This window comes from Chenopodium album, chromosome 10 (assembly GCF_948465745.1).
Source record: "Chenopodium album chromosome 10, dcCheAlbu1.1, whole genome shotgun sequence".
NCBI classification, from domain to species: Eukaryota; Viridiplantae; Streptophyta; class Magnoliopsida; order Caryophyllales; family Amaranthaceae; genus Chenopodium; species Chenopodium album.
The window spans coordinates 21567544-21639632 of NC_137843.1; the positions used below are offsets into that span (position 1 = coordinate 21567544).

Here is a 72089-nt window from a genome sequence, read left to right on the forward strand (position 1 = left end):
GATATGGCCGTTGGAGTGCAAGAGTGTCGTTTTTAGGGCCCGGTTTAGTGTTTTGATCATAACTTCTTCGTTTTAGCTCAGAATTGGACTTATAATATACAGTTGGAAATCTCTTTGAAAGGGCTATCCATTTGTATAATATGATGGTTGGTTTATCTGTTTGGCATGGTTTTCAACAATTTAAGATCCATTGGATCGAATCATTGCATTTGCCGCATTTGGGTCCGTTATTAATTAAGTTTAAACATGTATGAGCACGTTTTAGGCCTAATTAGTAATAGGAAAAGGATCTAAGTTAACTTGGTCTCAAATATGAGTTTTAACTTACTTCATAATGCATTTCGTAGTTCATAAACACTTCAACTTTGATCTAGCATGAAGAACGAATTTTTGTAACATCATCGCACTTCCTATCGGGACAAGAGGCCAAAAGTAAGTGTCTACAGATATATATATATATATATATATATATATATATATATATATATATATATATATATATATATATATATATATATATGCAGAGAACTTACCTTTAGCATTTTCATAATTATTATCGTTATCTAATTGCTACTATGTATACCACTGTTAAAGTATAGCTACTATATTATTATTATTATTATTATTATTATTATTATTATTATTATTATTATTATTATTATTATTATTATTATTATTATTATTATTATTATTATTATTTCCTTAATGGATTATTAAAGATTATTAAAGATTGATGTATAAAAAGTAATTATTAAATTTAAAAAAAGGGTTAAATTAATCAATTTTTCATGCACAACTAGTTAAAATCGGTACTCTAAGTCCTTGTGTCTATGGGTTAAAAAGTATTTGATTAGGATTATCGGTTTATTGTAGGAGGAATTTCCGGTTCGTAACTAGGAACCCCGTGTTTGTTTTGCAAAGATCGAGGTACGTACACGTGGCTAGATCCTTATAAAGTGACTTTTTTATGCAACGTGATTTACAGGTTAAGTAATTCCAAACCATGTTTAAATGATTGTGAAATATATTTCGGTGAAACATATTTTTAATTGTTTTGATCTTAAATGTTTAAATACTTTAAGTGGTTGATTATAAACTTGTATTGACACTCAAGATATTTAAAAAGGAAGTTTTACTGTTTGAATTACCCCGGGTATGGGGTATTGAGGGTTTATAATTATTTATCGGATTTACTCATTGGATATAATAGATTTTTATGACTCCCACTATGCGGAGATAAAATTGAAGACTGTGCGCTATGTATGACCTACTCTTTCCCCTTGATAGCACTATGTACAGGAGTTACTAGCTTGGGGTAGGGGTGAGCAAAAATTCAGGGTACCCTGATCTGGAACCGGAACCTGTTCGGAACCGCAGGTTCCAAACCCGGAACCTGTTGAACAGGTTCCGGTTCCGGGTAATAAAATTAGGAACCTGTTGCAACAGGTTCCGGTTCCGGGTAATAAAATTTTGGACCTAGAACCTGTAGGGTACCCTGTTAGTACATGTTCCCTATAGGATACATGAAACCGAAACCTATATGGTATTGAATATTCTAGACAATTAGTGTTGGTTTGTTATATTTGAAGCAGTTTACTAAAGTTGTAAGCTTTAATTGTGAACATCCATTTTTAAAAATATAGAATTGTCACAATTATCAAGTAACTATTAAGCTTACTTTGAAAAACAGGGTACCCTGTTTAGGAACCGGAACCTGCAGGTTCCGGTTCCGGTTCCCAATTCTTAGGAACCTGTTGCAACAGGTTCCGGTTCCGGTTCCTATTTTTAGGAACCTGTTGCAACAGGTTCCGGTTCCGGGTACCGATATTTTTACAGGGTACCCTGCTACGCTCACCCCTAGCTTGGGGGGTGTGCACACTTAGGTGGAAAAATGATTTATGAAAATGAGGTTTGGACCCTTATTCTATTCTATTCGGAACTATCTTTGAAAGATGTCAATTGTGGAATTTTTAGTGGTTTAAATAAATGATGATTTGCTAAAGTCGAATCTTTCGAAAGCATATTAAATTAACTAAATTGACTTTACATGTCTAGCATTTGTATGTACTTAGCATTTTGGCTAATACGTATTTCTCTTTTGTTTTGGCTTGTCCCTACGTATCATTAATGATGAGTAGATAGGTGATGACGATCAGACGACGTGAATTATATGCTGCATTGGGAACGATGGGCGGTGATCACCTAGTTTAATTTACTAAACATAGTATCAGTGTTTTAGTTACTTCGGAAATGTATCAAAACTATTATTATTATTATTATTATTATTATTATTATTATTATTATTATTATTATTATTATTATAAATAAATAAATGATAAGTACTTTTTCCGCTGCAAATTTCTGTTAAGCTTTATGTAATCACGTGGCGGTAATATCCCTAACTTACTCTCTAAATCATGTTTTATAATAAGTATTATTAGAGAGTAATTTGAGGGTGTTACATCATATATTCTATATCATATATCATCTAGCATAAAGAAGAAATCAGCCAACAGAAGACAAATATTAGCCAACTAAAAACATATATATCAACCAGCAGTTGTAATAACTCGCAATTTTGTGAAATTTATAATTATATTTTATTGTAATTATGTGAATATTTTTATAGATATGTATTTGTATAAATTATTTTAATATAATTTAAGTAATGGTTTATGTATGTTTTATGAAAATTACTCAAATGAGAAAATTATTTCATTTTACTAATCTATTTTAATATAATTAAAGTAATGGACTAACTATTCTTATCTCCTAAAACCCACTAATTTGAGCTCAAGTAGGAATCCTAGTCCTATTAGGATTAGGGTAACCCAATATCAACATTAAAACCCTTGAACTCCTTCTTTTAAGTCCCCACAAAACCCACAAACTCTTTCCCTCTAATTTCACGTACTACATACCACTACTACTATTGCTCCTTTGCTTCCCCTATTTCACGACTCAAAAAAAAAAAAAAAAAAAAAAAAAAAAAAAAAAAAAAAAACAGGTTGCTGCTGCTACTGTCGGCGCACCACCACCACCTGCGACCACCGGTTGCCGCAACTTAACCACCACACAACAACCATCTTTTGCCCTCTTCTCTTCTTTCTTCCTCTTTGATTAAAGTATTTCAAGCCTTATTCTTTATTAGTTTTTGGTTTTAAATTGTTTTTATTATGAGTTAATAGTGCGATACAAAAGATTTCAAATTTATGATTTTTTATTATGCTTAATTTATTGAATGGAATTTCAGATTTGTGGAATTAAGAAAGTAAGGGTTTAAAACGTGATTTCATGGTTTTAGGGATTAAAACGTGTTATTCAAGTTACTTTATCATATTATGTATAAATTATGTTAATATTCAATATTTGATTATAAATTTTCAGATTTAATGAAATTTTAATTTTGGGTTTTACTTGTGGTAATTTCATATTTTTCATGATTCTAGTTCCTACAAATAATTGTTGGGGCTATTTTGTGAGTATGAAGCATTGAAGTTTGAAGATTAGTTTTAAGAATAAATTTCAGATTTTTGTTTATTATTTTGAAGCCTCTAATTATATTGAATCAGTGAATTTTTGGGTTTAAAGTTTACTAACTTAATATAGAATGTAGGTGGTTTAAAGATTACTATAACTTTAAAATTTCACGTATAATATAAATATTCAGATTTTTATAAAGTTTCAAACTTGCTGTAATTTAATGTATAATGGTGTATTTTAAGGTTTTTATGAAGGAAACTTAAAAAACTATATATAAGCTTTTGATTTTAATTAAAAGGAAAGGTTTTAAAAGTGTTGTTTAATTGAATTTTGAAGGTTTTAAAGTAAGTTAGTATTGTTGTAAATTTGATTGTTTGGGTATTGATTGAAATCTTATTGTTTGGTTTAAGAGAGGATTTTATAGAAGGTGATTTTGGTATAGTGACCAACTAATTCATTTATTCAACGTGCGTACAAGAATACGAAAAACCTTGACTTTAAGAGCATGTTTAAGGACTTGGTAAAACTTAGCATCATGTTAGGGAACTTGTGATTGATTGAAATTGTTTGGTAACAAATCTCATTGGTGATTATTCTTGATTGTGTGTGACATGTGGTCATGTGGAAATTTTACATATGTTGATTTATCTTGTAAGTATTTTATATGCATTAACTTACGAGATGAACATGGAAACAAAGGTACATGAATATGTGGATTGGTTTATTTTTATTACTCGTTCATGATAATTGAAATGAAATGTGTAAAAGGAAAATTAAAGTCTTATAAGACGAGGTTAAGGATTTGAGGTGCCTTATGCACTTAAGGTAGTGGGGGATCTAGGGGGTTTACAGAGGTACAACTAAACCCCCATTCTTAATAATTATAAAAAAAATAATAATAAAAAAACTTGTTATAGAAAAGACCGCCTATTATATAAAACAGGTCTCTTAGGTACAGTCATAGAAAACAAATATGACGCGAGTCATTCTATTGCAGGAAATACAAAGGGACCACCTCATGAAACTTAAACAATAATTCTCTTTTCTTCAATTTACCAAAATTAACATTATACCTTTGATACTAGTATTTTGTTTTGTGATACTTTTTTTTTTCCTTAATTTCTTTTTCCTTTACTTTTTTCATCCAAAACACTTAAATTAATTATTTATATAAAACTTTTGTAATAATCATAGTAGTAATTTTTTCTTGTCTTATTCTTTTTTTTCCTTAATTTATATTAATATGAAGTACAATGTTTCAATTCATTTATCAAATATCAATTATTTAAATATTATCTTACTAGTCTACAAAAAAAATGTTATTTTGCTTCATTATATTGTTAATATTGTATAATTGTCTAAAATAAGAGTTTATGCCCTATTAGCTCTAAAGTCTAAATTTAATGTGTTCATCAATATACTTTTATGTTTTTTTTTCCTTTGAATAAAACTTCTAGCAAGATTTTAATTACTCTTGATTAATAACTAGTATGCCTTCATGGCTTCATTTGTCTTGTCATATATTAGATTGTGACAAGATATTAAAGTAAGTGTAATTAGTTATACTTTAAATCATTACAAGTATTTTTTGTCTATCACTCTATCTATGTACAATAGTTTAGTTAAATTAAAAATTTGTCTAAAAGTTTTATAATATTGTAAGTGTATGACCTTAAATTATACTTCGTATTAGACTGTACGGAATATTAGTTTATTTGTTTGGTTCAATTATATTATGGATAACATTAAGGAGTAAAGGGATACATTCAAATAAGATGGTGAAAATAATAAATAAATTGAATATGTATTGTTTGAAGATTAGTAGCATGCTAGGAACTTAATTATGATGTTGCGTACCTTGTATGTACTCAGCGTTGCTGATGCGTGCATTTGTGTGTGTGTTCTCTTGGTCATGGCGTTCGCCTTTCAATGACCCTGTGATGATCTAATTTTTACACTTGTAATATTTGGGAGCAAATTTATCACATATGTTTGCATAATTTGAACTTGCATCAAGGTGGTGGAAATTAAATTGAGTTGAGAGTTGGTTATTACTCGTAGTTATTTCTTTGCAAGAATATTGAATTTTCTTAACTTTGATTTAATTTATTTATGTTTCAATACTTGGATTTAGAATAAAAGTCTTAATTATTCCAATTTGTAAGACTTAATTTTAATTTGTATTTTGGGTTTGAAACTTTATTATAATTGAGATAGTTTTTCCGCTGCTGAATTTTGATAAGCATTAATAACGTTATAACACGTGGCGGTAACATGTCAATAGTTCTCCTTTATTTTACTTATATTATGTGGTTTGGAAAAAATAAAAATTATTAGGGTGTTACAATAGTAGGATAATATCAATCAACAAATAACTGATATCAAGCAACAAAAGGAAGATATCAGCCAACATAATGATGATATTAGCCAACAAAAGAATGATTTTAGTCAATTGATGTAATACCCCGTATTTTTATACGTATTTTAATTTAAATAAGTATTTCTTAAAGTATTTAAATAAGTTGAAAGGAATTATTTATGATGATTTATTAATTTAAAGAGTTTTATTTTTAAAATAAGGTCCAATTTATTTATTTAATAATTTTGAAAATACTTTATTTTATAATTTAAAAACATTGGGGCATATAATTTTTTTAAAAGGGAAGTTTTAAAGTCAATGGGATTTTTAAAAGAAAGTCAAAAGACTAGAGTGGATAGGAGTAGGAATCATTAAGGGTAGTTTAGGAATTTTAAAAAAGAAAGGGTTATTGAGAGAGGATATAAATACTCATCACATGAGCAAAATCAAACTTTGCCCAAGGTGTAGAATAGCCAAAGGTAAACTCTCTCTCTCCCCCCCTCTTATTTTCTTTCCCCTTAATTTTTCCCCCTCCCCTTCTTTATTTCACACGCACATCACCACACCGATGGCCGGCTGCCACCACCACCACAGCCGACCACCGCCGGCACATTGGGGCAGTAGCAGCAGCAGCCGCGGGGAGGTGGTGCCGACCACTCTCCCCTCTTTTTCTCCCTTTTTCGTGTATATATATATATATATATATATATATATATAAATTCTTCCTTTTTAATTTTAATTCAATCCACCCTTAATCTAATTATTGTTTTTGGGTTTTGTGATGATTTTTATGATGTTTGATTTTAAGTATGACGTATATAAATTTTCAGATTTGGTTTTGAATTAAAAAGCCCCAAATTAGAAACCCTAGATTTTTTTAAGTTTATGAATATTGATGAAAATTGTTTATGGGTGATTTAAATTATTGAAATAACTGTGTTATACAACAACTTTTGATGATTTAATAAAGATGGAATTTTTGTATATAAGCTACAATTAAATTTCTTGAAAGGATTTTTAATTACCCATTAATTGGGAATAAAAGTAAGGGTTTTTAATTAAATTTCAGCTTGTTTAAAGGGATTTATGAGTGATTTAAGGAGTTTATATATTGTTGGAAATTTGTGTGGAATAGGTATTAATGCCTCTTTGTAATTTTGGATTGTAGGAGATTTCCAAGTGAGTGATTTCTTGTAGTCGTGGCGATTTTGAGATCATATTCAAGGCACGTGCACGTACTTGGTAATTATTTGAATATGTAGAAGCATGCTAGACTTTGATTAATTAATTCTAAGTAGTATCATGATATGTATTGGTTGGAATTATTTGTTGTATGGTTGATCTTGGAGAACGATTTGTGATGTATGAATTATTTATGATGGATTGGTGATTGGAATTAAATATGATGGCATGTTAGATATGAACCACACTTTTATTATTAGCATGATTGAAGGCATGTTTGATTAAACTAAATGTTTAATTTGGTTTGGAATATGAAAAGGAAATTTTATTCTGGTTCATATAATTTTTATTGATGCTTTAAGCATGAGAATTGAGCTATCAAGTGTCTAAGTACATAGGAATAAATTATACTGTGGTGCTTATGTGCACTTAAGGTGTTTCTAACACCGAGGGACATGATTTGAGGCGCGTTATGCGTTTAAGGTGTCTTTGACACGTTAGATTAAAAAGGATTCAACATTAAAAATTATGTGGTCACTAATTATTCAAGAATTAATTTGGTATGATTAACTGCTTGCATAATTATAGTGTTTGATTATATTGTGGTTTGAGAGTCATCACCAAGTCTAATAATATGTAAACAACATAAAGTGAAAAGAGATTACACACTAAAACTCTTGGAACGTATGTACCTTGAGTATGAACATATAGGGATTATGCGACTTTATATTTGACCATAACTCTACTGGGAGTACAGGATGCTGTATTTTCCTTTTATTATTATTATTATTATTATTATTATTATTATTATTATTATTATTATTATTATTATATCTCAAAAACATTCAAATTTGTACAACCTATAGAAAATTAGTGGGAAGCCGAGATACAATCTGGGCCTTCACTCCTCTAGCTATAGAAAAGCCGATCTTAGTAAAGATATGAGCTGCAGCACGCGCCCCAATGTCCTGAGTCTTCGAGAACTTCTAGATCCGCTTCAGCAATGCAACAGCCTCCTTTTCTAACTCCCCAAGAGAAGAGAAAGAGAAAGGAAGGAAGCCATATCCAATTTCTCGACAACTTGATTCGTACTTGACCCGCTTATCAATCACTAACCGTCCAGGATCAAAGTCAGAAAGCCCATACTGTGTCAATGGAGAAGACCCTGTTAAAGTCAGAAAATTATTATTATTATTATTATTATTATTATTATTATTATTATTATTATTATTATTATTATTATTATTATTATTATTATTATTATTATTATTATTATTATTATTATTATTATTATTATTATTATTATTATTATTATTATTATTATTATTATTATTATTATGCGTAGGACGTTCGTCACTTCATGTGACATTTGCCTACCCGGTACCCGGTTAGCTCCCGGTGTAGTTTACCTCAATTTATTTGGGGCAGGGATTTGGTTGGAAACCCGTTTAATGCGTAATCAAATTAATGGACATTGGAATTTGTCTAGTTAATGTTGAATGTCTTGTATGCTTGTTTATAGGTGCAACAAGGTAAGTTCTGTGATGATAGGATGAAAGCATGTTAGTGTGTTTTATTATGCTTATGTACTCAACATTGCTGATTGTGTGTTGTATGTTTGTTTGGCCTTGTCTTTATTTTAGCCCTACGACAACACATTTCTAATGGCGAGTAGTTAGGGACAAGTAGAGAGAAGCTTTTCAGGTGATGAAGCATTTTCATGATGGGCATGAGTGAAGCTAAGAGCGAATCATGCTTAGTTTTCATAGGAATATGACGTGTTTTAATTGCTTTGAATATTGTTTATTTTATGATGCTCATGAGACTAACGCAAAGGTTCTCAATATCATTTGGTTTTAAGGGCCTACAATGGTTCCAAGTTGTAGGTTGACTTTGTTTGACTTCGTGTGACTTTGGTTTGACTTTACTTTCGTTTGTTTTTTACTTTTAATTTGACTTGTTTTGAATGGTTTTAAAGAAAGTCTTCCGCTGTGTGTCTTTGATAGTTGCCTTAGCCGTTTTCACGATGGCGGTAATGTCTTAGATTTTCCTATTTCGTATTTTAAAAAGGGTAAAATAGGTATTTTAAAGGAAATGAATTTCTAGGGTATTACAATTGATAACTGATATAATATAACACAAGTAATCCTAAAATGTAATCATGTAGCTTATACATGATATCATAATAACAATGAATAATATCAGTAAGAAAATATAAGATATAATTAACCCTACATCATGATTATGATTAAGAAGATTTAGGATATAATAAAATTACCTTTTTTCATCGACTGTTTCAGTTTTCAACTCAGCTGAGCCAAAGTTTTAAAACTAAACTTCTTTTTCTTTACCTTAGCATAAGTAAAATCATCAATTCAGCAGGAGCATCTAATTGGAAATAATTCCTCCATTCTTTCATTATATGTTTATCATGATTTTGATCATACTTCAACTTAAACAACTCAATCACAAGAGTTGCAATGTGAGGAATCCTAAACACATTTTGAAGATCAGCACAATTAAATGATATCTTCTAATCTCCAACTAACAAGTATCATTGTCGTAGGATTGTAATGTAGAACCAAGAACTCATACAAAGATCCATTGAGTTCTTTAGACAGATTAATCTTTAATAAGCCACCAAAACCAATTTCTTCAACATCAGCTTTTTGTTTGTTAGATAAAAGATTGACCATGTAAGGTATGACAACAACACTAGATTGATGACTTGCTACTATACCAAAATGTCCAACATATCATCTGCAGTAATATTGCTGCAAAAAGAATAAAAAAAATGATAATAGAAGAACAGAACATCACCAGTGGCAATGTTAAAAGTTTAAGTGATATCATCCTTTTAAATATGATGATATAGGATCTGATATAGGAAAAAACAATACATAAAATCAAGTCGTTCTTTCTCAATTTTATTTTTTTGAGCCTTGGGAACATCACTGATACTTTTCTTACTGAAGAATTCTTTGCATATGATTGAAAAAAAAAATAAAAACTACGAGTAAACAAAATAAAAATATAATAAGAGAAAATGATATCAGATAATAGATGAATGATATCACCTAACACATAAATGATATCAGCCAATAGAGTACTAATATCATCAAACACATGATGTTATCAACTAATAAATTATAAATAATATCAGTTGTATTAGTAATGATATCATCCAAAACCTAATTGATATCAGCTAACATATAGTTGATATAATCTAACACTTAACTAATATCAACCAGCACCTAACTGATATTAGATAACATATGAATGATATTTGCCAACACCTAAATGATATGAGACAACAAATGAAACATATCAATATTATCAAATTGATGACTAATATCATATAATACATAAATGATATCAGCTAATAGAGGACTAATATAATCCAACACATAAATGATATCAGCTAAGAGATGACTGATATCAGGTACCAAGTGACTAACATCATCCAACACTTAACTAATAGGAGCCAAAATATGGATGATATCAGTCAACATCTAAGTGATATCAACTAACAAAATAATGATATCAGAATCAGCCAACACCTAAAAATATATCATCAAAAAACTAAATAATATCAGCTAGATTATAGATAATATAATCCATAAAAGAAAAATATCAGCCAAAAATAGCATAATAACCTCTATTATATGGTACATATCATCTATTGAATGGAAGGCATCATGTAAACATTAAATCTAATTTTCACTTTAGATTAGTTTTTCCTACTTGAGACTTCCTGAAAATCATAATAATAAAAAAAAACTACATCAGGTCATCTAAACTGTAAACTAAAGATGGGCATCTTGCCGTGCCGGGCCGTCACGGGCCGTACCTGGGCGTGCTTGGGTGGGGCTCGTGCCGTGCTGGATTCCCAGCGTGCCATGTCGTGGCGTGCCAAGTTTTGGCACACCCCGGCCCACGTGCCTGGCGGGCCGGGCCGTGCCGTGCCGGGCTGCAGGCCAACCCGATATTTTTTTTTTAAATATATATGTATATTAAAAAAATCGATATATAATTTTTTTTTTGAACAACTTAAGTTTATATAAATAATTTATTAATCTATGTTTATGTTAATGTTAATATATATATTTTTTTAATAACCTTAATTTAATTAAGGTTATATAAATAATTTTATTAATTTAGCAAAAAACAATAATGCTTTGCTAATAATAACAATAATAATAATAATAATAATAATAAATACGTGCCTGGCGGGCCGCATGCCGTGCCGGGCTGGCGGGCCGCGCCGGCGTGCCAACCCACGGGCCGACGACCGTGCCGCCCGCCGTGCCCGTGCCAATTTTCCAGAATTTTGTTCACAGCACGGCCCACAAGTGGGCCGCCGTGCCGTGCCATGCCAGGCCGTGCCGAAATCATGCGAGTCTGTGCCGCCCACGTGCCGTCACGGCCCATGGCCATCTTTAACTGTAAACTATATCATCTAAACAATGCAATAACACACATCATTTATCAAAGATAAAAAGTAATATGTATTCACATAAACATTTAAAAATCATTAATAGACAATTAATATCAGCATAAACATATAAGTTATCCTCTATTAAGATGAAGATAACCTCAAACCCTAAATAACACAATCAAATTGCAAAAATATAAAATAACAAATAATTTAAGTTTGAATTATATAACTAGAAAGGTTATTTCATCAGAAACATTAAACATATCCTCTATTAGAAGCAATGATGATAAATTCAAACCCTAAGTAACGAAATCAAATTTCAAAAAATAAATTAAAAAACAATTTAAATTAGAAATACTATAGACACCTAAAAATGTCTCCCCAAAACCAAACCCGATGATGAACAACCTTTCACCACCGTTATTTTTTGGGTTGAATATTTAATCTGTAGAGTGCTTAAATCCATATTAAATCTTAATACATTTCATAAACCAACCCAATTCCTAGCCCATTTCCCTAAAGCATAACTTACTTTTCACTTTTCGTGTCCACATCACAAAATCGAGAGAAACTGATTTTGTGGCCCTATAGTTTTGATCCAAATATTATTTGGTTGGATATTCCTTGGAATAAGTTTTCCAACAATATATCATAAGCCTAATTCCGATTTAAAACGAAGAAGATATGAGCAAAATACTAAACTCGGCCCAAAACCGACACCCTTTCACTAAAACGGCCATATCTTAAAATCTACAAATTATTTTGACCTGATTCTAATTGGGTTGGAAATTAGACTTGATAAGATTTCCAATGATATATTATATTCCTTATCCTGAGTTACGAATCAAAAGTTATCATAGTTTTAAAAAATACGTAAAAAACTGGAATTACCGCGCAACAGCTAAAATGCCGCGTCGCAGCAAAAGCTGACGTGTCACTGTGCCTTGTACCATGACATGGTATTCTGCACCGTGTTGCGGTACACATATCGTGACACGGTTTTCTCGTGTCTATTCCGCGTTTTTTCTCACACGCTTATGAATCTAGACGCATTTTTAGACAAATTACACACCGCGACATGGTGTGCTTCACCGTGCCACGGTGGAGAGTACCGTGTCACAGTGCCCAACACCGTGTCACGGTACCCAATTAGGGTTTTTCTGCGGCTCTTATCTCATCCTCCTATTCGTCTCCTCTATAAATACAAACCTGAATTCTGCAGTTTCGGGAGCACCAAAAATCATTCTCTTTCTCCCTACACCAAAAATCATACTTTCTCTTGCTTAAACCTAATTTCTAGCCTTCCCTATTCTTCCACCATACATCCCCTAAGCACTCCAAGGAGTCCATACTTGACCCGAGGTTCTGTCCTTAAACCTAGGCGTGAAAGGTACAATTAAATGAGGGTTTGGACCAAATCAACTCTACTTTTTATTTAATTGTTTCAATTCGATTTATATTTTTATTGAAGTTACTAACAATTTATTCATGATGTAGCAATTTAAAGGAATGCGTGGAATGTGAGTTATTAATAAATTTAATTACTTATTTTATTCTTTATTGCTAGTATCATGATTAGGTTTATTATTATTTGATTTGACTAGCGATATTATTGTTAAATTGCTTCCAATATTAATGTTGATTTTATTATATTTATTGATCACCATGTTGCATGTTTAAAAGGAATATGTAATTGAAAATCACGACTAATAAGATAATTTGGACAACCAACTTAGGTTCATTTTTAATCTTGTTATTTAATCAAAGTGATCACTAATAATTAGAATTAAATGTTGCATTAATATTCAACTAATTTAGCCTAATAATAGTTTGGAGCAAATTGAATCTTTGTTTGCATGCCTTTGAGATCGCAGGAATCACTTTTCACTATAACAATCGAGTAGAGGCCAATACGGGCGAATGTGACTCCATGACTCACTTTGTACCATCATCCCCGATCCTCCTTTCGTGGTTCCGAACCATATGGAGTTAGTAATGTCATAGATTATGAATGGGATGTAACCTTCACGGGTCAATCGTTGTTGCCTTTCGTTGTCCCTTTATCGTGGTTGCCTTTTATGATCCGTGAACGGTTTACATGTTCCTTAAAAACTTGTTGGCGGCTCCCTACTTTCCTTGTCCCTAATCATATATGTTAATTCCCACTTCCTAAGAGTGCCAAGCATATTCACACATGCTTAACGTAGGCGCATTTCAAATGAGGCCTACAAATACATAAACCGAAAAATCATTTAATCAAACACATGACTGATATCAACTAGTCCTAAGTACAAAATATATATATATATATATATATATATATATATATATATATATATATATATATACACACACACACACGCACACACACACTCTATTAACAAGTGGAAAACCTAAATCGTAAAAAACAAATTGAAAAACATAAGAAAAGAGTAAAATGTATACCTAGATATTGAAGGAAGTACTGTATCACCGAAATTTCAAGCATTCTTAGTCGGCGATCAATTAACATTCTTCGACCTTATTATTGTTGCTGTGAATTTACGATGATATTGAATTAAAAAATCTTTAATAAAACAGAGTGATTTTGGGAAAAAAAAAAAGAGAAAGTGAGTTGAAATTGCAGAAAAGATGAAAAAAGAGAGAGAAATTGAGTTGAAATTGCAGAGAAGATGAAGAAAGAAACAAAGATGAAAACGACAATTATTTTGGAAGAAAGAAATTGAAATGAAAATGGCGGAATAAGTGGAAGTTAGAAATAAGTGGAGTAGGCTAACAATTACTTTATGAAAATATGGGCTGGGCCAGTTAATGAGGCTTGCCGCACGAAATGTTGGGGCCTCACCCAATCGTTTGTGATCTTTTATGATACAAGTACTGATTTGTTAATGGTACTATCATAGTACCAAAATGACATTCTTTAATATATACCAACTAGAAGTATTGTGGTTGTCGGTATTGAAATAATCCTTTATTGGTACTTAAATCATGTTATTTTAACACAACCTAGTACCAGCTTTTGATTGTTAGTTAGATTTCCTTGACAAGTTATATATCTATACTCAAAACACCATAGCAAATTATTGAACTTCCTCGAGTATGTTATCTTCACAACTCTTTATAATTTGGTGTTTTGATGAACCTATCAATTATAGAAAATTTTCTATTCACAACTTCTTATAATTTATTATTGTGTGATGTTCTTCCCCAAATGTAATTTAACTTATATTTTTTGGTAGATGTACCATTATTGTACCATTCATAAAAATTTGTATAAGTGGAAAAATAAGATGGTACAGTTAATGTACCAATCATACAAATTTTTATACCAACATTATGCAAACCAGGCATTTCTTATTAATATTTTGGGCAACTTATATGACACAACCTCCTACAAGAAAGAATGACTAAATACAAGTTTCTTAATTGAGAAGCCTTATATGTTTCTCAAAGGATAACAACTGTCTTTTCAACCAATAAAATATGATAACAATGTAATTTTATGATTTTTCCCCTCTACCTTATTTCTCTCTCCTCTAGCTAGGGGTGTTCAAATCCGGGTACCCGGGTTTTCGGGTACCCGAAAATACGGGTACCCGGATTTTCGGGTAGTTGTTAAGTTGTCCCATGTCCCGACCCGAATATCTCGGGTACCCGGGTTTCGGGTACCCGAATAATTCGGGTCGGGACATAGGGTACCCGAATCTGTTTTTATTTTTTTTTTTAAATAATTTTTTACTTAATTTTATGTTTTATACCTGCTGTAAATCTGTAATTTACTTAATTTTATGTTTTATACCTGCTGACCTGCTGTAAATCTGTAAATCTGTAAATTTATACATGCTGTAATTTAATAAAAATATACCTACTAAAAATTAAAGTACATATTAAACTATTAAAGTACCTATTTTAACATATTAAAGACTTAAAGTACATGTTCTAACATATTAAAGTACTAGTAAAAGCTAAAAATTAGGGGAAGTCATTAGTTACATAATTAAAAACATACAAATTACAAAGTACAATAATATAACAAAGTCACAATGCAAATTAAATAAGATGGGAGGTCGTGCTTCATTCACTTGTGAGATCCGAAATTTCAATCGTCTCAGCAAGTATCACCAGCAACTCAGCAAGGCAGCAAGTCAGCATTCTCAGCAATTCAGCAAGACAGCAACTAATCAACTATATAATTAAAGGGTAAACTGATGAAATACAACGAAACAACGAAAATTCAGACATACAAAATTACAAATTCAAGACATATTTCAACATAATTCATTTCTTCAATTATAAATGCAGAATATACCACAAAATACCACGAAAATTACAACGAAAATTACAACGAAAATAATACGAAAATTACAACGAAATTACAACGAAAATACCCCTAAAAAAATTCAGATACACAACCAATAATCCAATATACCCACGAATTCCATAAACATACAAGTATACAACCAATATACCACAAATTCCATGAACATTGAACAATATACCACAACTTACAACGAAATTAAAATACCCTAAAAAATCGCGTGAGAATAGAAAGTACCTGAGATTAGAACTCGTCAAAATTGAGGATTTAACTCGTCAAAGGCTTGAATGAAGGCAAATCCGTGAAGGCTTGAAGTCTTGAATTCGTGTAGTAGTGTGAAACTGTGAATGGCAGGAAGAGAGGAAGAGAGAGAGATCCCAGAGAGGAAGAGAGAGAGAGAGAGGAAGAGAGAGAGGACGGCGGTGAGTGAATGAGAGGAAGAGAGAGAGTGAGCCCTAATTTGGGTGAGTGAGTGAGTGAGTAATTTGGGTCAGTGGGTGGGCACTGGGCAAGTGGGCAGTGGGCTTATTTACATAATGGGCAATATTTTGAGTTATGTGGGTGTTTTTTTTTTCATATTAATTTATTTTCGGGTAATCGGGTACCCGAAAATAAAAAAATACGGCCCATGACATGACCCGAAAACAGGTAGGTTTCCCGGGTCGGGTACCCGACCCGAAAATATAATTTTTTTCCCCAAATTTCCCATCGGGTTTTTATTCGGGTCATCGGGAAATCGGGTCGGGACAATCGGGTCGGGTTTTTTTGAACACCCCTACCTCTAGCTATACTCCACCAGACCACCACCATCAATACTCTCCACCGCGCGACCACCATTTCTCTTTTGCTCCAACCCCATGACATAGCACCGCCTCGCCACCCAACTACCTGAAGGTTAGCAAATACCTTTCCTTAAGGGGTTAGTATGGGTCCAATTTACATACTTTGCTACTATAATATCTTTTGTTTGGTTGGCCGGCTTATTGTCGCGAAGCAGCGATCCATTGAAATAGATTTTGAGTTTTCTTTTCACCATTGAAGCAACTTCGGAGTTAATTATTGAATTTTCAATTTCAATATCAAGTGGCTTCGCCGTTGGAAATGGGCGCCAAAAGTGGTTGGCCTGGTTGGGGTTGGTCTATTTAGTGTTGTTGGTTGTTGACTAGGATTTTGGTGAAGACACCATCATTGTTAGATCGAGAAAACAAAAGGAAGGTATAGGAAGGAAGGAGGAAGAGGGGTGAGTCAGCAACATTTGAAACATCCTATGTTTTTCAATTGAGATGGAGCTTGCTTAGAAATAACTTAAATGGCGGTGAGGGTTTAATGCTCCCGATCTTTTTTTTTTTTTTTTTTTTTTTTTTTTTTTTTTTTTTTTTTTGAAATTCAAAAAACCACAATTTTTTCCCTTTTGTATTGAATTAAAAAAAAGCCACTGACTATAGAGGCTCACTTTTCTATTCACAAAATATAAATATACAACAAATTACTACTCCTTCCGTCTCATAATACCTGACACAGTTTTCATTTTCGATCGTATCACAATAGTTGACACGTTACTAAAAATGGAATGGGACCACTAATAAAAAAATATTTTCCTACATTTACTCTCTTCTCACTTACCCAACTCTCACCCCACTTTATTGTTTTCTTAAATATAAAAATACAAAAGATAATATTTTATACTAACAAACAAATATTTTAAAAGAATCCACTTGTAGTTTTGTTAAACTCGGTGTCTACCCTGACATCCCAAGTATTATAAGACGGAGGGAGTACAATACTTTTACTTGAATCGTGATATATAGAGATTCTGTGTTTCAAAGTAATAATCGATACAACGCCCGAACCACATACTAACCTGTGTAAATTAAAAAGCTGCACTAAGGTGATCACTAAGAAACATTACCATCTTGGTACAGACAGACAACAGCTGAACATCACTTTCATAATACACCACCACCAAATTTTTTTTAAAAAAATTAAATTAAAATACCCTTTTGCACGTGCTCCTCACCAATTTCCCCACTATCTTCTTTCTCTTCCAAAAATACACTTAAAAAATCAAAATTAAAGACAAAAAATTAAAAAAAAAAAAAAAAAAAAAAAAAAAAAAAAAAAAAAAAACAATTCATTTCTTCCTTCTCCCTCTTCCTCCTCTTAGCGTGCGCATCACATCAAATCACCAAAATTCATTCAAACCCCCAACTCAAATTCCCCCCATCACATCACCATTATGTAGCTCAAGCTCAGCTAAACTCAACTACACTCACTTTCACACAACTCCATTGAAGAACAATCTCCCATTTTAGAGAGAGAATCATCAATTTCTAGAGAGAGAAACTGTCTGTTGTTTCTGTGAAGATGCAGATACAGATGCAAGCATACAACAGACTACCAAGCAGCGGTCATACGACGCCGTCTCCGCCTCAATCGCCTTCAGTAAGGTCGCCGAGGTACCGCCATGGAAGGTCTAAGCAAGGTCGACCTGGACCTCCACCTCCAAGAACAATGGCGCATCGTTTGGCTTACTTGGTTTTATCAGTTTTGTTGAGGAGACAAGGGATTTTTCTTTTTGCGCCGTTAATTTATATTTCTGGGATGTTGTTTTATATGGGTACTGTTTCGTTTGATGTGGGTCCTGTCATTTCGCATCATCCCGCTCCTGGGTCTGTTTATCGGAGTCCGCAGTTGTATACCAAGCTTCGGCCGGAGATGGATGCTGATAATTCTACTGCTGATGCGGTTAGTTTGTTGTTGTTTTGAGATTTTGATTGGTTTTCTTGGTTTTGTTTGATGGGAATTTTGTTTGGGATTGATTTGTTTGTGGAATTTTGATGTGGGGTTGACTTGTTTTTTGATTGGGGTTTTCGGGTTTTGATTGGGATTTTTGTGGGGTTGGAGGGGGATTTTTGGGGTGGGTTTTGTAATGTGGGTTGTTATTTTGATGATTTGAGCTCTGATTTGTGATTACTTAGGGAAAAAGAGAATGAGAGGGAGATTTGGTCCCATTTTTTTGCTTCTTATGGTGAGATAGATGTGATTTTAGGATGTATTAGCTTTGCGAGTATTTGGAAACTAGTTGAAGGTAATTAGGACCATTACTCTTAATTTAGTGAGACACATTACCCTAATGGTTTCTCTTGAGAATTGCATTGCCATTTACTATGCGCTGATGTTGAGTTTCCACTCGAGATGGTACAGTTTTCAGTGGAGTTGAGACCCTGTTGGTTGTGCATATATAGCAATAGCAGTGTGGTGTTACCGTGGTTGCCTGTTTGGTGCAGAATTTATTCATCTTTGAAAGCTCCAGCTGCATTATTTTTATTTCGTCTCAAGTCATAAAAAACCTAGGTTTACTGTTGCTGGTGAAAGCTTGTAGCAATATAAACATACTGGCAACATAGCATAATAAGTGCCTATTCCAAGTGAGTGGTGCACTCTTGTCTATCTAGCAAGAAGGGCGCAAGCCGGGATTATAAAAGGGCTTGTGAGTTACGATCACGAAGCAAGACAAGTGTGTCAAGTCTAAGTCTAATAGATGCTCTAGCCTGTTGGCGACATGAGCGGGGCTTGATGGGCAATCAAGTTGAGGTAGGCCCAAGTGGGTCCAATGATGAACTTTATCTTTCTAAGGTTTTGTTGAGAATTCATCTGTTTTGGTAGATGTAAAACATGTGGTAACACAATATATATAGAGACCTACGACAACACACACGAGAGGTAACAATGGGTTGGGGGCTTGGATTTCATTATTCAATTGCTCCTAAAGAGCTTCTTTTTGGATTTACAATATTCTCCTACTGAACACTGGATTGATGGTAAAATAACAATGTCATCTAAATCCTTGCAAATTTAAAGAAAAGTCCTAGAATGCATCAAGACATTGATAGGAGATTTGATTCTAACGTTAAGCATAGAAACAAGTAAGATATCTTCACTTTTGTAAGAACCATTGCAAGCTTGTGATTTCTTTCCCTTTCTGAAAAGCCTAGGAAATTTCGTGCTATGGAATCGATAACAATACAAACTATTTATCCTCCTTGCTTTTCTTCCCGGTTAGACTTTTCATAATTTTGCCTGACCTAGGATGGAAATAACCTGAAACAGTTTCAATAATGGTGGGTTTAAAACATTATTTGCAAACCAGAACTTTCTGGAATTCAAAGCTATCTGCTAGAAAGTGTGTCAAATCAGCCTCCTTGAGGTCAACCCATTGGGTTGAAGCATGCAAAGTTAATGCATATTCAATTTTTTTAGCCTCTTTTTATTCCCTCCTTTTAGGCTTTTTTACTTTAAAGAATTTATGTTAACTTTCCTTTTGGTTTAGTTTAGTGACATATTTTTTCTGAAAGGCACACTATCAATACCTGTGATGAAAATGAATTAAAACTAATCTATATCAGCTTGATAAATCAATAATATTTTATAGTTATTACCCTTATAATATTTGATATTGAAAGGTTAAATAGGTTATATGTATCTCTAACTAAAGTAAAAAGACACTTTCAACAAGTTGGGTCAACTCGGAACTTAATAGTTTGGATGCTAATCAACCATTTCTTGACCTAAAATCAAAACAATTCGTCCTATATATCATTGAACCTGATAGACCTGTTAGCGTGGCAATAAAAAGAAGAAAACGGTTGGAATATTTTGTTGGACTTCTATAAACTTAAGGTGATTGCAATTTTATCGAATGCTCTCCCTTTGGGGTTGAGGCCAATCTTACTAGAGTTCTAGGATCCATAATGAATTAATTCTCTTATGGTGCCACTAATTGTGGAAAAATAGATCAATATTCATGACCCTTTTTTCTACATCATGGCTCGTATATGTTGCTTTACAGTTTATGCCTTCACTACCTATTTTGCATAGAACCTTTAGAATAGATGTTTTCCCCATGTTAAGTTGTAATCCCAACCAAGCATGAGCGGAGGTTGTTGATTCTCAAAAGAAGGAATTAATATCATATAGAATTATAGAAAAGGAGGCAAACTTTTGACCTATGACTACTTCTGTTAATGATATTTGAATGAAAAGGTCTCTTGATTTGTAGAAAATCGTCCAAATAGTCATCTAGTGGTTTTTTTTGTTATCACTATCACTATTTAAAAAAGATTACCGGTGAATTTCATAGGCCTTTTGCATCTCTACATGTTTGCAAAATTCTATTTCATGGTATGCCCCATTGACTTGAAGAAAGTTTAATAGCTATCCTATTGGGGAAGTGGAGGAGAACCTTATAAGGTTATAAGGATTAGCTAACAACATAACGTGTAAGACCTTCAGTTGGTGTTCAATTCTCTTGGTGAAATTTAATGCTAGGAAATGGAAAATTTTCTTTTCAAGTTGTGACCTAAGTGGTAGTTGCAAAGGTGGTAGAAGGCTAGTAAGGGCTGTAATAGGGCAACACAACCTATATAAATCATGTCATGCAATCTGTGAAACTTCACACAACACTGCTAAAAATACGCTATTAGTTCATGTCCGTCACTAGGTCTTCTCTTGCGGTTATTCTATGGTTTTTGAATGAAAGGAACATCAGCACTTTAAGCGTAGATGTACATGGTGAGTGCTTGTGGGGTAGAACATTCCCTCTATTATTACTATACACCAATGCTTTGGTATTTTGTTGGGTTTGTCTTTCATGCTGTCAAGTTTGGTTGCCATGCTCACTAAACACTTTGATTTAGATGACATATTTCTCTGTGGTTGAACTTTAGTAATTAAATTACTACCTCCGTTTCATATTATTTGCAACGATTAGACATTTTTCCTCTGTACTTTATGTCAAATCGTTGCAAATAATATGAAATGGAGGTAGTATTATTTTTTGTAAAGTTCTTTTCTAAAATGCTTGCAAACATCTTGGCCTCTGAAGGTGGTTTAATTTGCACTTGTCTGTATTTGTTGCTAATAGGTCAATAGGATTAGATGTGGGTTTCAGTGTTGACTTTAGATATTTGTTTTCTTGTAGATATCAACTATTTGGAAAAATTCGTACAAGGGTGGTGAGTGGAGACCATGTGTAAACAAGTCTACTCCAGGAGGTATGAGTTTACTTGTTGGCTGTCGTTGAACTTAGATTTTGTTTGTTATAATATGTTGTGCTTGACGTATGTGTACTTGTGCTCTTGAAGACTTCATAATAATGAGAAAGGCATTGACTGTATAAAATTATTAGCATATTGGCATGTATTGTGATCTGAGATTATCTTGCTTTGCTCTCAGTTTATGAGTTATTTTCAGCTGTTGCTGTTCCTTAGAAATTGCTTTGTTGTTTGATTTACATGGCATGGAAATTAAATTACTGGGATTTATAAGAAATAATTGACAAATAATATGCATGCCTGGATGTTTTTGCTGGAAGAGACTACTCGGAAAACTGTGTACTTCATTAAGTATTAGCAGACAACGATCTAAGCTTCTGGTATATGAGGTGCTGTGAACTTTAGAGTGATTAGCAATTCACTGTTCCAAAGGGGTAGGCATTGGTGCTGTGAATAATTGATTAGGGAAAAAAAAAATTCCTTAATGCAACATGACATTGATATTTATAGAGGAATGGTAAACTATAATTAGGCAATGAGATCCGAAACTGAGCATGGCTACAAAACTCCAATTTTTTAGGTTGACAAAGACGAGGAGATTCCTTTTGGCATGAGTTAGTGGTACTTTGAAATTTAAATGCTTTGTAATTCATGAAGGAAGGAAGCTTTCTCTACCATAGTACCATAACATACACATGAAAGCTTACTGAGACCAATGCCCTTTGTGGCTTTACTTCAGCAATTGGCCCAATTTTTGGAGTTTTCTTTAGTCAATCACTATCAGGATTTTCTTATGAGAGGTCTGTTGCTTTGCATACTGTTATGCTTGTACAGCGACTGTGTGAGTAAATTCAATGTCCTTTTTCCTACAGTTGCAAATAGGTTGGTTTTTTTTATTTTTTATTTTATTTATTTTTTTTTTCAGTTTTTCTTGAACCCTTCAATGGTAAATCTTATAAGTCAATATTTTCAAGTGTCTGGTTGAGATAGTCCAACAGGGCTCACATTAAAACTAGAGTGGGTAGATTAAGATCAAATTAATTATGACGCAAGCTTATACATAAGAAGCTGCCGATGACAAAAACTAGCCAAGTAGCCAGAATAGAAAAATTCAAATTAAGACAATGATACTTGATTTACTTTTATTCTTTCTTTCCTTCTTTTTTTTTTTTTTTTTTTTTTTTTTTTGTTTTTCTGTAGGTTTTCTTAACCTTATGCTCCTGTTATGATATTTGCCAATCAATTGTATTCCTCTGTGTTTATAATATTGTCCTAGCTTGGCTGATGCAGTTTCATAGGATGTATCTGTTCTTGTAAATGATTTGTTACATGATTGTGTTCATTTCTGAAAATATCTAATCCGAAGCACGTGTATTCATAATAGGCTTGCCTGATTCAAATGGTTACATTTATGTTGAGGCAAATGGTGGCTTGAATCAGCAGAGAGCATCGGTCTGTTCATTGCATCGATAGTTCATTATCCACTTTCTACTGTCAATCTCATTTTTAGGATTGTTTTCTGAGTTTAATCTGTGTTTTGTTCTTTGGTTGTCCTGATTGCCAGATATGCAATGCAGTTGCTGTGGCAGGCTATCTAAACGCCACGCTTGTTATTCCAAATTTTCATTATCATAGCATCTGGAGGGATCCTAGGTTTGTAGTGAATTAATTACTGTTGTGATTCAATGTAATTTATGTTTTAGTGTACTATTTATTAGAGTTTAGTTCCATAAAATGAATTTCTGTAAAATGTTAAAGATCTCCTAAGTTCTAATTCCAGTGAATAAACTTAAGTGGTCTTTTAGTTAAATGGTTTTTTTTTTTTTTTTTTTTTTTTTTTTTTTTTCCTTTTTCTAATACTTTGTAGGTAGTAAAATTCTTTTTTGGTACTTCCATTCATTTATTACTGCAACCTTTTCTTTTCATGGTCTACAGTGCAAACCTTCCACCATTAATATCTTAATTACATGTCACTACCTTTGTTGATGTGGTGAGTGGATGTAAGAAATATGCAAATAAACTTAGCAACTGTGTAGAAAGGTGGGTAGGTGTAAGAAACAATAATTGGATTAAGTAAGAGAGAGTGAGTAGAAAAGTGTAAATTTTGTGGGGTAAGAGGGGTAAACTAGTAACAGAAATTTGCTAAAAAAGGAATAAAGTGAAACTGTTTAGACTTTTTAGAAACGAACGAAAACGGAAAGTGTCAAGAACTTTCAGAATATTGTGTAAATTTGATGTTTACAAGATGCACCTTAAAACGTATCTAACGAGATTTTTCATTGCCTGAATAAAATAAAAATGGTAAAAGTTTGTGGAGTTTGACCACCATTTATTTGCTGATAATAAATTAGAATGGGTGAAGGATTTGATCATTTGGAATCTTGTGAATTGACTCGGAGCTTTTATTTTTTTGTTATTAATTTTACTTCATGCTCTGCAGTAAGTTCAATGACATATACGATGAAGAGTATTTCATGAGTATGTTGCAAAATCACGTACGTGTGGTCAACATGATTCCTGATTACATGATGGCTCGTTATGATCACAACATGAGCAATGTTTACAATTTCAGAATAAAAGCATGGTCTACTATTCAATACTACAAGGACAATGTCCACCCAAAATTGCTTGAAGAGAAGTGAGTGAAAAACCCTTTCCCTCTTTCATTCCATATAAGTTATGCCTACTATGTTGAAATTTGAATAAAAGCTCGAGGGAACTCTGTCATATATAAAATGTGCTGCTATTGTTTCCTTGATATCTGGATATTTTGAATCATCTAAGTGGTTATGTACTACTCCTTATGTTTTTATTTAACTGATTGAGGAAGTATAAAATCTACTCAACCTTCTGCATTGAGACAACTCCACTCCCCCCCCGGGCGAGCGTCTTTTATAACAACTTGAGAAATATCATTAGAATTATGAAGGACTGTGTTGGTACGGGCTGTGCTGCTGATCTCATTGCTCTAGACTATGGTCTTGGGTACATGTGTTTCCTTTTCGTTGCTCTTCCATTGCTCTAGAAGGGAGGGATGAGAGGAGGACGTGAAGGGATCTAGAAGTCTAGAAGTGTTTATTTTTATTTTAAAGTAGAGATATGTAGATGTGTAGCTTGGTTTCTTAGCTACAATGTCTCATAGAAGTTTCTGGACATGCATGTTTTGTTTAATATCTCTTATGGTGTCTTTCTAGTATATTTTAAATAAACAAAAACCTGATAAGAAAAGTCCTTAACTATTGCCAGTCTTCTCTTAATAGTTCTAATCTTGTGTTACCTAAAATCCTATGTTATGTGTCTTCCCTAAATAATCCAATAACATATATTGACTTATACATGTCAAGTTGTGATTGGCTATTGTCATTACACCAAGATGCTTCTTTTTTTAAACTGCCTTGTAAGGTTTTTTAGGTGGGCTTGATTCATTGTGATTGTGCTGCATTGTAATATACTAACTACTATGTTGGGAACTACAATTCTAATGGAATGCCATGGAAGTATTTAACGGATGAACTCTTCTTTGATGCCTATTAGTAATTTCCTTGCTTTGCTGATGGGCTATTTGATGTGGTCAAGGATAAAGTGGGATTAGATGCATTGTTGGAGCTTTAATTTGGTCAAAATGACGTTGATATATCAATATATCTATCAGAGGTGTTCCTGTCTATCTGATTAAATTGTTACTTAGTGATGACGCCAGGGTGGATGCAATTGTAGGTCTTGGTGGAAGTGATGTAACGGGAGAAAATAAGAATCTGGAAGAGGATTCTAGGGTTGCTGGACTGGGTGTGAAGGATTGCTAAGGGAGAAAGAGGAGAGACAAGGGTGGAAAAAAATAAAAATCAAATTAAAGTTTTCATGCTTTTTTGAGTTTTTGATTTTGAATTATTTGGTATTATTTGGGGATGACACTGTACATAGTTGGGGTTATGTTGAGATCACCAATAGGCGGGGTTATTACAAGCAGATCAAAAATGTTAGGGACTACTCTTAACAATTTAAGATGACAAGATTACCAGCAATCCTCCTAATAAGATCTGAAAAAATGATCCCGAATTTGTGTATCTGATAAGGACCTTCCAAGAATAGTCCCTGTAGCTACTATTTTCGTAGTTTTTTCCATATGATATTCAATGACGGAGATGTGGTGTTTTCCAGGAAAAAATTAATAAGAATACAAAGTTCACAGCTCATATGGAAAGAGCCATTTTATAGCAGTTGATATCTTGTTCTAGCTCACAGTTCTATTTCATTATTTTTCTGCAGTAAGTTTGTGAAACATCAAACAAGCTGTACATTTGTACTGCCCTTTGGAAATCCTTCCTATTTTATTGCACCGTATTTGATATCTTGACCATTCATTACCAATCAGCTTTCTGTATCCAATTGCTTAAAAGGTTGTGACATTTTCTAAACCCACTACAGGATGCTTTTTATTTATTTATTTTTTAACTGCTTTTTTAACTAATCATCTCACCCGTACCTGAGTGGTGATACTATTGACTTTAAGTGATTCTAGTATCTTAATTATCAGACTTCTGTAGACGTCTTGCCAATAATTTTACTTGGATAAAGTTTTTGGAAGGACTTGATTTTTGTTCTACTTTATGGTCCAATGAAGAAATTGTTGATTTTTATCTGTTTGTCGTGTTTTTTCTTGTTTTGTGTTTCTTAATTATTTTTTTTTTCCATCCAATTTCCTCTAATTTTTTTCATGGAGGGAAGTCTTCTTCTTCTTCTCATTTTTTTCCGTTCCCTTTTCAAAAGTTTTTATCAGGCCAGAGGTGAAACTGGATGAAAGTTGTAACCATCAATTATTTTATTTCCCAAGTCCTTGCCTAAAATATTTTGGTCTGAGTTATATAAAGTAATTATCTTTCCCCCTGAAAGGACTTTACCGTGCTGATCCTTTTGGTGGAGAACCAGTTGGCTTCACTTTGTTCTTTTCCTTTGTTTATTAATGCTGCGTCATGTACAACTTAGGGTTATAAGGATCTCTCCATTTGCAAATCGATTGTCATTTGACGCTCCTCCAGCTGTTCAACGGCTTAGGTGCTTAGCAAATTATGAAGCTTTGAGGTTCTCAAGCCCAATCTTAACCTTGGGGGAAACACTGGTTGCAAGAATGAAAGAGCGTAGTGCAAGTAGTGGTGGCAAATACGTATCCGTGCATCTTCGATTTGAAGAGGTTAGGTTGCGTTATCTTGCTGTCATATTGTTTGAGAGTTCAGATTTTGCTACTTTTGGGTGCTAGAGGGGACATACTTTATGATATTCATTGAAGTTGATTTCTTTTCTTTTTCTGGTTTTATTACAGGATATGGTTGCGTTTTCTTGTTGTATATTTGATGGTGGTCGGCAAGAAAGATTTGATATGGAGGCAGCAAGAGAAAGAGGTTGGAGAGGCAAATTTACTAAGCCTGGTAGGGTCATTCGTCCTGGTGCCATCAGAATTAATGGAAAGTGTCCACTTACACCTTTGGAGGTAAGAATTTGTTGTTTTGAGGCTTCTAGGTGGTTTAACTTGGTTATTATGTGGTTTATTAATCCCCTCCCCCTCCCCCTCCATTTTCTTTTTCCTCATGCAACTCATTTTAGGACGTGTATGAAGCTATAAAACCATTTCAGAATTAGACAAAATGTTTGGTGAATACCTTGTTCTGTTTTGTTGTTCTCTATAGCAATCTAGTTTCATAGCTATGTAGGGTTTTGTTTGTTTCTTTGAATGCTTGTTTGTTTGTGTGTGTTATGGATTCCCATTCTGAATTTCAAGAGCAGCATGATGATCTATGTTGCAGAAACTGGCAATTATAGATGTATGGTAAGATTTGCAAGAGTTTTGTTATTGCTTCATAATATCTTTTCAGGGTGCTGTATATACTCTGTACTATGCACTTCTTACCATAACACATCCGTGTGCACATAATGCTCTTGCATGTGAAAGGAGGCTGATATTCAAAATTTCATATGTATGCAGACCTTGCCCTTGCTATCACTGAGAGACTGTTTCTGGTAGACCCTTACTCTAAACATTAACCTACTGTAGTCTGAAGCTCTGATCTGATGCCCTGTCTGCTATGATCACTGACAAATAGCATCTAATGTGGAAATAATATGTAGAAAACAATCATGCATTTGGAAAAGGCAATAGGAATATTAACTGGACTGTTCATTTATTTTTGGGAAATTTCCATCGGTGGCCCTATGTTTTTGCATTTCACTTTTGGTTTCCATTTATTTAGGAAATCTAACAAATTCTTGTATTCGTAATTATTTTATGAAGTAACTGTGCTATTTGGAGTCGATTCATTTATAGTATTCCAAGTCTAAAATAATTGGTCATAATCCACAACACTTTCACAATCTGTACAGTTTTTTTCCCAGGGGAGTAAGGTTTACAAATTACAAGGATACTTGGTTAGTTACATTAAAAACTTAAAGGTATTCAGCTTTTATTGCTAAGCCGCTAAGGGCTAACCTAACCTGATTTAGTATGTAAATCCTTTTTGGGGTACCCTGTGAAAATATTTAAATATGAATTGTTTGGGGTTTTGAATGAATCACCTCAAATTACAGAAGTACTGGGTAAAAGATACCAAGCTATAGACTATTTGACTAGGCATGCACTAGTAAAAGAATTTCAGGAATCAAGATAAGCAAAACTGATGCCTAGAAGGCTTATGCTTATCCTAGATATTTTCAGCTGTTTGTATTTCTGCAACTGGATAAATGCAAACATAATATATAACCTATGGGTTTTATTATTTTTTTTTTATTGCACTAACCGCTATATTGAAGGCAAATTGGATTTTCAATGAACTTAAGATCTCAAAGAGCCTATGAAAAGCATTCAATAGAAGGGGCATTGAAGAATAAGAGCCTATGAAAAGCATTCAATAGAAGGGGCATTGAAGAATAGCAATCTTACTTTATTTGTTCCTTGTTGAGACCTAAACTGGTAATCTTGGGAGATTAAACTATTGTAAGGGTCCTTTGGCTGTGAGTAACTGAGTATTGGTTGGAATTCTATTACAATAAAAGTCCAAGCCAAAATCTTCATCATATTCATATGGGGGACTTCTACCTTATTTTCTCCTATACAAACTTGGAAGGAGTATTAGAATTGGATAAATTTCAAAAATTAGTACAAGTATAAACAACTCAACTAAGAATTTGGATGCGGGCTTTATTCATGTATTGCTTTAACCCTTGAAAAAGACATGAGTATTAGTATATTTGTCGTCTGCTCAGTCATGATCGTCATAGGACTTTTGAAGAGCTCACCCATTCTTATGTAACTCTTGGTCATGTATACATGAACATCTTGTCTTTAGAGCTCCAAGAAATTTGCTCTTGAAATGTTACATACTTACGTAGGACTTTTGTTGTTCTTAACTTTTCCCGTGACTTACATTTCAAGACATATATTACTCTGTATATTTAAGTCTTATCTGAAGATACTTTGCAATATGTTTGCCTTTTGAATCAGGTTGGTTTGATGCTTCGTGGTATGGGCTTTGATAGAAATACATCTATATATTTGGCTTCAGGAAAGATATATGACGCTGAAAGAAATATGGCCCCATTATTTGAAATGTTTCCTCTTTTGCAAACTAAAGAGATGCTTGCATCTCCAGAGGAGTTGGCACCATATCAGGTTTGTATATTTGCATCCTTTACATTATATGCTTTTTGTCTGGTAAAGTTTCTTACTCCTAGCCCTCACTTTTCTCTCCTTTATTACTCTTCCCCCAGAATTATTCTTCCAGGATGGCTGGTATAGACTATACAGTTTGCCTTCATAGTGAAGTTTTTGTTACCACTCAAGGAGGTAATTTCCCTCATTTTTTGATGGGGCATCGGAGATACTTGTACGGTGGGCATTCAAAGACCATTCGTCCAGATAAGCGAAAGTTGGCACAAATTTTTGATAATCCTAGTATTGGGTATGTATCAATCTCTTAATTATGGTGTCTTTATGTTCTATTACTTAGTTTATGTCTTATGAGTGGATTGGTGTGTTTTCCTATTTGAAGGTCTTAAGGATTTTGGGCCAATTCAGATGCTTTTGGATCTGCATTAAATGTTCTTTGATTATCTTAACTTACTAGTACAAAAACACAGATCAGAAATCATGCGTGTAAAATACTTGACTTTTTTTTTTTACTTTACTCACTCAAAGGGAAAGTGGGACTGTTTCCCCCTTTTTACTCCTAGTCCTTTTACATTCCAATTTTGTGATTCAGTTGAGGTAGAAGATGGAGGAAATTAGACGCTCAAGGAGGTGGAGGTTAGGACTTAGGACTTAGGAGTTAGGGCGCATATTTGCTCCTTTTGTTCTACTTATAAGGGTTGTAGTTCGTAGAAACCTTAAAAAATAAAAGCGTTTTTAGTTAAGTCTTTCAAAGATCTTAATATATTTTTCTCCCTGGAATCCTTGGCTATTAGATTTGTTGTTGATTGTCTAGTTTTAGGAAAAAGGTTAAAAGCAATTGTTTTCATCTAAAGAAAAATTCTTTAAAAATCCAAATAGTTTGGATTCGAATGGACTCATTAGGTTTATAAACATTAGGTGATTTATCCATGGTAACCTTGAGGCTTTATAGACTTAGAGTAACATTCAAATTGACCCTATGATTTTGCAAATACTTGAAGTAACCTTGAATTATTGGAAAATCTTATCCAATAAACTCACTGCTAAGGGAAGCTGAAGTTGTTAAAAATAAAAATGGTTTCTCTTCCCCTTGGATCCTTCCTCTTTTCTGTCAATTGTGTATTTTCATACCTCCGGAACAGGATAAGATAAGGAGAAAAAATATCGAGAGAGAAAGAGATGTATATATATATATATGTCAAATGAGAAGTTCCTTAAGATGAGAAGGATTTTTTGTGCATAATTTTTAAACTAAATGTGCAAAAAAAAAAAATTTTGACTCAAATTTGATGTGCATAATTTTTGAACAAATGTGCTAAATTTTCGTTTTTCTAGAAAATAAAAAAATTGTATCAGTGTAAAACACAATTATGCACATTCAATATAAAAAAATGCACATTTAGTATAAAATATATGCACATTTTTTCCTTCTCATCTTCTCTTTTTAAGGTCCTTCTCATTGGATCCCAACCCTATATATATATATATATATATATATATATATATATATATATATATATATAACGTTTTAAATGCACAAGTTGATAAAGAGTGTTTAAATAGTCTAGTCATGATAAAGAGAAAGGAGGAGAAAGAGTGGAAGAGTAAGGAGTATGTATACTGAGAGAGAGAAATGTGAAGAGGAGGAAATATAAATAAAACTTTTAATAAGTACAAGTTGATAAAGAGAGTTTAAATAGTTTTATTAATGATAAAGAGAAAGGAGGAGAAGGAATGGAAGAATATTATTATATAATGAGAGAGAGAGAGATGTAAAGAGAAGGAAATATAAATAGAACTTTTAGAAATCACAAGTTGAAAGAGAGTTTAAATAGTTTAGTAATGATAAGGTGAAGGGAGGAGGAGAAAGAACGAAAAAGGATAACGTACGAGTATTTTTGACAATGCTATATTGCCTTAAGGTTCTTTTGGATATGACTCCCTGACCTCATCTTAAAAGCATGGGGTCAATTTGAGTATTATGCTAATCTCTTGAAAGTGGTATTAAAACAAACTATGAATAATGTTTTCACTTGAACCCAAAAAAAAAAAAAAAAAAGAATAATGTTTTCACAAATATAAATAGAATAATGTTGGGAGAAGTTTGTGAACGGGATTCCCCTCTCTCTCCCTGTAAATGGGGGTCGTGTGAGCTGTATCAGCATGGTGATGATTAGAAGTGTTGGTGAATATGCTTGTAGTCTGTACAACTATTTATATTGGCTCTTTGGGCTTGCTTGTGGATTTTATTGTGACGTTTTACCTCTTTTCTGTTCTTCGTTCGTTTTAATAATATTTTTGTAGCTTAGTTTTGGAATGAATTGTATTTGCAAAGTTATGATGTTGATATCAGCTAAAGTCATTTTTACTGGGTTGGCATAATCAGATGGAAAACATTCAAGAGGCATATGCTAAACATGCGATCACATAGTGATTCCAAGGGTTTCGAGCTTAAAAGGCCAAATGACTCTATATACAGCTTCCCATGTCCAGACTGTATGTGCCGAATCGGTAAATCGGAAGATTCAAGATCAGCGTCTGCAACGTGATCTCCTGCCATCAAAATCATATGGATAATCTTTCATGTTAATGGTTCTACAGATGTGGCTAACTGCCAAATCTATTTTACATTGATTCTTTCATTCTTTTCCCTTTTCCTTTGTGGAAAAAAAAGGGTAACACAGTTCAGTTTTGGAACTCCAACGATTTGGTTGGACGGTGTAGTCTGATTATTTGACCAGAGCAAGGCATCACGTCTTTTTGTACATGATCTGGAAGTAGAAGTGACGCCACAGTATCTTTACATTGAAGGAATTGCTCTGGTATTGACTATACACTCGGTTGCAGCTGCTGTATCTAACAAGCTGCGAAATGACATTGCCATTTGTTTATCCACTAATTTTGTCCATTCTTTTCTTTTTTGTTTTTTCTTTTAATTAATTTTTTAATTGTTGTACATGATACGATTTGGACAATTGTAAAATTGTACAAAGCATGTTGGAGCTCTGTACCAGTTTTTTGTCATCATCTAGAGTAATTCATTCTTTTAAAATAGTGTTGTACTCTTGTGTGCGTACATCGCTTTCTGGTGGTTTTTGTTTTGAGGTTAATGTAGGTAGGTTAGTAATTAGGCTGCGCTCCAGTTTAGATGCAGCTCCAGCCTACTGTTGTACTTGTTCATGTGAGTATAATATCAGGAATTTAACTGCAGAAACTCCCTATTTGACAGTAAGATTATAGGATCTATCCCTCTCATTACAAACTATCCCTTGTGCTTCAAAGTGCCTTGTCAAGTTATCAAATTCTTATTTTGTATCCCAGCCACTTGAGATCGAGGACTTTACATTACAAAGATTTAACTGTTTGCCTTTCTAACTACCGATGGATGTTGGCTAGGCTAAGCCTCGTGCCAAGCTCAAATGCTTATCGTCAATGGATCATGTTATCATGTGCTTGTGTGCCTATGTCAAATGTCACTTATATGCGTTTGTCTTGTTATAATATATAACAAAAATCTGGTGAAGGCAAGACCCACAATCTATCTTGCAAAAGCATGGCTTCATTCACCTTTTGGATGAGAAAATACAAGTTTATGTTTTTAATGAACAAATTTTGTTTATCAAATGGCGAAATAGTAAATAAATCAACTACTTTTTATTAAAATTGGATCAACAATACCAAAAAAAAAAAAAAAAAAAAAAAAAAAACCATGGCTTCATTCACCTTTTGGATGAGAAAATACAAGTTTATGTCTTTGATGAACAAATTTTGTTTATCAAATGGCAAAATAGTAAATAAATCAACTACTTTTTATTAAAATTGGATCAACAACAGAAAAAAAAAAAAAAAAAAAGAAGTTATTGATTTATTTACGTTTTTGACATTTTATAAACTAGAACTTTCTCCTTTTGGATCTGTAGAAAAATGCTTCAAAAATGAAAATGCAATGTGTTCATGATTTGATCACATTTTTTTACGACAATCTTGTAACCTAACTCAAAATTTGGACGTCCAATTGAAAACATGATGACAAATTCAGGGGATTATGACTGAAAATTTTACGGTACCCTTTTGAAAAGTGAATACCACAAGCCTTATAATATGACATGATTTGATTGGATGTACTTTGCCATAATCTTTGACTTTTCAAAGCATATTTTAATTAATTCTTTTAGTAATTTTTGAAATTCATTTTTTATTTTCAAAAATTTTAGTTTACGAAATTCTTTTTTAAGTTCTTAATTAATTTTAGAAAATTAAAATTAGATTAAAAATCAAAATAAAAAAAAAATAAAAAACTATTCTTCATTGTTCTCATTCAAAATTAGTACTTTTTGAAATTTTGTCACTTTTATTCAGCAATTCATTCAATGTTTCAAACCTAGATTCGATCTAGTCATGTCGTTCATCAATTCATATTGCAACGTTTCGTATTTTTTAGTTTTTGTTTTGAGGTTCTTGTTCTTAAAAAATCTCAACAACAAATGCATTTTTAAGTATTTGTTAAGGAAGAATTACTCGCATAAGCGTTTGACAATATCATGGTGGCTGGTGGCATAGTGATTTAGGCTGAATGATTGGTGTTTATTCGACTTCCGGTGGCATAGTGATTTAGGCTGAATGGTAGGCGTTTATTCGAATGTGTAATCGAAGAAGCCATTCGTTCGTTTTTTCTTTTCGTTCTAGTTTCATTCGTAAACGTGTAATTAATTTTTTGCGAAGTTATTTGTGGCTTAGGTAATGACCTAAACTACTTTTGGTCATTACCTAAACTACGTTGGGTCATTATCTAAAGTAATTTAGGTCATTACCTAAGACACTCGGTAATTATGATTTTGGATGAACAACTATAAAGAACAAGATAAACACAATTTTCTTTTAATCTTAACTATTTGAACTTAATTTTTAATTTAATTTTGATTTTTTAAAATTAATTAAGAAATGAAAATAGGAATTTTAGAATTTATAAAGTATAAATTATGAAAAAAAAAGAATTTTAGAAATTACAAAAATGAATTTTAATTTAAATATGCTTTGAAATGTCAAAGATTACATGGCAAAGTACATTTGATCAAATCATGCCACATAATAAGGATTGTGGTAGTCACTTTTCATACGGCTACTTAATATGTGTCATCAAACTGGTTGCTTGTCATGTTTCCTTTAGGTCCATTAGCTGGGTTATATGAGTCAATGCACATCAAATTTTATTTCGGGCCACTCTAGATATGATTGAGTTGTTTTTGGGTCTGGTCAATCACTTTTTAACTGTTTTGCTGCTTGTGGCCTTTGATTTATTATAAGTTAAAAAAAATTGTATAAACAAAGGCTTAAGAAAAGCCAACCAATGCTCTTTTAAGATGGACATCAAGAGAAAAAAAAAGTGTTAACAAAAATAAAAAAAGGTTGTACTTTAGGGGGTGGGGGTGAGAGAGTGCGAGAGTTTTTTTTTTGTTTTTTTTTTGTTTTTTTTTTCTGACTTAATATGAAGTAATTAGAGAAAATATTCACCCAAAAAATTCAGAGGAACCAATTGTTAGAATGGCATGAGGATTGGTCATGGAGTCATGGGTGATGTGGAAGAGAGAGATACTTATAAAGTAAATTGATGGCTACCATTGGAGTGAGCAACTAATAGTGATGCTTTAACGGTGTTATAATATCATAGATTATACAAATATTTAATAAAAGAAACTTATTGTAAAGTTTTATTATATTGAATGGCGGAAAGAAAAGGAATGTTTTACTTGCGTGAATTACTCTTCATACGTGTCACACCGACCCACCCAAATTAAACACATACTTTTCTCTCCTCTCTCCTCACTCCTCATTTCCTACTTTCAGAAACTTTAATTTCTCTCTCCTTTTTTTTTTCCTCTCTCCTCTCCACTCCTCAGACTTTTCTCTTACTTTCATTTTTTTTGGTGATTCAAGTTTTTTCTGCATTCCATTTGTTATATTCCTTCGATTTTCAAGTTTATTTTCTAAATTAATTGTGTTTTTCTATAATCAAATTTGAGGTTTGTTTAATCTATATTTTTTTTTTTTTACTTTATGGTTTTCTTTTTTTTTTGATCAGTTTTTGATTAAAATGATAAGGTTAAACTTACGAAGAAGATAATTGCTCATTTTGCTATTCAAACAAATAAATAGATGCTATACGAAGTATAATTTTCTATATTTGTGATGTAATTTTTTATTTTATCCTTTTGTGCTTAATTTGTTGATTTTTCTATGTTTTTATGCATCAACTTTTGTTACAATATGGGTAACTTTTACGAAATTATATGTTGTAAGTTTAACAGTAACATTTGTGAGTGAATAGATAATGGGTAACTTTTGTGATTTTAAGGGTAATTTCATACTTTGTGTTTATTATAGGATAACCTTATATGTCCAAAGGGGTAACTTTGTATTTATATGGGTTATTTTTGAAAAAAAAAAACTGGTGAGATTATGGATAATTTTTGTGAAAATACGAGTCATTTTTGTGAAAATGTGGGTCACTTTTGTAAAACTATGAGTCACTTTTGTGAAAATATGGGTGACTATGAAAAAAAAAACTACTCCGTATTGTTACTGTTCACACGTGCAAAATTCTCAACGTACAGTAAAATTACTATAAATCGGGGGCATGCAAAAGTTTTACCGTAGATTAAGATTAAGCATGTCTAATAAAACCCTTCATTTAGGAGATTAAATATCTATGATACATGGCTATAATTTTGACTGGAAAATATTGTGTATGTAAGTCTGAAGCTTGAGCGATTTTAAGCATATCTAATATTCCCTTGATAATGGAATGTTAGAAGATTTCAAGATTTCTTAATTATGCTCGCTCTTTTTGATTAACATATTTTACATTCTAATGTCTACATCGACAATGACAAACATAAATTATTTTAGTGGTTCAAAGTAAACCTGCAAAATCAATTGAGATGATTTCCCTTAATAACGTTAAAACAAAAACAAATTCCCATTTGGTATTTGTATTAAAACAAATTCCCTAAATAATGTCCACAATACATAGGCTTGGTATTAAAGGTTTGTTAATTGTAATTTGCTTCGGTATGCGCTAACATCATCAACCTTTCTAATAAAGCCGCTAATGTTATTAGCGGTTATATTGGTAAACAAGATAGTAAGTAGTGACTTTTACTTGGAAAAAAAAAGAAATAAATGGAAATGAGACCGTTTAATAGGTCTATTTGAATCTATAAATTATCACGTGTCCCCGCGACCTTACCTCTACAAGAAGGCTGCAACTTTGTTTTTTCAGTCATTTATTTACAGAGAGAAAGAGAAATGTTGTCATTAAAAATAGGTCTCTTTGAATATTTTTAAAAAAATCTGATGACAATAGTGGTTCTTGAACAAGAACTAACCGCTAATATCATAAGTGGTTTTAAGCTAAATCAAAATTGACACTATAAACCAATCCTACGTGGACCGTAGATTGGAATTTGTTTTATGAATAATGCAATTGAGGAATTTATTTTAAGACTATAATGCGATTGAGGAATTTATTTTTCCTTTAGCAATATTGTGGGAAATCACCTGAATGTGGGACTAAGCCTTCTGAAAGAGAAAGACAATAAAGTGCTTTGTTTCTAAGAAATAAAAAAACTAGAAAGAGAAAAAGGATTCCAAATTCGATTGATAGTTTTAAAGAGATAAAACTAGGAAATTTTGTCAAGAATTACCAATAAAAGGCTTAACGCTGTGTTTTGGAAACAACTATAGTACCTATTACTTTTTTAAAGAACTACCACAAAGTTGTAAAATGTTTAACTAGTACTACCACTCTAACAATTGCGGCTAGAATATTCGGCATGTATGTTCCACTTTTTACCTTTATCTCATAAAATCACCATCTAAATTGACTAAATTACCCTTTATAAAGGTAAAAAGTGGTAAAAAGTGAGACCTAAATGCTGGAGATTCTAATAGAATTTGCTGGAGTGGTAGTGCTTCTTAAATTTCTTACAACTTTGTGGTAGTTCTTTTAAAAAAAATTAATAGGTAGTTGTTTATTTTCAAAACACGTGCTTTAATTGGTAGTTGTTGACAAAATTTCCATAAAACTACTTGGTACTTACCCAAAGTAAAATTGCTAATTCAATTGAAAGGGAATTTTTTTCCATTAATCACTGACTAATAAATTTGCAATTTATTTAACTAAAAACTGCTAATTCATTTAGCAGTTTATCATTGTTAACCTCTAATTTATTTGTGTTAATTAATAATAATAAAAAATAGTCTTTTTAAACTAATGTGGATGGTATATTGAAATTTAATTTAAAAAATGAGGTTTGGTTATTAGAAATTCTTTACATCCCTATGTGTTTTCTAGGAAAATCATTTCAAACTTTATATCCATAACTTTTTAAGATAATTGATTAAATTGAGGTAATTCACCAGTAAACTACATATTAAAAACAATCTATCTTTCCCATCTTGTGTTTCGCTCAAGGAAATCTAAATGCGTAACATTGGAAATGAGGACCATTTCCAACAAAAATATAGCTAATTATAGTCACGCGGTGTAATCCCCCGTATTTTTAAATAATTTATAAATGAAATGTATTTTTCTGGAATTTATTCTACAAGTTTCAAATTATTTTTGGCTTGATAAATGATTTTATTACAAAGAAATTTTTATGAACCATCATTTTACAATTTATGCCCATACAAACAAAGCTTAGTCCATTTTTATTCCTTAATTGGCCCATTATTTTTATGAGCTCCAATATTCCTACTTACCCTACAACTCTCTCTCCTATAAATACCCCATACATCCCCAAAATTTTCCCCACACAAAAGGTTAGTCTTATTTTCTTTCTCCTTTATTTTATTTTTCTTTTCTTTTCCTTTATTTTCCTTTATTTTTTTTCTTTCTTTTTTTTTTATTTTCTTTCTTTCTTTCTTTTTCCTACGTGAGTTTCCTCAAGACTTCTTCCGCCAGCCACCTGCGACGCACCCACCTACCGCCGTTGCCAGATCACCGGCGACCACCCAGCCGTGGCCCACCGTGGCTGCCCCTTCTTCTTCCTCCTCCTTTGTTTTCTTTTATTTTGCTTAATATTTATTAAATTGTTTTGGGTTTAATTTTTATTGTTTGAAATTGATTAAATTAGTATCAAATTTATGTTTTTGATGTTTAAACTAATAATTTTAGATTATATTTAAGTTATGAATTTTTAGATTTTGTAATTTTAAAACATAGGGTTTTAATTTAATTAAATTGGGATTTTAGGGTTCTTATGATAAATAAATTTGGGGTTTTTGTCCCTATTCAATTTCTATTGATTAATTAAGCATAAAAACATGTTTTAAAGGACGTTTTAAGGAGTTTTAATCAAATTTATATTGCTGGAAATTTATTGTATTAATTTATGGGAAATTTTCACTTTTACTACCAGCAAAACACATGCATTTCACTTTTGCTACCGGAGAAAATTTTTATTTTATTTTGCTACCATACAAAAGCAAGTTTGTTAAAAATTGCTACCACTTAACGGAATATGTTAATGTTGCGTTAAATTTATTTTTTTTTAAAAAAATAAAAAATTTAAAAATAAAAAATTTAAAAAACCCAGCCACCCTTAGAACCAGCCCAGCCCTTCCCATTAGCCACCTTCCCCCCTCCCCCCTACGGGCGGCCGGCGCCCAAAGCTGCGGCCGGCGCTGGCGATCCTATCCTACTCCCTTTCCCTCATAAACGCAGCCCAGCCCCTTCCCTTTTCCCCTTCTTGTTGCCCCGACCCCAACCACCACACCGAAAACCACCCTGAGACCCAACTCCATAGAAAAAATCCCCCCACTAAATTCACCAATGGAAAACAAAAACTTCTTCAAATTACTAAAAAATTCTACAGTTTAAGCAATACCCACAAGTTCAAATCAGTTATAAACTATGAAACGTAGCTAAATTTACTAAAGTTGTAAACTTTTGAAGTACCCAGAAGCTAAAAATGTTCAAGTTAGTGTTTTTTTTTTTTTTTACAAAATTTGGTGGCTGAAAGTGCAGAATTGCGGTTACAAGGTAAGAAAAAACGAAAACGATTTGGAGGTAATTTCTTGACAAGCTTGATTTGGAGTTGATCAACGGCGGAGGAGATTGCGGCGGCTGATCGGAGAGCGCGCAGGAGGGGAGAGAGATAGGTGTTGTAGACCTGGTTGGGGTAGCAAGAAGGGGAAAAGGGAGGGGGCTGGGCTGCGTTGGTGGGGGAGAGGGAATGGGATGGGGTCGCCGGCGCCGACCGCAACTTTGGACACCGGCCACCGGCAGGGGGGGAGGGTGGCTAACGGGAGGGGATGGGATGGTTTTAAGGGTGGTTAGTTTTCTTTTTAAAAAAAAAATTTAATTTTTTTTTTTTGGTGGCTGACGGGGAGGCAATTAGGGTGGCTAAGGAGGGAGTAGTGACTGGAAGGTGATAGTGAAGGTGGCTGGATTTCACTAACGGAATTACTAACTGAAAGTGTTAAGTGGTAGCAATTTTTAACAAACTTGCTTTTGTATGGTAGCAAAATAAAATAAAAATTTTCTCCGGTAGCAAAAGTGAAATGCATGTGTTTTGCTTGTAACCAAAGTGAAAATTTCCTAATTTATGATTGTTGGCTGTTGTCTAGGAAGTGATTATTCCCTAAGAGACTTTAAATTGATTAAAAGTGGTACAAAGGATTATTTATACGAGGTACGTACATGTCTACTTCGTTGTGAGTAGTATCATGTTTAGATACCAAAAGAAAAGAACTTAGTTTCATGTTTAGGGAACACTTGGATGAAAATTGTTTGGCTATACATTTAATTAATTCATGTGCTTATGTTTATGAGACATGTTTTGATGAATTGATTATGTTTGTATGGAATTATGGATACAAGCATGTTGAATCATATTATATAATTGTTTGTATGGAATGTTGATACAAGCATATTTTTATTGGACTGGTTTGTTAACCACATTTGGATTATTGAAGGATTGGAATTGAATGATTTAAGTGGAATGAATTTATTAATTATTCTATGAGTTTATTATTATTTTATTTATTACTCAAGCATGTGTTGTTAATATGTTGAGTAAAAGTGGATTAAGCCGAAATGGCTAGGTAGGTTGACTATGTTCAACAATTTTGGATGTTTTGGAATTTAAAAGGAATTAAAGGTCAATTTGCGATGTGATCATCATTGTCCTAAAAAAGATTAAAAGTGAATTGTATGTATGATTGTTATGTATGGTCTAATTGAATGAGTCGGCTATTAATTAAAATTGTATTCACGTAAAGTGGAACATGGATGAACAATAAAACTCCGAAAAGCGTGCACTTCTAGAGTATTGACAATTATGGGTTGGGGTACACGGTGGTAGCCCGTGGCTTTCCGAGGCTTGTTTGATCAACATGTCCTCTTTTCTTTTGGTATTTACAATTTTATTTTATAATGAAAGTTAGATGGGATCCTAGACTAATTGTGAGAATGGAGTCACGCCCATTCTTGCATTGCGCTAAATTTTATTTTAAATGGTCATTTGGGACCAAAATGATTTGGTGGATTGGACAACCTCGTCTATTGCTTACTCCAAATTAAATTCATTAAATTAAATATAAAGAGTCAAGTGTTTGGAATTGGTTAGAAAGTATGTTGAGTCAATTGAATTGTTTAAGTGCAGAGTCTTGATTAATGAATTTGTGTTGTATGTTTATTTGCTTTAATTAATTGAGCATGTTAGGTCTGGTACGTTGTAGCTTGTATGTATTCAGCTTTGCTGATTGCGTGCTTTTGTGTGTGTTTTCTTTTGGTCATGACCTTTGCCTTTCAATGACCCTGTGATGATCCAATTATTACACTTGTATTATTAGGGAGCAGTATTGCACAGGTTAGCTTGATGATGTGAAGTTCGGGGATTTGACATACACATTGTCAAGAGATTAGTGTGATTGAGAGTATTCGTTATTTGTGTTGAATTTAATTATATTTTACTATTTCATTTATGTTTTGGGATTTTGAATATTGATTTGGTTTTTAAATAAGAGCCTTTATGGTTCGAGTTTGTAAGCTTTGACTTAATGATTTTCTTTATTATATTATTTCAAGATTTAAGTTGGATTTTCCACTACGATACTTTGATAAAGCCTTAACGTTTTAACACGTGGCGGTAACATGCCAATGATTCTCCTCTATTTTATTTAAAGTAAGTGGTTTGGAAAAGGGAGAATTATTGGGGTGTTACACGCCGATAAGTGCATGTATTAAAATATTAATTTTTAATCATCAATCTACTTTGCACATCCTTAATTCTTTAGAATAATACTTTGCATATTTTTAAACTAAACATGAACACTAACATCTACTCGAAATGTTTTTATTTTTTACAATATTCACAAACTTCATTTAGAACATCTTGTTTTTATAATATATGAAATCAAAGAATTTAACCTCTTTACATGTCCATGTACGTTCAGCCAAACAACCAGATACAGCTAGTACACAAAAACGGCAAGGAAAAAAAATCAGTCAATTAATTGAAAGGAATGGTTTCCTTAGAACAAGTGTATTATTCCGATAGAGGGTTCGGAATTCTTAAAAAGCTATTTATTCAGCGAGGTCGAGTGATCGGAATGCCTAGCTGAAGGCTGCTTCTGATCAGTAATATTAATGCATAATTAATATTACATCTTTATCTTGACTGAACCCTTCGGGTCACACCCAATCGAGTAACTGAACCGAAACGACGAATTAATCCGAAGGATTAAACGAGTCATTAGAGTATTAGGATGCCGAGTTTAGAGCGACAAAACTGAGTATCGTAAGTCGAGTCGAGTTTAGGAATCGACAAGACGAGAAATCAAGCAAACAATAAGTTACAAATATAGCCCTAGCCTTGGAATTCCCAAGCTATCCGAGGGCTAGGGCAATATAGGTGGCCAAAACCACTGCCGCAAGGCAAGGCTCGGCCGCAAGCTAAGCATGCCTAGTATGGCCGAGCATGGCTTGCACGCATCGTAAGGTCAGCATGGCTGGCTATTCTCAGTTAGACGATTCAGCAGCAACAGTCGCACCATCACAAGGCCAGCAGCACGCAAGTGCTTGATGGGCCTCGCACATGGTCACAATAGCTGGTCGAGCTCGCTAGCAAGTGAAGCGCGCACAGCAGCAGCCCGCATATGCGTGGATTTCTTGTCGGGCCGCACATGCGTATGAGCTCGCTGGCAGGCCCTGCCGTGTACCAGGCCACCAGCGTGGCGCACCTTAGTGCCCAAGGCTGGGCGCCAGCTGTTGCGCGTGTATTGGTCGCGTGTGGGAGCCGGTTTGTGAGGGTTTTCTTGGGGAGCAAGGGGAGGGTGGTCCCCCCTTGTTGTCCTCACCTAACCCCTTGCTCTCCACTTGCCACTTATTGTTTGTTGATTCACTTGGCTTTTAATTTGATTTTTGAATTAAATTAAAATTGAATTTTGCCTTTTTACCAACTGGCCCACATCGATGGGAGATTGGAAATCAAGGGCTCATTTCCCTATAAATACCAATCATATGGCATTGGGAAAGAGCATTTGAGTTGTGAAGTTGAAGGCATCTCCAAAAGCGAGAATACCTTCGTTCTAATACTTTAAATACTTTCTTGGTCTAGCCTTGACTAAGCTTCGGGGTAGGGGTCGGCTCGCTTCGGGCCTCGAGGGTGTTAGCCGTTGGAGGTCCACGCATTTGTGGGGCTCTACGCTTTCAAGTTCGAGCTCTAGAAAGAGCGAAGCACGGTACAAGGGTAATGGTTCTTTCTCTCTTCTTATTAATCATGTGGTAAATTTATGTTTAGTTACTTAAATTTGTGTGCGGATTTTGGGAGGGTTTTTCTTCCGCGTGATGTCTGACATCACGAAACCCAATATTAGTTAGCCGGAATCAAGAGCTAATTAAAATATAATAGTCAAACTAAAATTGAGAAAAGTTTGTTACCAAAGAGATTAAAATTTGTCTACAAAGATAGAGAGCCCACATTCACCCACGCCTGCGCATCGCATTCCCCAAGTCCCGAGGCCTGAGCCCAACCCGGCTCGGCGCTCACGCGTGGGTGTGTGGTATAGCCCACAACCCACTTCCCACTTTCCTCTTAATTACTTAAAAGTAGGACTAAGCTACTACAATATATAAACAAGGAGAACACTCTTTTTCTTTTAATGTGGGACATTTACCTCACTTTTATGCCATTCTTTTCTTTGTTTTTTTTTATCTAAAATTCCAACAATTCCCCACAGATTCGAAGATGAGAAAGAAACAAAAATCAGGAAAAATGAATTATGGGTAAAACAAACAATTGCATAAGTGTCTCAATCTTGTGACTTGAATTGACATATAGTGAACATCAAGTTATGATCCCTTTCCTAACAAGTGGCCTTCGTCTTGAACTTAATAGGGGGTTAGGAACCCGTCACTTGAGTAACACAATGAACCATGTATAATATTAGGAAATTCTGTTATTAGAATGACGCATTATTCTGGCCATGCATCCGAGCTTGGATAGCTCATAGGTGATCTAGAGTATAAGCTCACAAAATACTCATTGGAAGAGGACACATTTTCACACCTAAGTAGGTGAATTCCATCAAATGTGTGCTACAACACACCACCAAAAATATGGTTATGGGTTCATTAAGAGCCATATGCTCAACCTCTTTCTCATTTATAGCAAAGCACAAAAGAGACATCTAGGGATGGAAAAAAATTAAATTGTACTTCCAAATTATTATATAATGTTCCCCTTTGTACTCATAATGAGTAAGAGTTCATTAATTTACAATTCATACCACGGGATTTAGCCCCATCCTTTCCAATGTTTCCAAAACAAGTTTTCTACACAGGCCTTTAGGAAACAGATTTGCAACATTCTTTTTGGACTTTACATAGTCCACTGATATCACCCCTTCAGACAACAAAATTCTGACAGCTTTATGCCTCAGACGAATATGTCTCTTATTCCCATTGTAGTCATGGTTGTTTGCAATAGTAATCGTAGTTTTTGAATCACAATGAAGTGAAACTAAAGGAGCTACCTTCCCCTAAAGTAGAATATCAGCAATCATGTTCCTTAACCATTCTGCCTTATGACCTGCCAGTTCAAGAGCAATAAATTCAAATTCCATAGTAGACATAGCAGTACCAGATTGCTTACTAGATTTCCATGATATAGCTCCACCCCCAAGGGTGAACACATATCTACTGGCGGAGTTAACTTCGTCGTTGGAAGACACCCAGTTGGAATCACAAAAGCCCTCCAAACTCCTAGAATTTGGAGTTTGAAGTAGTGCAAACCCCAGTCCACGGTACCCTTAAGATACCTAAGCAAGTAAGCAATCTCCTGAGAGTAATCCAATGATCACTACTCGGGTTATGATTGTACTTGCTCAATTTATTAACAGAGTAAGTAATATCAGGTCTAGTGTAGTTCATAAGAAACATAACACTACTAATAATTCTAGCATATTTAGATTAATGAACGGGAGCACCTTCATTTTTCTTTAGGTGGAAATTGGGGTCATATAGGGTCCTAACTAGATCGACATTAAATGAGTCAAACTTTTTGAGAAGTTTTTCAACATGTGTGACTGGTTTAGACAGATGCCATTTGGAGTCCTTTAAATTTTTACTCCCAAAATCACATATGCCTCACCCATGCCTTTCATTTCAAAATTCAAACTTAAAATTCTTTTATCATTTACTCGATCCAAGTTAGTCCCAAAAACGAACATATCATCCACATGAAGACAAATAATCACACAACCATGGCTATCATGCTTAGAATAAACACAAGAATCACTTTATCAGTCATAGTCTTGTCAAATTTGTCATGTCATTGCTTTGGAGCTTGCTTAAGCCCATGCAATGACTTGACTAACTTACAAACCTTGTTTTCTTGGCCAAAAACAACGAATCCTTTGGGTTGGACCATGTAAATCTCCCCATCCAAGTCACCATTCAAAAATGTAGTTTTGACATCCATTTGGTGTACAACAAGATAAAAATGCAAGCAAGAGTAATCAAAGTCCTAATGGTTGCAATTTAAGTGACAAGGGAGTAAGTATCAAAATAATCAATGCCATGTTTTTGAGTAAAACCCCTCATTACTATTCTAGCCTTATACTTGTTTGTGGATCCGTTGAGTTTTAACTTCTTCTTAAAGGTCCATTTACAATTGATGGGCTTGCAACCCCTGGGAAGATCAACCCAAGTGTTATTATTGTGAATTGATTGTAACTCACTATCAATTGCTTTTTTCCAAAAAATAGCATTAATTGACCTCATTGCCTCATCCTAGTTTCTTGGATCATCTTCCAACACAAAGATATGAACAAAATCATCATCAATACTGAAATATTTATATAAAAAGTTAGTAACAAAATCAGGTCCAAAGCTGTTATCCTTTCGTGCCCTTTTACTTCTCCTTGGCTCTAAAACAGAATCATCGTTAGTAATAGGAGCATTAGCAATAGGTAAACTAACAGAATTACTAGCAGGTAATTCACTATCATTAGAAGGAGACATTTTCCAAGGAAAAATGTTCTCAAATAATTCGACATCTCTTGCCTCAATGATATGGCAACCTACATAAGAGTTGTTAGTACTTTTAACAAGGAAACGATAAGCTGCACTTTGTTAAGCATAGCTAATAAGATAGTATCAAGAGTTTTAGGACCAATTTTGTCTCTCTTGAATTTAGGTATGCCTACTTTTTCTAGGCACCACCATACTTTCAAGTATTTCAGGTTTAGTACTCAACCCTTTCATATTTCATATGGAATCTTGTCAAGCTTCTTCTGAGGAACCATGTTCAAACCTTGATAAGAAAAAAGAATAGCATCCCCCCACATGTTATCAGGAAGCCTTGAACTAATAAGCATATAATTCATCATTTTATTTAAAGTTCTATTTTTCCTTTCAGCTATACCGTTTTGTTCGGGTGCATAGGGAGCTGTCGTTTCATGTACGATGCCGATTTGCTCATGTGGTACCTGGTCTTTAGTGGACAAAAATTGGTCTATAAAGGTTCTACTTAAGTGTCTGATAAGACTTATAATTACAAACTTTGAGTCCCCACCTTATTTTTATCCGAACAAGGACGGATTTTAAAACAGTCAATTTTAGGAAATAAAACTAAAAATCAACTTCTTAACTCCATAAAAAGAAATAAGGCACAGGGTTTGGGGTTTAGGTTAAGAGAATCGAATGTCTAGAACTCGTTTTCCCTTCCGTTCTAAGGAACGGGCTCTTACTATTGCGTTGTTAAAAGTCAAGTTTTAAGACATGGTAATCACATAAAAAATGATACAATAATTAATATAAGGTAGGTTTGAACACCAAAGTTGCACTACGTACTGATCATAGTGAGATTTGGAATTCACTCACGGATCAAAACCTTCGTAGTTTGGACTGGTGCCAAGTTTTAAGTTACCAATTCCATTGGGTTTTTAATTTGGGTAGTTGACATAAACTTCATTTTTGTAAGTGGGATTTTAGCGATCTTTGACGGATTCACTCAGAAAAGTAAAATGAACCACCTTGGTTGAGGAAAATCACCCTGATTAGTGATCACCAAAATGTCTTTTGAACAAGACAATTCAACAAATGCGTCCCAATTGACGACTTTTTAGTGGGTCAAGGTATTTTTTGGAGTGAAACTGTAAGGGTTCATTGTATAATCTCACTTTGGGTTTAAAAACACTCAAAGGTAATTTTTGTAAGGTTTTGAGGGTTATGTGTTTAGGCTTAATGGAATTGGCCAAATAAAACACGACACCTGTCAAGGCCTTACTTCCAAATAAAAGGGAACAATAAATTATTTATTCATATCCGATTGTCAATTAATCAACAGTAATTTTAATGGGATCCGGCTTATTTTTATGGAGATGGATAATTGTTACAACCTTATACAACTAAATAATAAATCTTAGCCTCATGTTTGTTGGAAATGAGGCCATAACCTCATATTAACTATCATTAATTACTAGAAATAAATGAGCAAAGTTATGATTCATTCTTGTGTTACAAAAGGGTTTGAAATAAGTAGGTTCACAACATTATAAAAAGATTTTATTTTCAAAATCGTCTTAAAGTAAAGAAAATAAAGTTTGTTAAAACTTTTATTTCTGAAGTCGTCTTAAAATAAAATTAAAATTCTTAAGACATCATTTATTTCAAAAGTCATCTTTAAAATAAAATTAAATATTTTTAAAACATCTTTTAGAATTAAAGTTTGTTAAAAATTCTTATTTCTAAAGTCATCTTTAGAATAAGGTTAAGGTTTCTTAAAACAACATTTAGAATTAAAGCTTGTTAAAATGAACTCTTATTTCTAAAGTCATCTCTAGATAAAATTAAAGTTACTTGAAACTCTTAATAATTAAAGTTCCATAAATGAAAAATACATAATATAATGCAATATAGGTTCTATGACACCATTAGTTTCTTAAAAATAAATTAATACAATTTTAAAAAGCAATTAAGAGAAAAAAATAGTGCCTTTTTCATCTCTTTGATAGCTTGAACTAAAAAAATCATTAAAAATCATAGAAAAATCGGAAAAATTATTGTGAGATACGGTTGGAAAGCTCTTGAAAAATTCTATCACTTAAATCAAAGAAAAGGAACTGTTTCAGGACGTAAGGGTTGTTTCATAGGCCATCTTTGGGACGCAGTAAATTACTTTTTACTCTTGAACATCCTTTACATAAACTCTTAATTCCTTAAGTCTTTAAGTTCACTTTAAGAAGAAAATTATTAAAAATATATCTTAGACAAACACATGAATGTATTAACCTTTCATATTTTAAATGCATTAGAAAGAGATGCAATGCAAAATGCAATTAACCCCCCTCTTTTACAGCCTATCACCTCACCAATAGGTTTGGCTTTCTAATGTGGAGTAATGAAAGATTTAGGGCTAATTTAGCACCTAATATCGTCATTACCTTTATTGGTAACATCACATGGAAACAAACACATTAGTTAGCATCATAATAATAATTAAGAAAATTAAGAAAGGAATAAAGATAATACCTTGAGCTAGATGTAGGAATTTTTTGGATAACCCTTCTTGCTTATCAAAGAATAAAAGATGATAACTCCTTAATCAAAGTGAAATAAAAGAGATTAAGTGATATTTTTTTTGAATTTTGAGATATTAAAAGAAATTAGTGCAAAATAAAGCTAATGAACTTTTTTGATTTTTTATTAAAGAAAATAAAATTGAAAAATAAAACTAAATCTTGAGAAACAAACCTTTTTTTTTTTTTTTTTTTTTGTTTTAATATAGAATAGGAATACTTAAACAATTAAACTAATTTTTTTAACAAAGATGAAAATAACAACAATACTTGAAATATTTTTTTTGTGTTTTTTTTATAGGAATTAAAGATAATAACAATACTTAAATAAAATATGAATAACAACTTAATTATATGATGCTTTTTATAAGGTAATATCTTAAAAATAAAGCTAAATTAGAGAGATTTTAACTAAAGAAAAAGATTAGAGGAGAATTTTTTAGATAGAATTTTTAGAGAGAGAATTAGTAGGAAATTTTGGTGTCCCAAAATCAGAAAATTAGGAGGGTATTTATAGGAAAATAAAGGGGTTAATTTGTAAATAAAAAAAGTAAATATATTATAATTCAAGGATTTAAATGGTAATTATCAAGATTTTGGTAATAATGAGAATCTTGATATTAAATCCTTTCGTTTTATACGTAACAAACTACTTAATCTGTTTTGCAATACTTAAACTGATAAAATAAAGAAAACCGTAATTAAATCAAACTCTAATATTCATATAATAAAATGGTTCTAAAATGCCATGGTATTACAAAAAAGAAAATATATAACCAAGTCATGTCACAACTCATAAATACTCACGTGGTATACATATGACAGAGTGCGTAAATTTATTTAGTGACTATTATACTCACCAAGGTACTAAAACAACAATTATAAAATAAATATCTTCCAAAGGTGTCAGCTCTGAAAGTTACACAAAGACATTAGGTTACAATACTAGTAGGGTTGGACAAAATATTTTCAGAGCTTATTAATAAAAATAAAAAAATAACCCTTGCCCTTATTAGACAGTACATATAAATTTACCAAAGAACATCTAACTATACGACAAAATCTTATACATACGAGCATCATATACAATGACCCTTACTAAAAGTATAAAGTAAGGTAAATCATATAAAGTCATAAGATTGACATGGTCAAAGTGAAAATATACCATGTAAAATCATACTATGTTAAGTCATACAACATAAATTTAAGGTAGTCAAGAGTAAAATATATTCCCTTAACCGAATGACCTAAAAAAAAGGTGAACTCTTATCTTGCCTTACTCTACTAAAATACAAATTTATATTTATCATAGTCTTAAGAAAAAAATATAAAAGATACAAAACAACAGGAAAACGAATAAAACAGAAGCCCAAATTCACGTCGGCAACATAAATGAACGTAACGGAAAGTACTGTTTGAATAGTGTCAAATAGTGTATGAATAGTGATATGCAATATGTGATGCGTATGAAATCCAGCTGTCTCAATTAGCATCGGATAAATATTGATATAAGTGATTCAAATTGAAATTTATCAGATACAATATTAACCGTGGGAAGAAAAAAAAAGGTAACATTATTTCACTATTGACAATTGTTCATCAAAATTGACGAAAGGATACAAAAACTAGGCTGAAATAAACAAGTTATACAAAATAAATAAGATAAAAAAATAAAAAAGAAAAAAAGAAAAGAAAAAAAAAAGTAAAAACAAAAAGAACAAAACGAAATAACAAAAGAATGTCAAAATCCATTCTTTGACATAAATTTTTAGCAGCAAAAAAAAAAAAAAAACAAAATTAATTGAAACGAGAAGCCGGATCCTATTTTGACGCTGGACACCATATCCTGCTAACACTATTCACCTACTATTCAACATAATAATTATACGAAACAACCATACATTCTTGATAACAAAAAAAATAAAATTATACAGTTCTATCCATACGCATCCCCCTTTAACTCTCATTCATACAACACCTAGATAAATATCGACGGGTTTGGTCCGAACTTGTATTTACCGGATCGAGTATTAATTGCGCGACAAAATGACAATGATATTTTGGTCTGCGGTAAAACAAGTGTATATAAAAGGAGGTCCCTTTAGTACCATGACATGTAGTACCACTTTAGGTGTGGGAATGTTTGTCATTTCCCTACATTGGTTGGGCATGAATCCTTGGAGTAGTGGACTTTATAGGTAAGCTGGCCAAATAATAGAGTATTGCACGCAAAAATCACTAAATAAAATAAAAAGGTATTCTAACACTCTAAGTGAACATACCAATATACTTACTATACTTTAAAGGGTTAAACAATACTTATTTGTAAAGAAAATGACAAATTCCCCGGGTGAGCCAAAAAAAATTGTACTTTATACCATACGATTATTATACATATACGTATAAAATTACGGTATAAAATACCTACTTTTCACTATAAAAAGAAAATTACTCTTATCCAAATCTCCACTCATCACTTATTTCTTATCTTCTTCTATCTCCCTCCTTACCCGAAAAAAACCAAACAAAAACCACCATTAATTTCGGCCACCATGTTTCAAGATAACCAGGAAGATCAGCCTGTCTTCAACTTCGTGGAACACATGAGGATGATACGGGTGTACTTCATGTACATTGTGGGGCTAGTGGTCCTCCTAATAGCTGCATTAATTTACTTGCTAATCCACAAGTAAAGCCTGAAAACTACTTCTATGGAACAGGGTAAAAATGCATGTGGTGTTATATGTACTTCAATATTTTGTAATTTAGTAGTTTAGAAGTACAAATTGGAACATGTATTTTGGAAATTATGAATAAAAAATCATTATTATTACTCGTTTTCTTCGTTTTAAATAATAAAAAAAAACATCATTAAGTTTATAAAAATATTTAGCAAATTAATAGTTATTATTTGCAAAAACAATAACTATAATAATAAAAGACAATAATAGTGATAATTACAAAAGTAGGATCAAAATTTGGTGTCTACAGATTGCCCCACATTGATTGAGTTTAAATAAAACGATAATCAATGTTTGAGAAAAGACATAAAATTTTGATGTATGTTTCTGAAAAAATAAGGAAAATCCTAATTGATTTTCATTTAAACGTTGGCTTGGGTGCAGTCGAAAAAACTGGCTGAAAAACAGAGTGAAATTCTCACTCAACACAAATGTTGGCTTGGGTGTAGTTGAAAAACTGGCTTAAAAGATATGGAGTGAAATTCTCACTCAATTGCAACATAAATGTTGACTTCGGTGCAGTTTAAAAACTGGCTAAAAAAAAGAGTGAAATTCTCGCTCAATTACAACACAAATGTTGGCTTGGGTGCAGTTGAAAAACTAGCTGAGAAAAAAAAATAGAGTTAAATTTTCACTCAATTGCAACACAAATGTTGGCTTGGATGCAATTGAAAACTGGCTAAAAAAAAAACAGAGTAAAATTCTCACTCAATTGCAACACAAATGTTGGCTTGGGTGCAGTTGAAAAATTGGCTGAAAAAAATATAGAGTGAAATTTTCACTCAATTGCAACACAAATGTTGGCTTGGGTGCAGTTGAAAAACTGGCTTAACCTTGCACTAGTGATTGGATCTTTGTTTCAATTCGAAGAAGTGGATCTATTCCAGATACCAAAGAATATGGAGTAGTCCCAATTGGCGTTCGAATAGAAATTCTATATCCCCACAGTGCATAGGGCAGTTTATCAGGCCATTCTTGAGCCCTATTCGTCATCTTGGCGATTATCGTCTTGATAGTTTTGTTAGTTGCTTCAACAGCTCCATTGGTTTGAGGACAATATGGCGATGATTGGTGATGCCTGATTTTGTACTTCTCAAGGGTTTCTTTGAGATGGCCTTCAAATTGTGAACCATTGTCGGAGATAATTTCAAAAGGTACCCTATACCGACATATAATGTTATTGATTAGAAATTTTGAAACTTGTTTGCCCCTAGTTTTGAATATGATGATGCCTCCACCCATTTCGAAAAATAATCAACAGCAACCAAATATATTGATGCCCGTTCGAACCTTTCGGATGTATTTGCCCAATGATATCTATGCCCCAGCTAGAAAAGGGCCATGGTGAAGTAAAATTATTCAGGCTAACAGGCGACATATGATTAAGATTTGCAAATAGCTGACATATTTTGCATGTTCGTACGAAATGGATGCAATCACTTTCCAAAGTGGTCCAGTAATACCCTGCTCGAAGAATCTTTCGAGCAAGCATCCTTCCATTTATATGAGGCCCACATTCTCCCCCATATACTTCTTCCATGATCCTTTGTGTCTGTTCCCCATCGATGCATAATTGAAAATTTCCATTGAAACTTTTATGATACAACAAACCTTTTAATATTACGAAATGAGAAGCTAGCCTTCGAATAGCTAACTGATCCTTCTTGTGACTTCCTTTAGGATATTCTCCATCGATTAAGTACTTCTTAACATCAGTATACCAAGCATCCTCATTATCTTCTTGGGTTTATAAAGCAATTGTTGGTTCAAAATTAACCACTGGACTTTCTTTTTCTACAATCGTCACCGATTGTACCTTTATATCATCATCCCAAGTCAAATTTACCGCAAGATTTGCCAAAACATCGGTGAAGCTGTTTTGCTCGCGAGGAAGATGTTTGAACTCTATTTCTTCAAAGCATGGGATAAATCACTGAATATACTCTATGTACATTTGCAACCTTTCATCCCGAACATTCCAAGCTCCAATAGTCTGGGAGATTATGAGATAAGAATCACCGTATACCGTGAGATGTTTTGCGCCGGCTGCCAATGCTGCTTTGATTCCATAGATGCAAGCTTCATATTCAGCCGTGTTATTCGTTGTTGGGAAACTAAGCTTCACAGCGAACGGAATATGTATCCTATAGGGATCAATTAATAATATTCATACACCATTGCCCATCCTGTTAGAGGCTCCGTCGAAATACATCTTCCATTGTGACGTACTAAAACAGAAGGTATGTTCATCTGGAAAATCATCATCAAATTCATCACTTGATATAGGTCCATCAGCCAAAGCTTCAGATATAGCCTTTCCTTTGACAGACTTTTGATTCACACACTATATGTCAAATTCTGACAATATCGCATGCCATCTTGCTATTCTTTCACTCAAGATTGGTTTCTCAAAAATGTACTTAATTGGATCTAACCTCGAAACTAGATAAGTAGTATGTGCTTGCAGATAATGTCGAAGCTTCTTCGTTGCGTAAATAAGGGAAATGCAAGCTCTTTCCAAAGGAGTGTATCTAGTTTCATACTCAAGGAACTTTTTGCTGAGGTAGTAGATAACCTATTTCCTTCCTTGTACCCTCTTGGTATTGTGCCAAAAGAGCTCCCATGGCTGTTTCCATGATAGTAAGATATAATATCAAGGGCTACCCCGGCTTTGGTGGCATTAAAACCGGAGGATTGGAGAGGTATTCTTTCATTGAATTGAATGAAGCCTGACATTCATCATTCCATTTTGTAGGAATATTTTTCTTAAGTAACTTGAATATAGGTTCACATCGGGTTGTCAATTGTGATATGAACCTACTAATATATTGGATTCTACCAAGAAATCCTCGAATCTCCTTTTCCATTCTTGGTGGAGGAAGCTCTTGTATGGCCTTTACCTTGTTAGAATCGATTTTAATTCCGTCTTGACTCACAATGAAGCCTAGAAGTTTTCCCGAAGTTACTTCAAATACACATTTTTGAGGATTTAGTTTCAGATTGTATTTTCTAATTCTGTCAAAGAATGATTTTAGAGCATCAATGTGGGTCTCACGATCATGACTTTTGATAATCATGTCATCAACATAGACCTCCACAATATCATGAATGAGATCATGCAAAATCGTCATTGCAGCCCGTTGATAGGTGGCCCCAGCATTCTTTAATCCGAAGGGCATTGCTCTATAACAGAAGGTTCCCCATGGGGTAATAAAAGAAGTTTTCGACATGTCCTCTTCTGACATGAGTATCTGATTATATCCTGAGAATCCGTCCATGAATGAGAACATGGCGTGTCCGGTAGTGTTATCAACCAGAACATTAATGTGGGGCAATGGAAAATAGTCCTTTGGTGATGTTGAATTTAAATCCCTAAAATCAATGCATACTCTGACCTTCCATCTTTTTTGGGCACTTCCACCACATTCGCCAGCCATTCTGGATGCTTGATTGGTTTGATGAAGTTGGCATCAAGCTACTTTTGAATTTCTTCTTTAACTTTGAGACTAACTTCTGGTTTCATTCTGCGAAGCTTTTGTTGCTTTGGCTTGCTATCGGGGTAGAATGGTACACGATGTTCAGCAATATTACGATCGACACCAGGCATATCAGCATAAGACCATGAAAACACATCCACATATTCTTTAAGTAAAATAATGTATGCATTTTGTTCATCAAGGGAAAGGGACGATCCTATCTTGACTTCTTTTACATCATTATCCATGCTTATGTTTATAGTTATAGACTCTTTCCATGGGTGTCACGCATGATTTAGATTCATTGAAAAGTTCATTATTAGAAAATGCATCATGATCAAAATCAATTTCTTGTACGTAAATATGTTTACAAGCAACTCCTTCGATATCTTCATGATAGGAGATATCAGGCAATGTATGGATAAATGATTGGCTAGATGATGAGTTATCGGTTTCATAACCGTCTGAGGTAGAGGATTGAAAAGGATATAGTTCGGGGAAAGGAAGGAATTGTTCTTGAGTTTTGGGTCGGATATTGTTTTCAACTTTTGTTCTTATTGGAGTGATAAGAGAAATGGGATCGAATCGGACTTCATAATCAGAAATTGGTGAAAACAAGCCTCTTAGAACTCCTTGCTTTAGATGGTCAGCCCAATCAATATCTTTCTTAAATACCAATTTTTTATCAAACCATTTCTTAATAGATTCTTCATTCCTTGCTTCTACAAAGAAAATTTCTAACCCAGGGTTAATTTTCTCTTTATCCAAGTCATATCAAGGTTCAGGAAACTCATGAAACGGCTCAGTGTCGTTTTGTAACACAAATTTCCCATTCAAAGTGAGAGACTTCTTTTTCATAACATTAGAACTCATTTTTTCATCGAAACCCAAGCCATGACAATTTCGTTTATCAATTATTGTGATTGGGTGCCTCATGCCTTCGCTATTCTATCCTAAACTAGTTCTTGGAACATAACCCATTTTTAACATCAAATGGAGTCCTCTTGTAAGTGTTTGTGGTGTTGGATCTTGGATTTCTTGAATGGAATTCAAGGGTAGTGTAGATTTTCAAATTTGGTTGGTCATTGGTTGGCAAAGGATACCTAAACATTACATACTCGAGATTAGGATTTCCTCCTTTTTTGAAAAAAAAATGATAAATGCAAAAATGCATGCGGGAAAAAAGATTTTTGTAAACATTTAAAAGACATCTGTTAAGTTATATAAGTTAGCGGGGTGTTCATTCCAAAAATCTTTTAATTATTTCGAGTCGTGCCATAAGGCTACCTATGTATCTCCAGACAAATCTTGTACTTTCTCTTTTTCCTTTTTTTTGGAGAATCAGACCCGTCGTAATTCATAATGGAAGAAAAAAGATTTTTTTTTGAAACAGCTGTACTCGATCAGAGTTGCCTACGTACCTCAATAACAATGTGCATGCAAGTACAATTTTTGTGTATGATCATGAAATAGTGCTTTGGGGGATCAAGCTGTACGTAGTTCTTTGTACCAAAAGAAAATATAAAGAGGGAGAAAAAAGAATGCTTTGTTTACAAAGTTCATACTGTCCCTCTCATTCATCCTTCTTAATGGAGGGTAAGGTAGAGGTCACCATGTCGATGTTGCGGATGCTTCCTTCCCCATGTAGAGATATTCCTTAGGCTTCAGGGTTTTCGATAGTCCTGGAGCAACCTTTCTCGTAGTCTTGTTGAGATATCTTCTCCGAATAGTGACGAGCAATCAAAAGAGTGGGATCATCTTCGCGTGTCAAAATGGAAAGGGCATTTATGGACACTTCTGATTTGGGAAGGAAATTCTAGTGGTGCGCTTTATGCACCAACGGAGGGTGTGACATTTGTTAGTATCATGACCATGTAACTGATGATAGTGACAATATTTGTTGAGATTTTGGTTCAACATGATCAACTCTTGCTTGACGAGGTAGTGGCTTGATACGACCTTCTTCGAGCAGTTGAAGGAACAAATCAGCTCGAGAGGCATGTGGTTGTTCCGGGTTTGTCTCTGGTGCGTTAGATTTAGGATGGGATGGAGTGATGATCCCGCGATCGATGAGGTCCTAGATTGCACACTTAAGGTCATAACAAGTATCTGTTCTATGCCCATTTTGATGACAATAATTGCAATATTGTCTCATATCGGTTCCATGTGGTGGTAATGAATACACATAGCTCTTTGCCCGACGAATACGTTTTTTTCTCAAACGATCATACACCACAGTCAATGGTTTGTCGATTCGAGTGAATATCCTCCTGTTAGCCCTTTCACCTTGAGGGTGCACCTTAGGCCTTCTTTCCTGTAGTCGATAGACATCAATTTCGTAACCATGTCTCTCCATGTGTGAGAGGTCGGCGTATTTGATGGAGACCATATGAGGATAATAAAAATTATTTAACTTCCTTAGTAATATCAACATGAATTCCCGATCAGTATTGGGAAAATGAAGTTGAGCCCGAATGTAAGAACATCTTGAAAAGAGATGTGAAAATGATTCCCGGTCACTTTGCTCCATATTCATTAGCTTCAGTTTTTCAGTGTCAGTCTGTCGAAATTCAAATGCCCAATCACTAAAAGCTTGAGCAATTTCTCCCCAAGAACTTTTACTTGTTGCCCCTGAGATATAATACCAAGATAACGCAGGTCCACCCAGACTTCTGTTGAACAACATGGGAAAATGCTCTTCTGGAACATTTAAGGGATATAAGGTGTTCACAAAGTTGTATAAATGGAGGATGGGATCTCCGAACCCATTGAACTTCTCGAACTGGGGGAGATTATGGTAACGATCTTCATGTCTGTAGTTAGGGAAAAGAACCAACTCCTCCGGGTACACTAACCTTCTATAGCACAGGATATTGAAATCCAAATCAAAATCCTCGGCCCTAGATCTTTTCCGAGATCCCTCATCATGACCCTGTCTAAAAGAATTACTTGTCCAAGATTCTCCTCTAAAACAAGGATCGTTGTCTTTTGGTGTTTTAGGCTCTTCTTCTGCCCCGTCTTCATCGGACCAGTTTGTTCCACCTCTAACTTCTTGGGGATTAACCTCAGAGTCATTGTCATCTTCTTGAAGCCCTTCTTCAGGATCTTCCTCAGTTTCTTCTTCTTCCAGATCTTCCTCGGTTTCTTCATCTTCCTCCAAGTCTTCTTCAGTTTCTTCTTCGTCTTTCCATGATCCTATTGAATCAAATCTAATATTATGAATAGTAAATCCGTCTAATCGACTACCTTCTTCTTCATCTAAGTGGAGTACCAATTTTCCAATACTAGAAACATTCATAACTTCTGGATTACCCACGAGCGTCACTGCTCCATGATCTGTGAGCAACTTCACCTTTTGGTGTAAGGTAGAGGCTACTACCCTGCTCTCATGAAGCCAAGGTCTACCAAGTAGAAGGTTAAAGCACGCTTCAATGTCAATTACCACAAATTCAACATTTCTAGCCACTGGACCATATTCCAAAAGTAACTCAATTGACCCCAAAACATCTCTTTTGGCATTGTCGTAAGCCCTATCAACCTGACTTGAAGGTGTCAAATCTTCTTTTTGATAACCGAGTTTCGTCATAACTCAATAAGGATATACAATTGATGGCAGAGCCATTGTCAATAAGTACCCGAGGTATTGTCCATCCATGGCATTTCACAGTTATGTGCAAAGAGTTATTATGGTTGATACTCTCTAGGAGATCATTGTCAGTAAACATTAAAGTGCGGTCGGCCCCATGAATAAGTCCTACCATTTGATCCGGTGTAATGGATGGATCAATTAAAACTTCATTGAGATGTCTCAGAACGGCAGCCCGATAGGGTTGTGAATGAGTCAATAACTTCCATATAGAAACATTTGCATTAACCTCCTTCGTGCGCTTAGTAGCATCATCTTCTTCCTTATTCTCCTCTGCTAATTCCTTGTCTTTTTCTTTCCTTCTCAAGGCTTCCACGGGGTTCTCATCTTCAAGATATGAAGGTTTAAAGTGACGACCAGCGCGAGTCAAATGAGCCATATGTAGATCTTCGTCATCACTAAGATCGTCAAGGTAGATCAGACATCGAAGATTACTAGGGGTATTAAGGTGTGCCCCAGCGTTTTTCTCAGCAATCGACAACAATGAGAAAGAATCCTCATCATCATCTATTGAGCAAAATGTCCCATTATAACCCATAGTGGCGTAGACATCAGAGAACGGATCTTTATTGAAGATAACATCGGAACCCTTGCACGGCACAAGCTTGACCTTTTGCTAAGTGGAGTGATCATACACAACTGTAGGGAATATTTCAAGCATTATCCCAAACTTGAACCCCACTGTGATCATACACTTAAGCATGGTGGCGTCCAAAGGGAAGGAAGCTAGAGTAAAAGAGTCGCCAACAAGTTTTAGGAACTTGTAAACCGTTCACAGGGGAAGGTTACACCCCTTAATGATCCAGGAGATCGTCAACTCCAATAGGTCTGGAACCATGACTGGAAGTTCGGGGATGAAGGTACAAATCCAACCTAAAAGAGATTGAACCTGCCCTAATAATAGGCCTGTACTTTATTCTTCTCGTATTCATGTGCGCTTTCTGACTAACATGCAATCAATAGGTTAAACCTAAACCTCTTTAATCTATGTTGGTTGAATATTAATGCATAAATAAAACTATTATTGTCGATCACTTGAATAAAACACTCTTCTGTCGCCAGCGACAGAGCTCGTCCGAAGATTGCTACGTTTGTAACTGCCTTCAATTTCCGCTGTGATAGTCTTCTGCAAGCCAGAGAATACTATCGAAGATTGCTTCGCTTGAAACGATCTTCTACTGCTTTGTGACCATCTTCCGCAAGCTAGGGAACATGATCGAAGATTGCTTCGCCTGAAGTCATCCTCAGTTGTTTGTGACAACCCTTCTCAAGCTAGGGAACGCCGTCGAAGATATCTTCGCTTGAAGTCATCCTCATTTGTTGCGATAATATTCCGAAGAAAATTACCGAAGATCAACGCTTGTCGACCTTTAAAGCTCGCTTGAACTTTGCTTCCGTGATTTTTGCTGAAATTGCTGCGGTGCCAGTACGTCGGCGCTTTTGATGCTTGTGAACCATTATGTCGGTGCCTCTGCTGCTTATGAACCATTATGTCGGTGCCTTTGCAATGAGCCAATGTTTAGGCGCTTTAAGCTAAGTGAGACGATCATTTATCAGGTCGATCAATTTATGTGATTGTAATCGAGCCGATTACTAAGTCATGTCAAATTTCTTATAGGGGCTAACTGGCGTACCAAGGAACCCAAACTGCTGCACGAGGTCCACATAAGCATATTGCGGGGCCATACACTTTGTCACCGCACCAGCGCCTGCTGGAAGACGCTGTCGCCGCCAATTTTTCTTGTCGCCAGACGACAGGCTTGTTGCCAGGCGACAATTTCGTCGTCTGGCGCTGCACTCGGGATTTTCGAATAAATCTCCTTTCTTCCTCATTTCGCCGTTGCTGCTGTTGTTGTTCGCGATTCGCTCCAAACTTCAATTCACTCGTTCTCGCTCATTTCTCAACCAAATTCGCTCAAAATCTTGCAAATCGAAGCTTATTTCATCTAGTTTCCTGATCTATGTAAGTTTTCTTCAAACTCACTCCGGATTTTGCTGAATTTGCGTATGTTATTCCATGAATTTTTTGAAAATTCGAAACATACTTTGCTTAATTTGCTTTGTTTGTTGAATTTTATGCCATGAAATTGCTTGATTATGCTTGTATATAGCCTTGGGATTGTTTTGAGACTTGTTTGACTCAATCTGGTGGAGAAACGAACAATTCACCATTGTTGAACCCCTTGAGGTGGCGAGAACAATGCGGCTTGTTCTTCGCGTTTTTGCTAGCTATTTTTGTACAATTTGTCACAATAATTGTCATAGTATTGCAAGAAATTGTTTGATTGCTTGAAAATGCTATATATGCTTGAATTGAATTCGTGCTCTGTTTTAATACTACGTACTCTATTTATTTATTTTATTATTATTATTTATTTATTTTTTTATTTTTTTTTTGCGAACATAGTATCATGTGGCTAGGCGAACCTTAGATACTATAGAGCCTTAATTTTTGCATAATATAGTATGGCTAGACAACGCGGTTCCAGTTCTCGGTCTAGGGACACTCAACGGGAGCACGAGCCAGTCGGTGAAGGCGAGGAGCCATCCACCTCTTTAGGACCCTTCCCTGAATGGGATGAGCGCACTTTGTATTTTGCTCCCGAGCACCACATCTCTGAGCGGGTGCGTCGCGGGATCGCCAGTGGGAGGACTCGTAGCCACGACTCTAGCAACGAGACCATTGGTTCGTTGTACGACAAATATTTCCACAACGTTGAGGAGTTGCGACTGCTCTGGGAGTCTTATGGGCTGACTGCCTTGTTTCGAGCTACTCAGGCCATGTACTCTTTCGACGCGAACCACCACGTGGTTCGAGCTCTCGTGGAGTTCTTCTGGGACACCACCAACACCTTTCACTTTCCTTGGGGCGAAATGACCGTCACCCCCGCCGACTTTAGTCTTATCTCGGGACTGGAGTTCGGTTCTGCTGCACTACCATTTGATAGCAGGAATACTGTCCTTTCTCCGATGACCGAGGAGTTGTTGGGTCCGATTACTATTTGGTCCCGTGCCGTGGCTGAGCCAACACGACTTAGTGCTCGATGTATCCCCCGGTCTACTCTGGCGATGGCTTTTGAGGATGATGTGACCACCAATGAGCAGCGGGTGCGCATCTTCGTTCTTATCTTGCTGTCAGGGACCTTTTCTCCTGACAGAGGTAGTCGAGTACTTCTCTACTATCTGCCTGCTCTCCGCGACCTTCAGTTGGTCGGGACCTATGACTGGGCCAGCTTGGCCTATGCTGATTTCTTGCTGGCTTGCGACGCTTTTGTCGTCACACAGCCTTCACAGGAGATATCGCACTCTCCAGCTTCTGGAGAATCGTAGAGGTATACTTTATTCCTTTTTAAAAATTAGCTCTAGATTTTTATTAGCATTCGCTGATCTTCTTTTGCCTTTGTAGATTTGGTTCTACGAGTATTTTCCATCGCTTGCGCCCTACTGGCGGCTGTTGGGGAGGTCCAATAGCGAGGCCACTACTGCCCGTGTTCGAGAGTTGATCCTCTCGGTATGTTCTTTTGGTCGCTTGCCTCTTGTATCGCTTTTTAATAGCCTTTTATCTCACAGACATGTTTTGTAGGGGCCTGATGTGGTGTATCGGCCATGGGTCGATCTGGCTGTTCCTGCACTGGCTGCGCAGTACACTACCGAACGTCGCTACTTTCAGGGGATGTACGAGGCTGTGGTGTATCTTGGTGAGATAGTGGTTGTCCAGTATTCTTCGAATATTTTTATTGTCCCTGCTTCTCCGCCTCGATACATGTTTCATGAGGCGATGCTGATAAACTTGGCAGAGAAGTCGCCTGCTGGTACCCCTTGGCGATCTCATTCCCGTCCAGGGCGGTGCTACGAGGAGGATTTGCTGCCACTGCTAGCTCCGGCCCCTGTTTTATCTAAGGAGGCGACGATATGCTTTTTATCCTTTTTTTTCTAGATAGCCCCCAAGTGGACTTTAATCACTTTAGATTTGTTTTTTTCCAAGCAGCGCCTACTGAGTTCGTTCCTCCTCGGATGTCCATCAGCTACCAGGGGACGTACGGCCCAGTCGAGGAGATGATTCCTCCGGCTCCTGAGGATCAGCGCTTCGTCGAGCGGTCTATTCCTCGTCACCAGACTCGGGTGGGTTACCTGCTTGTTGTTTATTTATACTTATCTTGTATTAATACTAACCTTGTTTTTGACAGTTCTCTCGCGAAGTGGTGACAGTGATGGCGAGGTGCATAGACGCCTTTCGGAGTCAGCTGGTGAGGATGAGGAACCTAGCTTCCTGTCGTCGCGACGACGTTGCCGGGGAGGTATCTCTTTTTCCTTTATATTGTTTATCCTCCTATTTTCTTTGCATCTGACCTGACTTAATTTTGTAGGGACAGCCTATTCCTTCACGTACTCGGGCGAGACCCGAGGCTAGGAGGGAGCCGTCTAGGTCTGGCTCGAGGCGTCGCCGCACTACCTCTGGTGGTCGAGGTGGCCGATCTAATGCTGCTCGGACCGAGACATTGGAGGGTTCAGGTTCTTCGTCTAAGGGTGCGCAGACTGGGCCGATGGGCCAAGGAGGGGCGACATCGGCTCCTCCGGTGGGTGGTGGGACGTACGAGTTAGGCTCGTCGTCGCAGCAGCCACAGCAGCCTTAGGCTTTGTCGATTCAATACCAGGGTGAGCCTGGGTGGACTGGCCCTGATTTAAGGTTCCCGCCTACTAACGAGTCCGGAGCTGGTGAGGAGCATACTCCTCGGTCTGCGATGTTCTTAGATATGATGAACATTCCTCCTCATCTGCGTCCTCCAGGACCATAGTTGTACCTGTGCTTTTTATTTATTTTGACTTTGTAGGACTTTGCTGGCTTGTTTTATACGACTTGCGTTTTAGACACATTATATATACAAATTATTATCTATTATGTCTGTATTATCTTTGCCTTTTTATTTTTCATTTTATGTGCATATGCGTGTGTGCAAAAAATTTGTGATTAATTTTGCGCAAAAATTTCTGTCATTTTTATTATTAATGGAGGGTATCTGACTTTTTCCCCCAAAAAGAAAAAAATGAAAAATAGTTTGGACTAAAATAAACCTAAATTGAATTAAGCTCGATTAAATCCAAGAAAAAGGAAAAATGTATTGAATTTTTGTATATAGGGTAATTGAACAAAGGGCAAAATTGTAAAGTCATTGTACGAATTCGAATCGTAGTCAAGAAAAAAAAATGCGGTTTGCATATCGCGTTGAGCTGGCGTTACGATGTCATTCGTCGCGACGCGCTGCATGTCGTCACCAGGCGACAGACTTTGTGGCTAGGCGACGAATTTGTCTTCTGGCGCTGCAGTGCGTTCCTCTGAAACCTTTCAGGAGTCGAACTGCACCAGTTTTGTGCATAAATAGCCCCCTAATCTGCCGATTTATGTATAATTCGAACACATTAGCTTCTCAACAAGTAATCATGTCTTTAGTCACTAAGAGTTTTAGCGATTTTACTCGTGAATGGTGTCGGTCTTTGACTGCTAAAGAGAGGAAAGAACTTGACTTTTTTCACATTGGAGGTATTTATGGTATTAAGGGGGTAGATATTGATATAGACTTTATTCATACCGTCTTAGAATATTGGGACACAGACACGCATTGCTTTAGACTAGGCTGTGATGAAATTAGCCCTTTACCGAAAGAATTTGGTGCCATTCTAGGCTTTCCTTCTTTAGATCTTGCAGTAATTCCTAGAGTGAATGAGTATTATTAATAAGATTTTGAGCGCTTCTTTAATTTAGAAGACAGAGATCTAACAAATATTGTAGATGGTAGCATATTTAATCTAAAAGAATTTGCACGCCACTATTTTGATAGACCGTATTCTGAATCTTTTCATGTTTATAGAAGAAGGGATTTCCTCTTTTGCATGCTTAACCAATATCTTATCTTTAGTGGTAGAAATAATGAGGATCAAGCAATTATAATATCTGTCTTGGAACAAATTGAATCTAGAAGGAATCCAATGCCATTATTGTTGGAGAGACTATGCTTAGTCTAGATGAATTAAAGAAAAATCCAAAAGCACCTTTTTGGGGCTCTCCAATTTTATTACAGGTAGAAAAATAATATTTTTAATTACAAAAATCAAAAACATATTTTTGTATAGTAATACTAATTATTTGCATTGAATTTTTTTGTAGATGTGGCTAATGGAGAGACTAGAATTAATTAGTCCTCTTGACAATATTTAAAAATACACTCCAAACTGCTTTGTAAGGCGGAAGAAACGTTTCTCTATAAAAATGGGTCGTCATGAGTGGAGTAAAATATTCGCCTCTTGTAACTTTGCTATCAAATGGGTCGTCCCATGGTGGAAAATTGAGAAGATGGTTGGTGTCAATAAGCAACCCTTTTGCCGTCTTCCAATCTTAACCAAGATGACTTTTTATTATCCTTGCAGGGTAAAAAGGCAGTACGGTCTGCTTCAAACAATTCCTTCTGGGGATCTCCGTCGTCCCTATGAATTCCCTATTTCACAAGAAGTAGAGAGGTTTGCACATATTGGAGTGCTAGGCCTTTATGGGAAGTGATTACCCAAAAGGTTCCTCCTTCCTTGACCAATAATGTAAAGAATTGGCTTCTTAATAAGCCTAAAAAGGATAAGAAGAAAGATCAAAGTAGAACCAATGTGAAGAATCGTCTAGGTGACAAGATAATTCCTGTTAAGGAACGCTTAGGTGAAAAAGTTGAATTCAAAACACCTATGATGCCTAAGAAGAAAGACACTACTAAAGGCAAAGAGAAAAGAAAAACCGACTCTTCAGAAAAGAAAGTTTGGGTGGAAAAGAAACATGCTGTCCTAGCTAAAGGAGAAACTATTTACTCCAAGATTAAATGTAGGTCCTCTAAAGGATGCCAACTAGCTAAAGTCATAGACGATGAAGAAGATACTAACAAGAATTGGAAAAGAGCAAAGAAAGAGAAGAAAGATTGAAGCATTGCTTAACTTCCAATTTATTAGACTAGTTTAATTTTCAAGTCAATTTATTTTATTAAGCTTTTATTCCATCAATAATGTAATTTTACTTTATTTTATTAATGCAATTTCAGCTTTTTTTAATTTAAATTAACTTTACATTTAATTTATTAAAGCAATGAAAACAACTTAAATTATTTTTCAGAAAGTTTCTCGAGTACTGAAGGCGAAAATTTTCCGAAATCCACCGAAATTTGCCCAGATATTCGCAGAAAATCGGCGTTGCGGTTTTAAGTCTGTCGCCAGACGCTGCTGTCGTCGCCAGGCGACAGGCTTCGTCGCCTTGCGCTGCGGTCTGTCGTCTGGCGACAGACTATTTATTTTACGCTGATGCTGCGTTGAATTTTTTTGTTGATGATGGGATGCGAGATTTGTGAGAATTAAGGTGGCCGCACCCTGTAAAGGGTTGCCTACGTATCCTTTCCTAAGGAATCAGGCCAAACGTAGCTCTCTTGAGTGTCCTACTCAAGTAATTATGGGTAGTACTTTTTAAGATGGTCAAGGTTCGACATGTTTGAGAACTCATTACCATCCATATCAGTTAGTTTTGCTGCACCTCCTGACATGATGGTTTTGACGATATATGGTCCGGACCAATTAGGCCTAAATTTATCTCTTGGATCCAAAACATTTTTCCTTAATGCTTTTAACACCAAGTCTCCTACGTTGATGTTTCTTATCTTGACCTTCTTATTAAAGTATCTAGCCATACGGGTTTGATAGCATTGAGTATGATGTAGAGCTTCTAGTCGCTTTTAATCGAGTAGAATTAGCTCTTCATATCTTGCCCTAGTCCATTCGACTTCATCGAGTTTACTTTCCAATGCAATGCGTAGAGAAGGTATTTCTAGCTCTACAGGTTGTACGACATCCATTAAGGAGAATGGCGTATTTCCTGTTGATGTGCGAATTGACGTGCGATAACCCCAAAGTGCGAAATGGAGTTTGTCAGGCCAATCCTTGTAATTTTCTGTCATTTTCTCGATAATATTCTTTAAATTTTTGTTAGTCGCCTCAACTGCTCCATTTGCTTGAGGTCTATAAGGAGAGGAATGATGGTGCTGAATACCATATTTTTGTAGCAATTCTACACATTCTGCTTGAAAGTGAGTTCCATTTTCACTTATCATCTCATGTGGGACTCCATATCGACAAATAATGTTCCTTTCGATAAAGAGTGCTACATGTTTTGCAGTGAGTTTAGCATACGACTGTGCTTCAACCCAGTTCGTTAAGTAATCGATTGCTACTAGAATGTATTCGTGGCCTCCTGTCCCTGGAGGGGTAATTTTACCGTTGATATCAATTCCCCATGTTGAAAATGGCCATGGTGATGTGTAGGTGTAGAGTAGATATGGAGGAACATGTTGCAAGTTAGCGTATATCTGACATTTAGGGAATCTTTTTACGTATTGATGACAGTCCCTATTCATGGTAGTCCAATAATACCCTTCTCACATTATCTTTTGGACTAAAATTTTGCCATTAATATGAGTTCCACAAACGCCTTCGTGGACTATCCTCATGGCTCTTTGGACTTCCTTTTTCCCTACACATAAGAGAGCTCGACCCTTAGGTACCCTTTTGTGTAACTCGTTATCTATGAGTACATATTGGGAAGCCAAGAGTCTTAATGCTCGTTTTGCTCTTTTGTCAGCATGAGGAGGATATTCTCCTTTGGTGACATAATTGAGTATGTCCGTATACCATGGTTCTTCTTCTTCTTCTTATTCTTCATCTTGGACCACTTCGTCGTCTTCTATGGCTTGAATGTAAGCCGGTTTATGCCTTTTCTCTATGGTTAAAGGCATTTGCTCGATTTCCGTGGGAATTCTAACCATTGAGGCTAGTCTTGCCAAGGCATCAGCAAATTGATTTTCCTCTCTAGGTAGATATGTGTATTCTACTTTTTCCAATTGGTTGGTGAGAGTTTCTAGATAAGTTTGGTAAGGGGCTAAACTTTCACTCCTTACTTTCCATCTTTTAGAGATTTGGTTGATGATCAAAGAACAATCTCTGAATATTCGAAGTTTCTTTACTCCCAATGCCAAAGCTGTTTCGAGGCCTACCACGCATGCTTTGTATTCAGCAGCGTTGTTGGTAACGTCAAAATCTAACTTTATGGAGATTGGAACATGTTCTTCTTAGGTGATACTAATAGTACTCCAACGCCACATCCCTTTTAGTTTGAGGCTCCGTCGAAGTATAAAGTCCAAGTATCATCTTCTGTGACCATCAAGTCTTCATCTGGAAATTCGTTGTCATGTATTGGCGTCGAATCTTCTATTGGAAAATCTGCTAAGAAGTCCGAGACCACGGATCCTTTAATAGCCTTTTGAGGCATGAACTTTACATCAAATTGGGCTAGGTTGACTATCCACCTTGATATGCGCCCATTAAGTGTAGATTTTTCAAATAAGTACTTGAGTGGATCCATTCGAGATAATACAAAGACCGTATGCACGAGCATGTAATGTCTCAACTTGGTTGTGGCCTACACTAATGCAAGGCACAATTTCTCAAGTGGTGTGTAACGTACTTCATACTCGAGCATTTTCTTGCTTAGGTAGTAGATCGCATTTTCTTTTCCTTCTACTTCTTGTGCGAGCATAGCCCCCATTGTCTCTTTGGTGACTGTTAAATACAACCTAAGAGGAATCCCTGGAAGCGCTGGTGCTAATACGGGAGGATTTGCGAGATAGGCTTTGATCTTTTCAAAGGCTTTTTGACACTCATCGTCCCATATCACTGACACATTCTTTTTGAGTTTCTTGAATATTGGTTCACATATTGTTATTAGCTTTGATATAAACCTACTTATGTATTGCGACCGGCCAATAAATCCTCGAATTTGTTTCTCGGTTTTGGGCGACGACATTGACATAATTGCTTTGATCTTGGTTTGGTCTATCTCTATTCCTCTAGAGCTTACGACATATCCCAAGTGTTTGCCTGAGGTGACTCCAAAAGCGCACTTGGATGGATTTAACCTCATGTTGTATTTCCTTAGCCTTTCGAAGAACTTTCTTAAGGCTACTTGATGTCCTGGGCAATATTTTGATTTTACAATCATATCATCCACGTAGACTTCAACCTCTTTGTGCATCATGTCATGGAGTAGGGAAGTTGCTGCTCGTTGGTAAGTGGCACCCGCGTTTTTCAACCCGAATGGCATTACCGTGTAACAGTAAGTACCCCAAGGTGTTATAAATGTTTTTTCTCCATGTCTTCTTCCGCCATGAGAATTTGGTTGTACCGTGCGTACCCATCCATAAACGAGAGAAGCGCGTGATTCGCTGTATTATCTACTAAGATGTCGATGTGTGGTAAAGGGAAGTCGTCCTTTGGACTTGCCTTATTTAGATCTCGATAGTCGACACACATTCTTACCCTTCCATCCTTCTTTGGAACTGGGACCACATTTGCAACCCATTCGGGGTATTTGGATACCCTGATAAAACCTACATTTATTTGCTTTTGAACTTCTTCTTTTATTTTAAGAGCTACGTCGGGTTTCATTCGACGCAACTTTTGTTTTACAGGTTTCATTCCTGGAATTAGTGGTATAGTGTGTTGAGCTATTTCTCTGTTAATACCTGGCATATCTTCATATGACCAAGTAAATACATCAATAAATTCTTTAAGTAGATTAATTAAATCGGTTCTTTCATCTTCATTAAGTGTTAGTCCGATTTTAACTTCTCTTTTAATGGTTGGATTGTTTGAGATATCAACCGTTTCAGTATCCTCAATTACCGGTGTTTTATTTTCAAGTGTTTCCATTGCTTTAATGATTTCTTTATCACTTTCATTGTTAGTTAAGCAATGCTCGTCATCTTGGGTTAGAAAATAACACGAGGAGTAAGAGGAAGAAGACATATTATTAAACTCGGAAATTATTACATCAAATAAGGAAATGTCCTCTGGGACTTGATTACTAACTATCCTAGGAGTAGGTATTAAAATAGAAGGAGAAGGTGCTACAGCTAAGGACTTAGAAGACTCTATAAGGGAAGACTCTGACTCGAACTCTGACTCAGACGACTCTTCAAACATTGGTCCTTGTCCTATTGTTATGGAGATCTTTCTTCCACTTGGAGTAGTCACCTTGACTGTTTTGCGCCATCCTTGCACTAAACCCTCTGCTGGAGTGATGAGCTTCGAAGGATCAAAGTTTTCACTTTGTAAGACCGTTTGAATGAGCGAGGAGTTGTCTTCTATATATCTTGGCTCATACTTTTCGCGTCCAAAGAGGAGTCCCATGACATTAAAGTCAAAGTATGGGGATGCTTTCTCCTTATGGATAGGAGTTGGGATCTCATCTAAAAAGTAGCAATCCAGAAAGATTTCGAACCCAGGTTGCCTTATGCCATTTACAACGAAGGGCTCGGGAAATTCGTGGCATGGATAGTCCTCTCCTTCTCTTATAAATTGTCCATTAAGAGTAAGGGGATATTGGTCCATATGGGTTGCTTTCTTTTGGGTACGAGCGTTCTTCCGCGCCTTGGACTTTTCCTAGGCTCGCTTTAGATCTTCTAGAGTCGGTTCGAAACCAAGTCTGAAAGTATCTAATTTAGGGAGGCCAGGTAGTTCCATTTGTTTTGCTATCTCCTTTTTCTTTCCAAGATTCATTCTAGGAAAGTGTCCCTGTTTTTTGAGAATAGCTTTTATTGTCATATTAGAGTGGAGGTCATAGCAAAGAGGGGTCCTTTCATCTTCTTCGATTAAGGAGACCTCTTCATTAAATCCCCATAAATCTTCATCGTTCTCATCGTGCTCCACGTTAATAATTGGATTTTCAACAGCTTTAATCCTCATAGGTGAAGCATCGATCATAATAGGGATCCCTCCAACTATAGCTTTTACTTGTTGATGAAGGGATGAAGGGACGGGCTTAAGGTCATGAAGCCAAGGGCGTCCCAACAATAAGTTAAAGGAAGCTTTAATATCCACTACTTGGAAGGTAGTGGCATGTTCTATTGCTCCCGCCATTACGTTCATGGTAATCTTTCCAAGACCTTGGCGGCGAGTATTGTCGTAAGCTCTTATTCCTTGCGTTGATGGGGTTAAATCTTCATCCCTTATTCCTAGCATCCTCGCAGTTCTAAGTGGACAAACATTGATTGCCGATCCATTATCTACAAGAGGCATTGGGACATTCATTCTCTTGCAGATTACTGTGAGGTTTAGAGCCTGTAATGTTTGTCACCTTCTGGAGGTAGATCTTTGTCAGAAAAGGTGATCAAGTTGATGGGACTAGGAAGGTCACTCGTGAGAAAGTTAGCCAACCCCTCAGGAGTGGTTTCGGAGTCTATCCCTATTTTGTCCAAGGCATCCATTATTGCCAACCTATGTTCTCGGGATGTAGCTAGAAGTTTCCATACGTTCATCTCGACCGTGGTCTTTTTGAATTGTTTGAAAACATCGTTGTCCTCTATAATCGGTATGGGAACTTGTTGAGTAGTAGGAATAGGTTGTGTGGTGATGGGAGGTTGCATTCTCCCAGATCTTGTGAGAACGTCTATGGGTGAATCTTCTTCATCCCAAAAGTCACTTACTGGATATATAACTTAAAGTGGAGGTTCTTCCATATCCTTGAGATAGACGTCCTCGTCATCGCTGTCCCACACCCCATTGATGTTAGCATCTTGTTCTTGTGGAATCTAGACTAGCTTCTTGTTATCAATCAGCTTTTGGATTAAATCTTTAAACTTGAAGCAATGCTCGATGGTATGTCCCCCTGATTGATGATATGGATAGTAGAATCTATCTGTCCTCTTTAGTGATTCAAATGGTCTCGGTTCGAGAGGTTTAATCTTACCACTCTCGGAGAGCATTTTGAACATGTTAGCATAGGAAGTCCCAATTGGAGTGTAAGGCTTATTACTCTTTTTGGGTGTGTTAATTACTTGGAGAGAAAATGGTTTCTTCTCCATGAGTGGAACTTTGTTGTTGACACGCTTGCTTTGGACCACTTTTTCTTGTTTCTTTGCGAACTCGAAAGCTTCTCGTAACAAGTCTATTCCTTCCCACATTGATCGTATGAGAATCCATACTTCTTCTCTAATTGCAGGTTCTTGTCTAGGAGGGAAATCACTCATGGCATCAAAAAAGGTTTCCTCCTCTTCTTCGATAGCATGAACCTCTTCAACTGGTTTGATGAGGGATGATGGGTCAACATGGTTTTCCTCATCAGAGATAGCCAAAGAATCAGAAAGTGGTGCATTATTGATACTTGGCTTCTTGCTTGCAGGGGGCAATGGGAGTTTATTATTATCAATTAAGTCTTGGATAGTTTCCTTAAGCTTCTAACAATTTTCAGTGAGATGGCCCCTGCCTTGGTGATACTTGAAATGTGCGTTAGGATTCCAGTTAGCCTTCCTCTTTTCGACAGGTGGATCTCCGAACGGTCCAATGGGAGTTATAAGACCTTTTGCATGTAATCGATCAAATGCGGTGTCATAACTCATACCAATAGGAGTAAAGTTCCTCCTAAATGGTTTCTTTTGTCCTTGATTGTTAACGGCAAGGACTTCACTCAAATTAAAAGTGCTAACATTGTTTGAGTGGGTGGTTTTGGAAGAAGAAGGATTGTCGTTCTTCTTACCTTTCCAGCCACTGTTAGAGTTATTATTATTAGCAGCTTTTTGT

The 72089-nt window shown here is 35.0% G+C and overlaps 1 protein-coding gene and 1 long non-coding RNA gene across 2 annotated transcripts; one reads left to right on the plus strand and one right to left on the minus strand.

Moving 5' to 3' along the window:
• Positions 1-15276: 15276 nt before the first annotated feature.
• LOC145563789 (uncharacterized) lies at positions 15277-16493 on the minus strand. Its single transcript, XR_014094607.1, has 2 exons — positions 16018-16493; positions 15277-15647 (listed from the first exon to the last, which is right to left on the minus strand). It is a non-coding gene; the product is annotated as an uncharacterized LOC145563789 (long non-coding RNA).
• Positions 16494-17877: 1384 nt separating this feature from the next.
• On the plus strand, positions 17878-32752 carry LOC145563790 (protein ESMERALDA 1-like). The gene is made up of 10 exons (XM_081624215.1): positions 17878-18525; positions 21761-21833; positions 23218-23285; positions 23398-23486; positions 24274-24471; positions 26817-27021; positions 27151-27318; positions 29323-29490; positions 29589-29779; positions 31874-32752. Exons 1-10 carry the CDS (start codon positions 18145-18147, stop codon positions 32034-32036), a joined length of 1704 nt encoding a protein of 567 aa, XP_081480341.1. The 5' UTR covers positions 17878-18144; the 3' UTR covers positions 32037-32752.
• The last annotated feature ends 39337 nt before the right edge of the window (positions 32753-72089 follow it).

Coding starts and splice junctions, on each gene's coding strand:
- LOC145563790 (XM_081624215.1), top strand. CDS start 18,145: ATGCAGATACAGATGCAAGCATACAACAGACTACCAAGCAGCGGTCAT. Junction 27,022..27,150: donor TGCATCTTCGATTTGAAGAG/GTTAGGTTGCGT, acceptor GTTTTATTACAG/GATATGGTTGCGTTTTCTTG. Junction 29,491..29,588: donor AGGAGTTGGCACCATATCAG/GTTTGTATATTT, acceptor CTCTTCCCCCAG/AATTATTCTTCCAGGATGGC.